The following is a 71,755-nucleotide window of genomic DNA, read 5'->3' as shown; positions in this document are numbered from 1 at the left end:
CCTATAAAGTATTGGTTGTAGGTGGTGTCCACAGTCTGTTTCCTGTCCTCCTCCTTTCTGGGCTGTGCCCTCACTACTAGAGGCAGTACTATGGTGTCTGCCACCCACAGAATTTTTCAGTTAGAGCAGTTCATCCAGGATAAAACATCGATTCACACAAAGGCATGGAGGTCTGCTGTATCTCCCAGCACCAGGAGACATAAACAGGAGACACAGCCTGTAGGAAGACAAACCCAGCAGCAGGACGCTATCTGCTCCTGTGGGGAGGACTATGGGGTGCCAGAGCCCCTATAACAACCACCAGAAGCCAGTGATGTGCATGTTTCTCCTTAGACTGTCAGAAACAAACAACATGACAGTGGTATGAGGGCTACATATCCATGTCACAGCGCCACACAGAAGAAAGAGGAGATTAACAAAACTGTTACCGCTGAAGCTGGACGTGCCCTCCACTATGAAATTAACCTTTTAATGCCATAGTTGACAGGTGCTGTAACTGTGTTTGAGCTGGAGACAAATGGATCAGATCAGAACTGGCCCTCCAGGAGGCCAGAGGACTGCAAAGTGAGCTTGTGATGAAAAAGATGTTTTCAGCAAAGCTCTTGACCCCTATGAGGCACCGGGGGGCAGGCCGCAACAGAGGAACTTAGACAGTTACAACATTTCAGTGTTGAGTTCACTTTGACCCCTCGAAGGCACAAAGGAGTGATCTGGGCATGGACCGTCATTGTTCAGTTCATTCAGTGGTGTCACATCTAGCAGCAGCAGAAGGAAAGAAACTAGTATGTAATGATTGAGTGATGTTTGTTGGTTAGTGAGTGAATACTTTGCTTGTCTTGGCTGTTTTTTGAGTTGATTGGCTAAAACATTGCTGTTGTGGGCACAGTTAAAGTTGACCAGGCTGATTCAGGCAGTAAAGCCAACAGACCAACGTTTTTTATATGTTTTGGCAAACAACCGCAAACAATGCTTGGTGTTGCCCAGGAGGAATCTTATGTTCATGAGCTTGCATGGATTTGGAAACAGCGTTGTTGCAACGTTTACAATATCAGAATAAAATGGGTTGGTTCAGGCTGGTGTTTTAAAATCTTGCTACTCACCTTGTGAAGAGTTAACTTTTCCTTTTGGATGTCAGGGTTTCTCTTCCTCTCATTTAGAGGAACAGTTTATGTTTGGATTAGAATGAATAGAATAGACAAAACCTTGTCCCGCAAATGGGAAATTGCCATGTTTCAAAAAAAACAGGTTCAGATCAAAATTATGTACACGTTACAATAAGCTAAAGTGACTGAGGTATTAAAGTGACTGGTGTAATTGCCCTGGTAAGGTAGTGTGTGTGTGGCAGTGTGGTGGAATTGTGCACCGTGTTAGAGATGTTCATTGTAAAGTCTGACAGCATCAGGAAGGAAAGACCTGCAGAATCTCTCCTTCCCACAGCGAGGGTGGATCAGTCTGTCACTGAATCTGCTCTCCAGGTTAGACAGTGTGTCCTGCAGTGGATGAGACTCATTGTCCAGCATAGCTGTAAATTTTGCCAGACCCCTTCTGTCTCCCACCTCTCTCGCTGAGTCCAGAGTGTAGCCAAGGACAGAGCTGGACTTCTTGATGACCTTGTCCCGATGCCACCACCTTTAGGAGATATAGCTGGCCGGCTCTGGTCCTTCCTGTATAGTGTGTCTGTGTTGTTAGTCCAGTCCAGGTTGTTGTTTAGGTGAACACCCAGGTACTTATAACAGTCCACTCTCTGCATGTTCATTCCATGTTCACTGGAGGGGGGTGGGGGCTGTAGACTGACATCTGCAGAAGTCCACCACCATCTCCCTGATCTTCCCTACGTTGATTAGAAGGTGGTCCTGCTGACATCAGTCTACAAAGTTGTGTCAGTTCTCTGTACTCCGCGTTGTCATCGTCGGTGATCCGACAATTGCAGAGTTGTCAGAGAACATCTGCAAAACACAGCCAGTTGTATTGTGTCTAAAATCTGCAGTGTAGAGGGTAGGTAAGGCTTGTTTCCAAATTTCTTCCCATGATGCCAGTTTCGATTTTTATCGTTGTGCCCCTGTGACTCTGTTACTTACAGTAGTGTTCAAAATAATGTGATTAACCAGTATAATCCAGGTTTTGAGTATATCTTGTATTGGTACATACATGGCAAACAAGTTACCATTAAGTGTAGTAGATTCTCAGAAAACAATGTGCATGCTCTTAAGGCTGTCCAATTGGCCAATTAGTTGAAAGGAGTGTGTACAAAAACTGCAATTTCTGCCGTTGTTTGTACTAGCTCAACTATTTTGTACAAACATTTTTGTTTCTAGGATTTAGCAATCCTATGAATCACTAAACTAATATTAAGTTGTATGACCAAAGTTTTGTATTACTGCTTCACAACTGTGTGGCCTGGAGTCAGCCAACTTGTGGCACCTTTTTCCACTCTATGATTCTTTAATTCATTTACATTTCTTGATCTTTATAAAAGGCATTTTTGATATCACCTCACCGGGTTTTCAATTAGATTAAGATCCGGGGATTGGACTGGCCACTCCATAAAATTAATTTTGTTGATTTGAAAGCAAGATTTTGCTCGTTTTTTCTCAAGTGTGTTTGGGGGTCATTGACTTGTTAAAACATCCATTTCAAAGGTATGTGCTCTTTAGCATAAGGCAACATGACCCCTTCAAGTATTCTGACATATGCAAACTAATCTATGATCCCTGGCATGCGACACCATAGTAGGAGAAACATGCCTATAACATAACTCCACTGGTTTGCTCTCTATTTTAAGGCATTGAAGATCATTTTAGCTGAACAGCATATACATTTTTGAACCTTTTTTTATTATAGGTTTTCTCCTCTCCAGTCAACGTTTTAATCTTCTGAACAATGTCTTGAACGACCCATTTTCCTCAGGTTTTTAAATGCATGATGAACAAGCGCTGGCTTCATCCTTTAAATAGGGGCCACCTGATTCACACACGTTTTGTCACAAAACTGGTCAAAACCTCAGGCACCACAGTTTTTACCGTGTTTTCTAATTGATAAGTTTTGGGCTTCAAGTAATAAAATCTCAGCTTCCTGCTTGAGCGATGGTCAATTCCTGTTATTCCCTCCTGTGCTAAGCCTGTTGATTTTAATGTTCCCTCCAATTACAGTACAAGTTTGTGTGTGTGCCGTAAACACCAGCGATGCACATGGTCACAGCCATCCTAACTGTGATGTTGAATTCGCTATGGTGAACACAAGTCAGAACTACTTGAGATCATCTGGTCCTGATTATTAGAGTGTTGCTATATGAAGGGCAAGTCATTAAAAAGCAACTGTAAATTTTATGTTTGTTTTTGAGGGCTGTGACAGTGATCTGTGTGCAAAATAATTTCCCTTTGGGATTAAAAATGTTTTTTGAATCTTGAAATCTGATTTGTGTGTGCCCTTGACAGAGTTTGTGTGTGGGGGAGGGCATGCAGTTGAGCTGGGGATTGAACTACCAACCTCCTCTAACTCTCTACGCACAGTTTAGTCACATGTAGAGTGAGGAGGTGTATTATCCTGTGAAGCTATGATCATCACCATCAGCCTGGATGTTCATGCGTTGTGATTACCCACAGCTGTGTCGTATGCCGTGACTTATACACTAGTAACTTGTGTTTTATCTGCCTAGGTGGAGCCTAATCCAAAGCGCCTCAGTGCTGTGGAGAGACTAGAAGCTGACAAGGCCAAGTATGTAAAAAGTCAGGAAGTGATCAACGCCAAGCAGGAACCAATCAAGCCACCGGTGCTGAGCAAGCCCCCTGTCAGTCAAGCACTCCTGTCCAAGAGAGGCTCTGGCATAGTGGGAGCGGGGCATGGAGGTGTACCATTCAAAGCTTCCAATAACAACGCCAAATCAGACACATGTGCAACAAGTAGCACCTTCAGCAAACGAGAAAATTTGAATCTGGAGATCCTAAAAAATCTGCTAAACTCTTCGTCCTCTTCAGGAGCTGGAGCTGAAGCACTAGGAGGAGGACCTAAAAGTGCTGTGCTGAGAAGGCCGTCAAGGGAAATGTCTAGGAGTTGGACACCATCAGGGTAAAACCATATGCTGGGCCTCTGTGGTGTGTAAACGTCAGTCTGGTCTGTACGCAGTAAAACAAAGATATATATTTTGATTTGTCTCCTGTACACCACCGCAACCATGTTTAAAATACTCCAGATTTGCCATATTATGTGTATTCAATAGCAAGCTGTTCTGGCAATATGTGAGCATAAGTCACTCCACTCCCACTCTGCACCATATGATTCTAAGTAATCTAAACTTTTTGGTCCTTCTAATAAAGTGACACGTTTCTTGTTTGGGTTATTACACATATATGATCTGAGACAACACATATGTTGAATTTTTTTTTTTTAGGTTTGCAAATAAAAGAAATTCTGAACACGTTTTTACACACTTTATGTTTAAAACAATGCTTTCCTACAACTAATTTTAAAATTATTAACATGACCATGGAACATCACCGCTTCATCAGGAAGCAATACTGAATAATCACCACTGTCAACAATGTTCCATAAACACCACAGAGACAACAAATTCCAGTTAAATGTTTGTATATGCTATGAATTAGCTGAATGAACTTTAAAAGGCAGTAAGAAATAAGAAAAACGTCATGACTCCATTGACGTAACCCACAAATAACTGATCATTTTATGATAACAGTTTTTAATGTGTGTTTACCTGTGACTGAAAGGGACACTTGGAAGCCAGAAGTTGTAATCATCAATCCCTAACTTAGCCCTAAAAATATGTATGAAATAGATATTTTTTGTATTAATAAAGGCATATAATATTGTTAGTGGTGAAATCATTGTATGTATTGATTTTGGAACACTGTGCTGTGTTACCTTACAAGGTCGTGAAGCATCTGTATTTACTGTACATTGATAGAGCTGTTTCTTTACATTAGACTATGATGGCGACATTGCTACCTCCTCAGAATGTTCGAGATGTTGTTATATGTTCCTTCTTCATCTGTCCGTGGTTTTCCAAGTGGGCAGTTAATTCCCTTATTTTTGGTATCTCGTGATGGGTTTCAATGATCTCGTTCACGTCTATCAGCCTCCCACTGAGTTTTCAACAATTCCAAAGGCTAATAAATCGCACCGTCATAGCTTTCTGTGCTGGGTGGTACAGTAGTTAACGGGCCCTGTTTGCTGTTTGTTCCTCTATTTACAAACCTCCAAAATGGGATCATTTCTAAAAATGGCTCTAATCCCTTGAGCAGCTGAACGGCTGCTCATGCTTTGTTTAATCATTGTGGTGGTGTACAGATGATAAATGAGTATCTTTGTTTCATTGCTTACAGAGTTCATTATATTTTATGCATTGATGCTTCTGTTTTATCAGTTACTGCATGTGCTCCACTTGTTCCAGATTAGACAGGTTAAAGAAAGCCTATGTGTGAAAGTTGAGTTAATAATTACAGCAGCGTTTATGCGCATTGTATTTACTCTAAGTCAGCTTTAATCACATTGTTGATTTGTGTCTTCCTTCCCGTACAACTGTATAATATCTGCATTTTTCTGCTTTGTCCTAGGTTGCCTCTGACCTACCGATCTACAATGACACTTAATGAGCAACCACCAGACTCCACTCCCAGTCCCAGCACCTCTCACTCCCTTCGCTCCTTCTCCCATTCCTTAAAGGTGCCTCCAGTTGTCAGTGGAGGACGTTGCAGTCCGCTTAATGGACGAAACCTCAACCTTAGTAAACAACTGCTGAATGAGAGAGGGGGTGAAGGAGGGAGGACCCACCGCTCCTGCTCCCCTCTTCCTCCTCTGCTCACCTCCCACTCGTCGTCTGACCTCCTCCGACTGTGCAACGGCAAACAGCTACAGACCACGCGCTCAAGCAGTTCTTCAGCTCCGCCACTGGCACCAAAACCCAACCCTGCTACTCTCTCTCCTCCAACACTCTCCTTGTCATTGCCTCCTGCTCGTACTCCTTCCTCCCCTTTGCCGTCTGACACTTTTCAGTCACTACCCTGTGACTTTGGAGACTTAGCGAATGCTACAGTTGACCCAAACTTGGATCTTGAACTTGGTTCATCTGTGGCCCGTCGGTCGTCCCTGCATAGATCTAAGTCCGACCTGTCGGACCGGTACGCTCGGGCTGGAGCTGACGTTGAGCGTTTTTTTAACTACTGTGGCCTCGACCCTGAGGAGCTAGAGGCGGTTGGTCCAGAGAACTTTGCACGAGCCAACTCAGACATTGTTAGCCTGAACTTCCGATCGGCGTCAATGATCTCCTCTGACTGTGACCAGTCCCTGCGATCCTCCAACGATGGGCTGTCCGATGGAGACAACGAAGAGGACGAGGAGGCTGGGGAGCGTGTTCCATATGGCATCTCAGCTGTGGAGAGAAATGCAAGAGTCATTAAGTGGCTGTACAGCATAAAACAGGCGAAAGAGATGCAAAAGGTTTCACACGTGTAGGACAAGGCATTATGCAAAAACTGGCTTCTATTTTAGTCTGGACCAGACTCATAGATAAAAATAGTGTGTCTTAAGAGAACATTTGTGATACATTGATAAATCAGTTGTCTGACAGGACAAGACAGTGTCTGGCTGAGATAATCTCTGAAGATAATGAAGTGAAAGCTTTCTTCTCTGTGGATGGAGTATAACCATGTCTGTCGTTTGTTTAAGCAGTGGGAACAAGCAGCACAAACTCATCATCGTCCTGTCGCTCAGAGGATATTTGGTTTGTCGAGTCGTTCACTTAGACTAACTCTTACGTTTGGTTTAGCAACATTTTCCTACATAGCTCGCTAATGTAGACACCTACTGCAGCTACGCCTCCTAACTGTAAATTGATGATTGTGACCTGTGATTCCTGATTAAAAGTATGAACCCAAGTAGAATGCAGGTGCTCCACAGTGTCCTCTATGATCATCCAGACCTTTACTGAGCCACCCCTGTCATCAGAGCAGCTTCTGTTATGCATTCTGTCTTGGCTCCATATCAGCATAGTTTTTTGTTTTTATAATAACATTGTCCTCATATTCAGATTTGGACAAAGAGGTAATGCTGACCAAGGAACCAGACAGTCTCACAAAAACACTAGGACTAGGTGCATTACAGATTATTAAACAGTAACGTAAACAGTCAGAAGACTATAATTTAAAAAAGAAACTGGTCATGTGGCTTGAGTGAGATGTGTGTGTGTGTGTGTGTGTGTGTGTGTGTGTGTGTGTGTGTGTGTGTGTGTGTGTGTGTGTGTGTGTGTGTGTGTGTGTGAACTCATCCATGTAATATATAACATGTTCTGACATGACATGTACAGTAGTGTTTCCGTCAGCGACACTTCAATGACAGTGTTGGTGCAGGTTTTCTCGATATTATCTTAACTACATGGACAAGTTTGAACCAATAACTAAAATGTAATGTGTTTGCAAACTGTACAGCAGTGAAAGACCCAAACGTTTATGTTACAAGGAGTTGCTTAAGGTATTTGATCATTGGATCCACTTTGGTCAACAGGCACAGATGCTCTTTTAATGGGACAAGACAAGAACCACACTAAGTACCAGCCTTTTATAAGATTTAAATAAAGTCCTGTTGGAGATTTATGTCGACATTGCTGATGTTTTTTTCTTGCTGTCTGCTTATCTGTCTGTATATATATATATATATATATATATATATATATATATATATATATATATATATATATATATATATATATATACAGAAAAGTCTGGATGCATCTTCTCTTTCTTAATTTAATGACCATTTATGTTAACATGTGGATTATGGATTGAAAAATAACTTAACAAATGTATATTGTTTGACAGTTTGGAAGAATGAACTAAAGATGTTTTTTGCTCACCCAGCCATATACAAATTATGTTTGCTCAGATTCATAAGTTATGTTATTGTATATTATACAAAAGACTAAAACATTGCACTTTGCTTGAGTTAATGTGATATTCTAATGAGTAAGAGTCAATGTGATTGAGAAAAAGTGATGGAAGGTGATAAAAGGAAGATGTGCCTTCAATCAGCAAAGACATATTGATATTTCTTTGCAATATCTATTTGTGATTACTTTAGCTTATAGACCGTGTACTGTAGGATGAACACAAGTCACTGATAGTTCCTTGTAAACAGAGCACCTTGAAATTAGCTGTAGCAGTAATGTGGTTCCAAGTACAGCATGCACAAAACAAGCAGGTGAGAGTTCAGTGAAGTAAATGATCACAAAACCTCTTTCATTTCAGCTAAGCTTGTAAAAGCTTTAATCACTCATCATTGATGTTTTACATTGTGTTCTGTTCAACTGTACAGAACTGTAGTTTGTTTATCTATGTATTTAAGTCAGATTTTGTAGTCAACCGACACCAGTCACATTATGTTTTTGGTACCTGAATAAGTTTGTTATAAACATAATTGCTTAATGTTCATAATGAATGTGAGGGAAAACTACTTCACAGAGGAATCAATTGCAACTTTACATCCATGTTTGGACTTTTATTTTGAAATGTCGTGGCTTCCCTTGCATACGTTTAAGTATTTTTTGGGACAAACCTAACATGTTCCATTTCTCCCTCCTAGGTTGTCAGACATTAACTGTATGTCTGCTCTGCAGTGACTCTTTTCTTGGTCTGTTTTGGGTGTTGCAGTTGTTGCAGTTGTTCTTGTATTAATGTCTACCCTCAGATTAGGTTTGTGAGTTGATTTGTGTTTTATGCTGTATTGAGTCAAGCGCTGCTCATTTTTATTTTGCATTTCCACAATTTGGCCTCTAGCCTCTACAGTATGTGTATTTTCTACAGCCTCTCTGAATACCACAGCCATTTGTAAATATTACAGAACAGAATGACTGTTCACAGCTGACACTGATGAGCACATTTTGTATATTGTCTACTCTCTTCCCACAGTATGTGGATACTGACTGTTGTCACTGTGCAGCAGCTGTGTCACGTCCTCATTGTACCCACTACATTGCCCATCATTCTCCAATGCTCAACCTCACTCCAATTAATCTATGAAAGCGATTGTGTTACATGTAATATATGTAAACATGTGTTTCTAGGATAATCAGGAACAAAACACCTTTATTTGCAGCTGAAGAGAGAAAGCATTTCTCCTGTAGCTTGGGCCTGAAGAGTATGCTATATCCACTAGATGGAGCCAAACTGACTATGTGTGTTTGTTAAGAGACCAGTGTTGATCAGTGTGTGTCCAGGTCTTTCAGCAGCAGCACCATGATGATGTCTCTGACTCTACTGCTGGCCACCCTGGGGCTCCTTGTTCAGGGTGAGACTCTCTCTTCAGGATGGAGCCAGGTTCACCACAGTGATGGACAAACACTGAACCAAGCAGCACTGAGCTTCTTCATCTGTTTTCCATCTTCAACAAATAATATTCTTCTGTTTGGATGTTGATCGTCTTTCTCCAAACTTGATTTGTGTCACTCACTCTTCTTCTTTGTGTCGTCTTTTACAGGTTCATCAGGACAAATCAATGTAGCAGATTCAAATTAATAATTTAATATTAATTCAGAAACATTAATATTCCTCAAAGGTGGGGCACCAAGTCTTTCAGCTGAACCAAGCTATACTTAATCTAGTTGAAACCAGATAACAATTGAATTATTATTAATTATTATTAATAATAATTTTACTTTGATAAAACCAAATCAGTCTAATGTCATAAGTTCTTGTCTTGTGACCTCTGTCACCGACACCAGAACGATGAACACAAAACCAGTTCCTAACATTTCATGATACTAACACTACAGAATATATGAATGAAACGGTGTAAATATATGCAGAGGAAGCAATAAATAAATGAGCTTAATAGCCTGAATCATGTGAGAACATGAGCTGGGTTTGAGGACACAGCATTGCTTCTTAGCCCAAGATGCAAAAATGACTGAGGCCAAAGTTGTTGAGTTAGATTGAATCAATTAAAAATAGTTAATAAAAATTACTGTTTTGGATAAAAATTTAGTTGGCGTCGCTTGAGTTGTCTTTTTTTTTTATTGTGTTTGTGTGTGTGTGTGTGTGTGTGTGTGTGTGTGTGTGTGTGTGTGTGTGTGTGTGTGTGTGTGTGTGTGTGTGTGTGTGTATTGTGTGTGTATATTGTTTGACATTAAACCGGTGTGATGCAAAAAAGAGGTTGAGCTCCACTGAACGATGGTGACGATGGTTGCAACAGGAAGTGGGGGCGGTTGCATGGCTTTTTCAATTCAATTCAATTTGATTTATATAGCGCCAAATCACAACAAAGTTATCTCAAGGCACTTTACAAAATAAGGTTTAAGACGTTACACAACTAAACCCAACAGATCCCACATACAGCAAGCATTTAATTTGACAGCAACAGTGGAGAGGAAAAACTCCCTCTCTAACGAGGAAGAAATCTCCAGCAGAACCAGGCTGGATGTGGGCGGCCATCTCCCTCGACCGGTTGGGGTGAGAGATACTGTAGAGAGAGAGAAAAGCACAACAACAACAACAAGCAACAACAGAGCACAGGCAGGATGGTTGGACCAGGGACTGGATACAGGCAGGATGGTTGGATCCGCAGCTGCCCATCACACACCAAACTTTGAGTCCAATGAGAGAGAGAGAGAGCGGAGGAGAAGCACAACTACTGGAGAGGAAGAAACTAGGTTAGTTAAACATAGAACAATAATGGAAGGTTATTGGACAGAAGAGGTAGAAGGAAACAGAGGAGCTTAGTGTATACATTAAGTCCCCCAGCAGTCTATGTCTATTGCAGCTTAACTACAGTTAAAGACTCTAGGAACCACAAGTAGCCCAGCGCTCTGAGAACGAAGCGTTCTGCTGGGAGCATAAGGAACTATGAGGTCTTTAAGATAAGAAGGAGCTTTGTCATTGAGGACTTTGTAGGTGAGTAGGAGAATTTCAAATTCTAGCCTTCATTTTACAGGCAGCCAGTGCAGAGAAGCTAATGTAGGAGAAATGTGATCTCTCTTTCTAAGTCCTGTCAGAACTCTGGCTGCAGCATTTTGAATAAGCTGTAGGCTTTTTAAGGAGCTGTTAGGACATCCTATGAGTAAGCAGTTAAAGTAGTCCAGCCTAGAGGTAACAAATGCATGGATCAGTTTCGCTGCATCGCTCTGAGAGAGGATGCTTTTGATTTTAGCAATATTTCTGAGATGAATGTAGGCGGTTCTGGAGATTTGTTTAATGTATGATTTGAAAGAGAGATCCTGGTCCAAGATGACACCAAGGTTTCTCAGTAGAATCTGAAGCTAATGTTATGCCATCCAGGGTGGCTATCTGACTCAATAGTGTCTCTCTCACATTTTAGGCCCAACAATAAGAATCATCATCCACCATTTCCAGTAATAAACGGACATCTGAATACATATACAGTGCGTAGTGAAAGTATTCGGCCACCTTGAACTTTGCGACCTTTTGCCACATTTCAGGCTTCAAACATAAAGATATAAAACAGTAATTTTTTGTGAAGAATCAACAACAAGTGGGACACAATCATGATATGGAACGAAATTTATTGGATATTTCCAACTTTTTAAAAAAAATAAAAGACGGCAAATTGGGCGTGCAAAATTATTCGAATACTTTCACAAGGCACTGTATGTGTTATGAGTTATGCCAGCTGATTTTTTTTCAGTTCTGTGTCATTTCAGTCACCTTTTACTGCCAAATGTCACCAGTTTTATCTGAATTTAGTTGAAGGAAGTTTTGGAACATCCAGGATTTGATGTCTTTTAAACTCTTCATGGATCCATAACTTTAAAGGTTCCACTCAAATCAAGGCTTACTTAACATAATGCTGTATGAAGGAATTTCGTGTCTGTCCATACAGTAGGTCACTCTCAAAGAACCAACAGCCTAGTGGTTAAGGCACAGAAGCTCCCAGCTAGAGACTCCTGGTGTAAACTTGCCTCTGGTGTCTTTTGTTTACCACACAAAGTCAAGTGACACAAAATACAGAGATCTGCACACCCAACTTTCTGTTGTGAAGGCAAGAAGAATCAGACAAGGCAAAGTGCATCAGTGCCTCAAGATTGGACAGACATTGGGCCTGGTTGTACAGCAGGAAATTATCATTATCATCCACCGTATCAAACATTCAAACATAAAGATATAAAACTGTAATTTTTTGTGAAGAATCAACAACAAGTGGGACACAATCATGATGTGGAACGAAATTTATTGGATATTTCCAACTTTTTAAAAAAAATAAAAGACAGCAAATTGGGCATGCAAAATTATTCGAATACTTTCACAAGGCACTGTATGTGTTATGAGTTGTGCCAGCTGATTTTTTTTTCAGTTCTGTGTCATTTCAGTCACCCTTTACTGCCAAATGTCACCACAATCTGCTGATTGTGACGACTCAATAATTTTTTAGGTTAACTCACAGACTTTTCTTAAAGTAGAAACAGTACCAAAAGTGCAGGAACCTTCAGTCTGAGTAAAGTTACTTATTATCCTCCATTTACAATAGGCTTCACTTCACACCTGTAAAGAACTGGCTCATCAGTTGAACAAAGGACTGTGTTCCTCACGTCCCTCATGAAGGACATATCATGTAAAAGCTCCTTGAGAAACATTTCTGCTCTACAGGAATGCAGGTGCAATGACCCAACTTAGCTAAGTGTTAAGTTTATGGCTTTAGCATATAAAGGTTTCTAATATTAAACCACCAACTGGTTATTGAAAAAACTGTCGGTGGGAAGTTGTGTGCTTTAACCACCAGGCTCTTTGAAGTGATGGATCTCTGAAGAATCTTCTGTTTAAGTAGTTCACAAATGTATCTGGTTACATCACATCAGGTAACAGCACTGGAGGACTCTGATGCTTTGGGGAGAAGGGGGTGGTGTGAAACCAGTCTAACTAGTGCTGTGGATTGGTCTGAAATGAGGCTCTCTATTGTTATCTTCATCTACTCTAAGCTTGATTAGAAGATTCAAATGCTCTCTTTTATTTAAAACAGCTCCTGGAGCAGGTAGACTGACACACACTACTTCCAAGTTAATATGGCCGAATATATAGGATGAAAATTTAAGAATTTAATTAGGTATATTTGTAAAGTCCAATTGAACATAATACAGTCAGTAACTGATAAACCTCCAGAAGGTAGTTTGGCAGCTGTGGCAGTGTGAGCTCCTGATGCTTATCTATGATTTAAAAAAATGTAAGTACAACATTTAACTCTGACATGAAGTCAACTTTTCAAGTTTCTCAACTTTTTAGTTGACTGTTTAGACAGACAATTGTCTGTCTGTCTGTCTGTCTGTCTGTCTGTCTGTCTGTCTGTCTGTCTGTCTGTCTGTCTGTCTGTCTGTCTGTCTGTCTGTCTGTCTGTCTGTCTGCCCTAGCAAACAGTGTAGAACGTAGAATGTTTTCCAGGTGTCTGAACTAAAAATGCCCAAAAATTGTCCCCACATCAAAAGAGGTTAAATGTTGTTTTTAAATCTGCAACTTTCTGATCTGGCAAAAATGAGGGTTAACTGACATATTACTTTTTTACCTAAAAAGACAAATTACTTAGCCAACAATTCCATGGATGAGGACATTTCAAATGACTGGTCTCACTGGAAATTTAAAATGCACTACAGTATGTGGTGTAGAAAGATTCCCAGATCTCAAACGTTCATTGGACGCTCATGGATTTGAACAATGAGCCTTCTGCTTTTTTATTTGTTATTTATTTTATATTTTTGGCAGTAAAGTGGTCTCTTAGTAGTAAAATTGAGACTTATTCTTTACAAGTTGTGGTGTTGAGAAATGTATAGATCATAAACGTCCATGTGGCAGCTTGAGACACCAGCCTTCCAGTTGACCAATTGCGCCACAGAGACAGGCTTTTTGTGCGTTCAAGTGCTTTTCAGTTCTGAAACTCTGACTTATTCTTTACAAGTCAGCAAGTTGGAGATGCAGAATTATTGAAGACAATGTTGGAAAGGGAAATTTAGATAGATTCCTACATGCATTCCGGTCATGTTCACCTGTGCAGCAATTTTGGCAAAGACCTGTCAACCTGGTTAAGCTGTCTAATCCCAGCAGCCCCTGCACTTTGTCTTCTAGGAGATCTAAGTGGGCTCGACCTAAAGACAAACTAATCACACACACTTCTTTCTGCCCTTTGTGTCGCAAAGAAAATTATCTTCATGAACTGGAAACTAAAAGGAAACTTATCATTACTCTAATTGAACAGCTTGTTAGATTACACCACCTTAGACGCATTGTCTGCTTGTTCAAATCAATAACCAAAACTATACTCTGATTGATTCCATTGCCAGGTAGAGATGCGTGGAGCTCGGGTGCTGCACCATGTCTGGCGCGGTGGTGGGGGGGTGCCTGGTGGTTGGGAGTGCCTGCCTACCTAAGGAAAACTGCAGACCCTCACCATTTGCTGGACTTGTGCTGCGGCCCCAATGTGGTGCCAGGGGATTTGGTCGGGCCAATGGGGTAGGTCCCGCTCCGCTCGTGTGGGGGTGGTGGACTGGGGGTGGGTCCTCTCGGCGCAAGAGCATCTCCTCGTGGGCTCCCTACAGACTGTGGGTCCTTGGGCTCCATTCTCGCAGGCTGACCCTCCCACTGGGGGAGTGTTTGCCCCTTTACTCATTGGGGCAGACAGCGTTGACCCACGGTGGCCCACTCTGACCTCGGGTGCTGTCTCTGAGGCTGCTGCAGCTCTGCCTGGGGGGCTCTGTGTGGGCGGCTTGCATCACAACACCTGGCCTCCTGGAACTGAAGGTGTTTGGGCTCCCTGGCTGCTAGGATTCCTCCTTCTGGTCGTTGAATGGGCATAGTGGCAGAGCTCCATCCCCTCACCCTGGCTTCCAGAAGTGGCATTGTTCAAGCACCAATGTCTGCCTTACCCTTTGGGTGAACAATGCTAAGTTACAGCTTTGCTTACCTTGTATTGGGACACGCAACACCTAAGCTGATAAACAGGCTTCCCAAACCCAACTGTAAGTATTACTGGTACTACCACTAACAATATTAGTAATATTAGGAGTAATTGTGATGTTGTACGTCATGGCTATTATTGAGTAGTATGAGATTATGTATAACAAAACATGTGTATGTATATGATATATGTATATGTTTGTATGAGTATGTGCACATACCTAAACACTATTATTGGTATTATTATTAATCTCAAGGTAAACCACAGTACAGCAGTTGTTTAGTTATGAATGTGTTAGCTTAAGGTACATCCCCTACTTATTTATTTTACACATGCACTGCCCCTCTTCCGCGCACACACCCCAAAGCAAAAACTCAACCTGTCCACCAACACAGCAACATCACACATATTTATGATTGGCTAAATGAAACATTAAGAAAAACATTAATCAAGAAGAGTATATATATATATTTCTTATATACTCCTCTTGTAAAAGCAAAGCTGTCCATCACAATACGGCATTCAGGCTAATATATATAACATATACACATAATCTAAACTGCTCTGTATAGAGATTGGTACCATTAACAAAGACATTGTGCATGTACCTGAGGGGAAAATGACATCTACAGTAAAGTGAATGAGAGGAAAATTCACATTCATATCACAAACACAACAGCAAATGAGCAAATGAGTTAAAGTAGAATAGACCCACGCAAATGCCAAAGTATTGTGGCTTCTGGACAAATACATTAAGTTGTGAACTGCATCAGACGAAAAGATTTCTATTTAAAGGTTTGTATTTACCTTTATTCTGTACATACTGTTATATGACAACAGATGATGGCAAAATGGTTCTAATTGAACCTGATGATAAACAGAACATTCACAGACACAATAAAAGAAAAAAACAAGATTGACATGCTTCTGTCCCAATTCAGGTTTAGGTTTCACATACAGTATAACAATTTAAGTGTCTGATTTAAAACACTGTTCGTGACTATTTGACTGAAGGCTGAATTCTCACACCAACCTCCTAAACCCCACCAAGCATAGAGTCAGAATGGATGTACAATGTACCACACAATTGCAGAAACACCCAGCAACAGCAACTTACTTAACGTTAATTCTTGGCCATTCAGGAGGTATTCCAAAATCCATCGCAGGATAATGAATGTAAAGACACACCTGAACAGACTGTGTGTGTCTACGACCGAAGCAGAATGCTTAACCACCGTCCTATTGGTACGAGAGTAGAAGATTCTCCCAAACTATGAGGATCTAATTACAAAGTAACAAGCCACCAGAATAGGAGCTGCTGACAGGCCCAATCCACAGTAGAGGGCGACTCTTTCCCACAGCGTTGAGTTCTGACTTTCGGGTTCTGTCCTGAGTCTGGGCCATTCATTCACTGATGTTAAGAGACAAGACAGGTTCAATAAGTTGTTAATCAAGTAGGATGTTAATAAAGTTTTACTTAATCAACTCACCAGTGACGTTGAGTCGACATCGTCCAGATCCTAAACCATCAGATGTTCTGATTTTACACCCATACAGTCCTGAGTCATCAGTCCTGAGTCTGGACAGTTGAAGTCTGATCCGTCCTTCTCTGAGCTTGTCTCTGTCAAACTGGACTCAGCCTGAAAACTTATGATCCTGAGACTCTGAGACCTCAACACCTTCTTGGAGATGAAGCAGGACTGAGATTCTGAGATCAGTTACCAGCTCACAGAAGATTAAAATGATGGTGGGGGAGGTGTCAGGTTTGGTTGTGAAGGTCCACTCCAGTGTGGTGCTGTAATTCTGCTTTGCCTGATAGTGGGTTTGGGTCACATTCATTACTAATGATTCCGTAGAGCAAACACACAGACAGAACCATAGATTCATGTGTCTCATGATGTGTTTTCAAATCCTATGTCTCATGTTGCAGGTATGCAATGCATGCACTACTGAGGCACAAACACAAAAGTCAACAAACCAGAGACGCATGAGATAAAGCTGATGAGCAGCAGGACCCTGAAGATCATCTTCTCCCTGTAAGAAGAAACATCAGTCAAAACTCAACAGACTCTATGACTTAAGACGTCATCATGCCTTCAACTAACTGCAGTGTAAAAAATAGTCCTTTCAGACAAAGAACATTCAGCCAGTACTTTGACTGATTAGAATAATTCCATTTTTTATTGTTATTGATGATTCGATAGATGGAATTTAGGCCACACCCAGTTGCAAAACTACTGACCAGCATTACTGTGGTCGATGTATTTACAATTTTAAGTAAGAAGTAGGAGATCGCATTACATACACGTCTGTTTCCACCACAACGTCCACACAATGAGAAGCAATGCTGAAACTCAGGAAAAAGAACTGGACCCAAAATAGAACCAACAAAACCGAAGTAAAAAAAGAACCACCGCAAAAGACAAACACAAAAGACTGTTGAAACATAATTACCCGGTTTTCTCCAGAACCAGCATCACGGAAGATGGACGTGCAAAGATAATTCACTTTTCATTCGGAGTCTGACGCTGCTCATCATTACGTCATTAGGACGTGGAGGCCTGTGGTGTTAAGTAAAAGACGGTACCCGAACCACTGGAACAGGCTGGATACTGTTCTTCAGTAAAGGATCAAAACCTGTTGTCCACTAGTAAAGAGGTTACAGGCAATAAGAATAATGATGAAACCTGATATTTGAGGACTGTAAATACCTGCACACCAAGCTTCTATCAAACCTGTGCACTTCTATCAAACCAGTTAACAGACACGGGAGATACAGCGCTGGTGGAAAATTTCCATAAAAGAGGCAGATGAGAGAGTTGTCCTTTTGTGCGATTTATTGAAATAATAAAGAAAATAAAAATAATGGGGAAAGCAAATAAAAAGCATGGATGTTTATCGTGCACATCAACAAACCAAAAACCAGCTGGGGAGATCCGTGCACACACCACGAAGGTGTGATGCAAAGAGCCCACGATCCTTAAGTTGCTTCTGCCTTTTAACCTCTTTCTCTGGCTCTGGTAGAACTTCTCTCTGCAGCAATGGAATTGTTTGCGCCACTTTATCTCGCTGTGAGTGAGAATGTTTGCTTTCTCACTTCTGCATTGTCATGTCTTGTTATCCAAAGGAAGCAACACCGAGCATCCAAGACAAGATGCATTCGCTTTAACAGCCTTGGGTCTGGTGGGGAGTCAGATAGGATGGAGCCAGAGTCCGGGTGTAAAAGACAAACATATATCATAAATTATTAGTCAGTCAAATGGAACATCAGATGTTTAGACTTGATGTACGACAGGGCACAAGAGATTAGTTCTTTGTGTAAGAATGTTCAGTTCAGTATTGCACCTAACCAGCACATGACGAGTGTGTTGGATAACGAATAGCACTAAGGCAAAATTTTTCCATTACATTCCTCCTTTTGATTACACATTAATCAAACACTAAAATAATAAAAATTTTCAAACATTGCATTTTGTAGTAACAGCCCTTACAAATGAAACAGTGAGTGTATTAACTCATCAAGATTCAAAAATACATCTTCACATAAAATGCAAGTAACTTAGGGATAAAAGGTTGGGAGCTGTTTTTGGTGGGTGGTTATACAAGAATAACCTCTGTATGAGCATGTGAAGAAAATAAGTCAATAATCATATTTGTATCAGATTATATTTTGTGATCGGATAGCCAGACCGAAGACCATCGTCAAAGTCATTAAGTGAATTAGAGTTGGGGTTTCTGAACATAGTGCATTGTGTCATTTGTTGCTGAGGTCGCACGCATGATGAGACCTCTAAGTAGTGGGATAACTTTTGGATCCTTAATTGTAGATTTGGGTCTAGAATAAATAGGAGAATCAGGGATTTAACCAGAATGATGATGCGTTTTGTCTCATAACCTCTATGATCTGTAGATGAAGGATAAAAACTAATTGTAGCAGTATATAAAGTGATTGTGAGCAAACTAAACACCAAATCAACTTTAGGATATTCAAACTCAGTGTTGTTGTGAAATTTTCTCTTTCAAAAGTAGTGTGTAAATTTACATGGAAACATCATATGATCAAGGCAATAATCCACGTAACATGAAGTTTAACAAAACAAGGTTACAATTGATGTCTGTAACAATCTGCTTCTTCCTGTTGAACAGCAGCGTTAGATTGTTTCCAACCTGTGTGTTGACACATTGCCAGTTCGTTGGAGTTCTTCAGGTTGTGATCAGCTGATCACAGAGACACTTGGGATTTGTTATCACCGCCAGGTTTCCTCCCAATGTCGTCTGAGTCACTGTCACTTCCGTGATGTGAAGAGTCTACACGTCGTTGTTATGGGAAAAATTGTCTCTTCCTTATTTCTATGTCTCTTCCTTACTTCTATGCAGTTATTATATGATTTATGACTTATGTTCTGCAATTAATATCTTATGTTTTGTCTTACTGTATGCATTTGACATTTCACCTAGATTGTTCAATGGTTGTCTCTGCCTGATAGACTCTCAACTCTAGCTCCCAAACCCAAGGTCGGGGAGTTGTGTCTCTGTCTGTTGAGACTTGGTGCTCCTTTCTCACAGATAGTTGGACGTCAGCAATGCAGGTGTGAGAATGTAAATATCTTCACACACACTGCGACAGGGAGGAGATGGTGCATGTAATTTGATTGGGTTAGAAAGACATTCCACCCTAGTCGGACAGAGAAGCTAAAAGGCAGAAACAACTTTAGGATCGTGGGCTCTTTGCATCACACCTTCGTGGTGTGTGCACTGATCTCCCCAGCTGGTTTTTGGTTTGTTGATGTGCACGATCAACATCCATGCTTTTTATTTGCTTTCCCCATTATTTTTATTTTCTTTATTATTTCAATAAATCACACAAAAGGACAACTCTCTCTCATCTACGTCTTTATGGAAAATTTCCACCACAGAAATTGGCGTTGTCGGCAGGATCCCGCAGCAGGTCGTCTGGACGGTGTGACCAGGGACGATAGTCCTGAGGACTAGGGTCGCTCAGCCTCCGAACCTCTACAGACATTCAGAGCTGGGAGGACTGCTCACCCGTCTGGATCGCCTCTGACGAGATCCACGAACTCAGATTCAAACTCAAATCCTAATTTGGCTCAGCTCGGTGAGAGAGATTCCTTTTAATTTGGGAAAAAACAAAAAGAAAATATAACTAGGAAAAGAGATAATATTTCTAAAACGACTATGTGGCTGAAAACATCTAAAATATAATAATTAGGACCAAACAATTTTTTTTAATTAAAAAATTTAATATTCGGGTAAAATTAATTAGGTCAAAGTGTGCCCTGGTGGTCGAGACGGTGGTTGCTAAGGGTTGGCTCGTGGAACCGAGCTTCCGTCTGTACTGAGGATACAGACATGTTTTTCTGATCTGTGCGTGGTCCACACGTGGGGGACTGAGTATAAAAGACGGCTTCTGAAAGAGGGAGTGCGTTTGCAGAGTGAAGTATTTTCAAGAGACGAGGGCCCCGGGCCTAGAGGGGCCTAACGTTGAGGAAGTACTTCGTGAAAGACTCTGTCGCCAGATCGGGTTGGTTCCCTTTTTACGGAGACGTCCGATAAAAAGGCATTTTGGGAAGGTTCCGGCCGGAACACATAAAAATCTAAGGCAGAAAACCGCCGGGACTCTGAAAGATGGGTTCGGGGCGATCTAAGTCTCCACCACCAGACTGCAGCATTACAAAAGTAAAGGTAATTAAAAGTAAAAGGTAAATATGGTTATTAGTGTGTTTCATGTTTCCATTAGTGGGAAACTGGTTATGGGTTCTAAAGGAGAATCGCCTGTGTAAAAGACATATGCACCTTTAAAAGAAAAGTTAGATACAAGAGATGAGATTTGAAAAAGCAAAACTATGAAAACTAAAGCCCTAAAAGAAACAAAAGAGAGATGAGAGTAACAGGAAAAAAAAGGAGATAACAACTCTGGGGAAGAATTGTTTGCACTCGCCACACACACACACACCACACACACACATATCATGTCAAGAGCAAATGCTCCCATTCTTTCTGCTCTCTATTCTAATGCAGAACTGAGCGCGATGAGGGTAAATCCGGATCTGGACTCCTTTCCCACCATCAGCAGAAGAACCGAAGGAGAAGAAGCGCCAACCAACAACCAGAACAGGGTGGAAGCTCTGACACCACAGCAGCTGGAGGACACAGACCACAGCATGGACGCCTCATAGACTCCCACAACGTCTGCAGCCATCACGTTCTGGGCTCATCAGATGAACCAGCTACTACAAGCGTGTGTGTCTGACACAGACATCTGCTTATGACAATCAGCAAAGGAAAACAAGGACAGAGCAACAGCAGAGAAGACGTGCTCTGACACAGACACTGGTCGAAACAACAGGAGAGGCTTCAGACGTGATCGGCCCAAAAGAGCTGCAACCGAGAATCCAGGAAAGGTCTGTCATCGAGGAACAACTGTCCCATTGAAATGCTTCACCCGCTGGCGCTCACATCAGACTGATGGTTGGGGAAGGAGGAAGGTGACGGTTCCTTTTCACGTGACGTACAAGACGGTACCGCAAACACACACACACATTCATACACGCAATGAAGAAACACGCTTACAGCTGATACACGCTCAAATTCATGTTCATGCTTATCTGCTTGCAATGAAGAATCGCTTTTTGCTCAAAAAAAAAATCCCACAGAGTGATTTTAAAAATATGACAAACAGCTAAATGACAACTGCTGCATGACTTTACAGTCTGATGGGTTTAAACTATTTCAATTTGCAACAAATTCAGTAATAAAATCCTCCATGTTTCTAAAAATACTTGTGCACAATATAGGTTTGTCTGGCCAGACTGTAGAAAAAACAAAAAACAGACTATAGGAAGACTGAAACCGACTGAAACAGACTATTAATGACTATTAAAGGGAAGACGACTATTAGAGAGAAGTAATAATAATGACTGTACGTACCAGATTATTAAAGAAAAACTTATTCTTTCACTGTCATGTGCAACATCTGACAGCAAGACACCTTAACATTCATTTTTGCTTTTAAACTTATGCCCAGTTAAATTTTTAGGAAGAGATCTCATGTGTAGTTTAGGTATTTGATTGATTTCCACTCCAGACGGAGTGCAGGTTACATCTACAGACATTCTAAATAATCCCTCTTTTGTTGGTGTTAACTTCAGCTCAGCTGTGCTCTTATCATTGGCTGCTGAGGGGGGGCTGTAACTGAGGCCCTCACACAGGCTGCATCACAGCTTGTTTATGATTTCACACACACACACACTGACAAACTGACCTCAACTTCCCTCTTTTGGGATGAACACAGGTCTGCGCTTGCGATTTCTTTTACTAACGAACAAAAAAGATTTTTGATGTTTATTTTACAGTTCCACACGTCCCTCTGTGAAAACATGATGGAGACAGATGCAGGACGTGGGTCCTTTCGTGAACAGATGTCAACGGGGTAGAGACTGGTGAACGACTTCTGACCCCATGTGACGTATTCACCTACTTTGCATACTTTTAGAAAACTTCTTTTTATTCTGCCGTCATGTGCAGCAAACAGTAAACTGGGTACCTCCACATTCTAATGACACACATTACACGCTTTTGTTTTTATTTTCATTTTTCAGAGGACGCTCTGACCCAACACTCAGCCTTACAGGAAGCCCTGCTTCCCTGTGGCTCACACACAGACATGATGTAGGTTTGATCAGAGGATGTGAACCAGTGGTCATCACACCTAAATCTGACCACAGACCATGTAAACAACAACACCCTCTTAAAGGAAGCCATAGATGGCGTTACTGCAGACACCACTAATCTACTGAAACATTGGATGCAACAGGCCACAAAGAGAGCCTGTCTAAATTACACTTTGTTCAGACAAAGGTTATTTTCTGGGTCATTGTAATTACAGCTGATGGCAAATCCATCTCACCCAACAGAGTTGAAGCAATTTGAAACCTGCCTAAACCGTGCACGTATAAACAGCTGATGTTTTTTCTAGGTCTTCGTTCTTATTGTAGGAACTTCATTCCTAACTTTACTGTTTGAGGCCCCACTCAGGGTTCTGATGCAGACGTCTTCTGCGTCCACCACCCGCCTCACGTGGACGTCTGAGGCTGAACAGGCGTTCACAGACCTCAAACTTGCTCTTCAGTCGGCTCCTACTTTGGGTCTGCCTGACCCTACGCGACCTTTCACCCAAACAGTGGATGAGAAATCAGGTTGTATGACCTCTGTCCTTTTACAGGATCACGGAGGACGTCCGCGCCCTGTAGCCTATTTCTCTGCTAAGCTTGACCCACTCGCTGCGGGGCTCCCACGATGCCTCCGAGCAGTGGCTGCGGCAGAGAAAGCCGTGCTGGCATCACGTGACATTGTTGGCTATTCTGGTGTCACCCTGCTGGTTCCTCATGCCGTGTCTTTGATCCTTTTGGAACAAAAAACATCACATCTTTCTACAGCCCGATGGCTTAGATACAACACCATCTTACTGGAAATGCCAAACATTACTGTCAAAAGGTGCAATGTGCTTAACCCAGCCACTTTGTTTCCAGGCCCTGACGATGGCGAGCCTCACAACTGTGTTTCGGTCTTGAACCAGGTCTGCACTCCGCGCCCAGATCTGTCGGAGGTGCCAATTCCTAACTGTGACCTCGTTCTCTTTGTTGATGGCTCCGCCTCTAGAGACCCTGCTTCGGGCCGCTGTCAGGTTGGATATGCAGTCTGCACCTCTCATACTGTTTTACAGTCTGGCGCTTTACCAGGACATTACTCTGCTCAGGCTGCGGAGTTGATCGCACTGACCGAAGCCTGTAAATTGGCTGAAGGGAAGTCTGTTACTATCTACACAGACTCCAGATACGCTTTTGGCGTCACACATGACTTTGGTGCTCTGTGGAAACACAGAAAGTTTTTGAAATCTGATGGCAAACCTATCTTGCATCATGATAAGGTTGCTGATCTGCTCGACGCAATTCTGTTACCAGCTGCAATTGCTGTATGTAAGTGCCCCGCACACACTGGGGGCACTGATCCCATCTCTGCTGGAAACACACGCGCTGATGCTGCTGCGAAGGCAGCTGCTCGACATCCCCTTCCCTTTGTTCCCTGCCTCTTATCCTCCACCTCTACCCAACCTCCCTCTCCTCCCTCTGCTCTCCCTGATCTTCAGACATTCTCTACCCCACAGGAACGCAAGCTCTGGCTGACGAATGGCGCCACCAGTAGCCACGGCGTTTGGTATGGGCCCGACGGCAAACCTTGCCTACCTAAACACTTTTTCCCCCATTTCGCGAAGTTGACACATGGATTAGACCATGTATCAAAGGGGGGAATGTTAGATGCTCTTACAAAACATTGGTACACTAAGGGATTTTCAATCTATGCGCAAAAATACTGTGAAGCATGTATGACATGCGCCCAACACAACCCAGGTAAGACGACTGCCAAACCACTGGCAGCTCACCCACCACCGGAACAGGCGTTTGACCATTTAATGCTGGACTTCATCGAACTAACGCCGGCAGAAGCAGGTGAAAGCGGCTCTGCCCAAACAGGCGACAGAACCACTGCACATCATTCAACCAGGAGACTGGGTGATCATTAAGGAGCTTCGCAGGAAGCACTGGAACTCAAAGCGGTGGCAAGGTCCCTTCCAGGTCCTTCTGACGACCAACACGGCTGTGAAGATCGCAGAAAGAGCGACTTGGATCCACTCCAGCCACTGCAGGAAGGTCCCGGATCCGACAGACGACCCTCCATCTATATCTACACCACACGAGAAACCACCACTGACGAAAAGAACTGAGAAGGTCGACCCTCGCTGTGCTCACACACGCACTGAGGCGAGGCTGCGTTGACCGTTCAGCTAAAGGTGCGAGCCAAGCGCCGCCTGAAGCTGCGCCGGTGAATCACACTATCAGACCATACATCTACACACACGCTCCTGAGAAAACACACACACGAGCAGCCTTGAGTTGCCAACGCTGGACGACGTGTAGACTCTTCACATCACGGGAGTGACAGTGACTCAGACGGCATTGGGAGGAAACCTGGCGGTGATAACAAATCCCAAGTGTCTCTGTGATCAGCTGATCACAACCTGAAGAACTCCAACGAACTGGCAATACATCAACACACAGGTTGGAAACAATCTAACGCTACTGTTCAACAGGACGAAGCAGATTGTTACGAGACATCAATTGTAACCTCGTTGCGTTAGACATTTTATGTTACTCTGAATATTGCCTTTATCATATGATGTTTCCATGTAACTTCACACACTACTTTTGAAGAAGAAAATTTCACAACACTGAGTTTAAATATCCTGAAGTTGACTTGGTGTTTAATTTGCTCACAATCACTTTATTCACTGCTACAAAGACTTTTTATCCTTTCATCTACAGATGAAAGACAACACAAGCGGAAATATGCATCATCATTCTGGTTAAATCCCTGGATCTCGTATTCATTCTAGACGCAAATGTACAATTAAAGATTCGAAAGCATTAAATCTATCTTAAGATTATATGAAACAGAACCCCACCGGAAACCTATGGCTATCATACATTAATTGTATTTATTACATTACAATTGAATGGCCGTAGACACGTTGTTAGCAGAGAAAAGAGACGTTTGTGTTATGTTTGGAGACGCATGTTGTACTTCATCCTGAACAACACTGATTCTAATGGTATTGTGGCGAAGGCGCTCCACGGCCTTCAGAATCTCAGCTAACTCTGGTATAGGTTTTTTTCCCTTGGAATTGGCTAGACGAAATGTCTGGAAAATGGAAATCTGTTCTCATGTCCGCAGCTGTTTCCCTTATAATTGAGATGGCTGTGATTCTCTTGTTTGGTTTTTGCGTTATCACACTGGTTAGAGGTCTCATCATGCGTGCGACCCCAGCAACACTCTCGTATCAAATGACACAATGCACTATGTTCAAAAACCCCAACTCTAATTCACTTAATGACTTTGACGATGGTCTTAGGCTATCGGATCAAAAATATAACATGATACAAATATGATAATGAGCTTATTTTCTTCACATGCCAATACAGAAGTTATTCTTGTATAACTACCCACCAAAACAGTTCCCAACCTTTTGTCCCTAAGTTACTTGCATTTTATGTGAAGGTGTATTTTGAATCTTGATGAGTTAATACCCTTATTGTTTCATTTGCAAGGGTCTTTTATTATTACAGAATGTGACGTTGACAATTTTTATTCTTTTATGGGTTGATTAATGTGTAATCAAAAGGGGGGAGTGTTATGGGAAAAATTGTCTCTTCCTTATTTCTATGTCTCTTCCTTACTTCTATGCAGTTATTATATGATTTATGACTTATGTTCTGCAATTAATATCTTATGTTTTGTCTTACTGTATGCATTTGACATTTCACCTAGATTGTTCAATGGTTGTCTCTGCCTGATAGACTCTCAACTCTAGCTCCCAAACCCAAGGTCGGGGAGTTGTGTCTCTGTCTGTTGAGACTTGGTGCTCCTTTCTCACAGATAGTTGGACGTCAGCAATGCAGGTGTGAGAATGTAAATATCTTCACACACACTGCGACAGGGAGGAGATGGTGCATGTAATTTGATTGGGTTAGAAAGACATTCCACCCTAGTCGGACAGAGAAGCTAAAAGGCAGAAACAACTTTAGGATCGTGGGCTCTTTGCATCACACCTTCGTGGTGTGTGCACTGATCTCCCCAGCTGGTTTTTGGTTTGTTGATGTGCACGATCAACATCCATGCTTTTTATTTGCTTTCCCCATTATTTTTATTTTCTTTATTATTTCAATAAATCACACAAAAGGACAACTCTCTCTCATCTACGTCTTTATGGAAAATTTCCACCACAGTCGTCCAGCGTCGGCAACTCAAGGCTGCTCGTGTGTGTTTTCTCAGGAGCGTGTGTGTAGATGTATGGTCTGATAGAGATCGCCTCAGTGCGTGTGTGAGCACAGCGAGGGTCGTCCTTCTCAGTTCTTTATTTATTATTTATTTCTTTATTGGTGGTTTTCTCCGTTTGGTGTAGATGGAGGGTCGTCTGTTGGATGCAGGACCTTCCTGCAGTGGATGGAGTGGATCCAAGTCGCTCTCTCTGCAATCTTTAGTCGTGTGGGTCGTCAGAAGGACCTGGAAGGGGCCTCGCCACAGTTTGGAGTCCCAATGCTTCCTCCTGAACTCCTTAACGATCGCCCAGTCCCCTGGTTGGATGGTGTAGTGGTCCTGTCGCCTGTTTTCACCTGTTGGGAAATCTGAATTGTGGGGAAAAAGTGTTTGGGCGGCATGTCTTGTCATCAGGCCTAAACCAGACTCCATGGCTACAGGTGGAACCATTCGTCTGCCAGAGTCTGCGTTCCTGTGAGGTAGAAAATGTTTAAAGCACAGGGAGATGAGGAAGGAGAGGGTAGAGAGAGTTAGAGAGAGGAAATGAGGATGAGGAGAGGGAACAAGGAAGGGGTTGTCGGGCAGCGACCTTCGCAACAGCGTCTGCAGCTGCATGTCGGCCGAAACAAAGTTGTCATTGATGGTGTGAGTCGGACAGTTACAAATAACATTAGCTGTAGCCAGCAGGACAGCGTCTAGCAAAGCAGCAAACTTATCATGATGTAAGATAGGTTTGCAATCAGACTTCAAAAGCTTCCTATGCTTCCACAGAGCGTCTGTGGAGTCTGTGTAGATGGTAACATACTCTCCTTCTGCTAGTTTACTAGTTTCAGTCAACGCGATCAACTCTGCAGCCTGAGCAGAGTAGTGTCTTAGCAAAGAGCCAGACTTCAAGACGGCCTCTTGATAGTAACGTTCAGCATGTTAAGGAAGGTGTTGTTGTTTCTAAAGGTTGCGTAGGGTCAGATCAGGAAGACCCAAAGTAGGAGCCGACTGAAGAGCAAGTTTGAGGTCAGTGAACGTTGTTCACCCTCAGACGTCCACGTGAGACAAGAAGTGGACGATTAAGACGTCTGCATCAGAACCCTGAGTGGGGCCTCAAAGACAGTAAAGTTAGGACTGAAGGTCCTACAATAAGAACAAAGACCTAGAAAAGACATAAGCTGTTTATACGTGCACGGTTTAGGCAGGTTTCAAATTGCTTCAACTCTGTTGGGTGAGATGGATTTGCCATCAGCTGTAATTACAATGACCCAGAAAAATGTAATTTAGACAGGCTCTCTTTGTGGCCTGGAACATCCAGTGTTTCAGTAGCTTAGTTGTGTCTGCAGTAACACCATCTATGGCTTCCTTTCAGAGGGTGTTGTTGTTTACATGGTCTGTGGTCAGATTGAGGTGTGATGACCACTGGTTCACATCCTCTGATCAAACTATGTCATATCTGTGTGTGAGCCACAGGGAAGCAGGGCTTCCTCTAAGACTGAGTGTTGGGTCAGAGCGTCTTTGAAAAATAAAAATAAAAACAAAAGCATGTAATGTGGGTAAATACGTCACATGGGGTCAGAAGTCGTTCACCAGTCTCCACCCCGTTGACATCTGTTCACGAAAGGAGCCACGTCCTGCATCTGTCTCCATCATGTTTTCACAGAGGGACGTGTGGAACTGTAGAATAAAAATCAAAAATCTTTTTGTTCGTTAGTAAAAGAAATCGCAAGCGCAGACCTGTGTTCATCCCAAAAGAGGGAAGTTGAGGTCAGTTTGTCAGTGTGTGTGTGTAAAATCATAACTCTTCAAACTCCTCATCAGGACCAGAAGACACATGTGCTGTACAGGACAGGTCAGATGCATCTCTGGAGGTTGTATCACATGGAAACAAGCTGTGATGCAGCCTGTGTGAGGGCTTCAGTTACAGCCCCCCCTCAGCAGCCAATGATAAGAGCACAGCTAAGCTGAAGCTAACACCAACAAAAGAGGGATTATTTAGAATGTCTGTAGATGTAACCTGCACTCCGTCTGGAGTGGAAATTAATCAAATACCTAATTTACACATGAGATCTCTTCCTAAAAATTTAACTGGGCACAAGTTTGAAAGCAAAAATAAATCTCAAGGTGTCTTGCTGTCAGATGTTGCACAAGACAGTGAAACAGTAAGTTTTTCTTTAATAGTCTGGTACGTACAGTAATTATTATTACTTCTCTCTAATAGTCATTAATAGTCTGTTTCAGTCGGTTCAGTCTTCCTATAGTCTGGTTTTGTTTTTGTTTTCTTCTAGTCTGGCCAGACAAACCTATATTGTGCACAAATCTTTTTAGAAACATGGAGGATTTTATTACTGAAGTAGTTGTAAATTCAAATAGTTTAAACCCATCAGACTGTAAGGTCATGCAGCAGTTGTCATTTAGCTGTTTGTCATCATTTAAAATCACTCTGTGGGATTTTTTGAGCAAAAAGTGATTCTTCATTGCGAGCAGATAAGCATGAACATGAATTTGAGCGTGTATCAGCTGTAAGCGTGTTTCTTCATTGCGTGTATGAATGTGTGTGTATGTTTGCGGTACTGTCTTGTACGTCACGTGAAAAGGAACCGTCACCTTCCTCCTTCCCCAACCATCAGTCTCATGTGAGCGCCAGTGGGTGAAGCCTGACGTAGATGGGACAGTTGTTTCTCGATGACAGACTTTTCCTGGATCCTCAGATGCAGCTCTTTTGGGCCGATCACGTCTGAAGCCTCTCCTGTTGTTTCAACCAGTGTCTGTGTCAGAGCACGTCTTCTCTGCTGTTGCTCTGTCCTTGTTTTCCTTTGCTGATTGTCATAAGCAGGTGTCTGTCAGACACACACGCGCTTGTATCACGGCCTCTGAAGCTTCAGACACAGTCTTTTCATGCTGGTGCAGGGCTTGTAGTAGCTGGTTCATCTGATGAGCCCAGAACGTGATGGCTGCAGACGTTGTGAGAGTCGCTGAGGCGTCCATGCTGTGGTCTGTGTCCTCCAGCTGCTGTGGTATCAGAGCTTCCACCCTGTTCTGGTTGTTGGTCGGCGCTTCTTCTCCTTCGGTTCTTCTGCTGATGTTGGGAAAGGAGTCCAGATCCGGATTTACCCTCATCGCGCTCAGTTCTGCATTAGAATAGAGAGCAGAAACAATGGGAGCATTCGCTCTTGAGATGATATGTGTGTGTGTGGTGTATGTGTGTGTGTGGCAGAGTGCAAACAATTCTGCCCCAGAGTTGTTATCTCCTTTTTTTCTGTTACTCTCTCATCTCTCATCTCTCTTGTTTCTTTTAGGGGTTTAGTTTTCATAGTTTTGCTTTTTTCCGAATCTCATCTTTCGTATCAAATTTTTCTTTTAAGGTGCATATGTCTTTTACACTAAACGATTCTTCTTTTGAACCCATAACCAGTTTCCCACTCATGGAAACATGAAACACACTAAAAACCATATTTACTTTGTACTTTTTACTTTTGTAATGCAGTCTGGTGGTGGAGACTTAGATCGCCCCGAACCCATCTTTCAGAGTTCCTGCCTTAGACTTTTATGTGTTCCGGCCGGAACCTTTTTTCGAAATTTCTCTTCCACGGACGTCTTCGTAGAAAGGGAACCGCTCAGATCAGCGACACAGCGAGTTCTCGGAAGTGCTCCCTCACCGTCAGGCCCCTCCAAGACCCGGGTTCCTCGTATCTCAAAAACACTTCCCCCTGCAAACGCGCTCCGTATTTCAGAAGCCGTCTTTTATTTCTTGTCCACTCCCTTTGGACTGCGCACAGATCTGCACACTGGTCTGTATCCTCAGTACAGACAAAACAAGCTCGGTCCCACGAGCCAACCCTTAGCAACCACCGTCTCGGCCACCAGGGCAGACTTTGACCTAATTAATTTTACCCGAATATTAAATTTTAAAATAATATATTTTTTTGTTTGTTCCTAATTATTATATTTTGGTTGTTTTCAGCCAATTAGTCGTGTTAGAAATATTTTTATCTCTACTCCTAATTATGTTTTCTTTTGTCGTATGTTTTAGTCTAGTAGGGGATGTTTAAGAATTAATTGTTATTTGCCTTACTTTCCCTAAACCAAATGATCAGAGCCAAGTAACCCCGAATACCTGAAACCAATTTCATTCCCGGAAATTCGAGGCGATCCAGACGGGTGAGCAGTCCTCCCACTCAGCCTCCAAACCCCTACACAGCTGTAGGGGTTTGGAGGCTGAGCGACCCTAGTCCTCAGGACTATCGTCCCTGGTCACACCGTCCAGACGACCTGCAGCGGATCCTGTTCGTGACGCCAATTTCTGTGGTGGAAATTTTCCATAAAGAAGCAGATGAGAGAGAGTTGTCCTTTTGTGCGATTTATTGAAATAATAAAGAAAATAAAAATAATGGGGAAGGCAAATAAAAAACATGGATGTTGATCGTGCACATCAACAAACCAAAAACCAGCTGGGGAGTGCACACACCACGAAGGTGTGATGCAAAGAGCCCACCATCCTCAAGTTGCTTCTGCCTTTTAACCCCTTTCTCTGGCTCTGGTGGAATGTCTCTCTGCAGCAATGGAATTGTTTGTGCCACTTTATCTCGCTGTGAGTGAGAATGTTTGCTTTCTCACTTCTGCATCATCATGTCTTGTTATCCAAAGGAAGGAACACCAAGCTTCGAAGACCAGATGCATTCGCTTTAACAGCCTTGGGTCTGGTGGGGAGTCAGATAGGATGGAGCCAGAGCCCGGGTGTAAAAGTCAAACATATATCATAAATTATTAGTCAGTGAAATGGAACATCAGATGTTTAGACTTGATGTACAACAGGGTGCAAGAGATTAGTTGTTTGTGTGAGAATGTTCAGTTCAGTATTGCACCTAACCAGCACATGACGAGTGTGTTGGATAAGAAATAGCACTAAGGCAAAAGTTTTCCATTACACAGCAATAATAAATATAACCGTCACTTCTAATTGTAGGATGAAATTCTCATTTCTAAAGGATGTGGATATTCATAGACGCTTCAGTTTTTTTTTTTCAGAATTGAGGTTTGGTTTGGATTAGAGCAAAGGTTAGATGTGTGCCTTTATTTGTGATGGTTAGAGGTATTGAAATGGACACAGATGACTCTCCCCGCTTCCTTTCGTGGACTAGGCAGTTTGGTGTGGAGAGCCAGCGGCAATGCACGGGCCGACGCATCTCACTCATGTTCCCTGATACTTGAGTCACTTTGCAAGAGTAATAAAGGTACATACAGAAAGTGGAAGGCACGAATAAGAATTAAATGTACACATGCTCTTCGATTTTTCAGACTAGTTCCTGTATTGGTTAAGTTTAGAAGTAAATATTGGTTGGGTTGTAATTGTTACGATTGTGTTAAATAAACTGTTAGAGGATCTAATAGAGGATCTATTAGAATCTGGTAGAGGTGCCCGTTCTTGGATCGCGACACAGCAAGAAGCCACACCGCGAGCGCACAACCGGCTGTTGACCACACTAGGGTTCCATCCACAGGGGCATCCAGAGGGAGCTGCAGATCGGTCCGGTAGTGGACCCTGAGCCGAGCCATGCCAGCTCTGTGGGACGCAATCATCTGTATGTCAACAAGGCATCAAGTTTCCATACAACGATTGATCAGGGCAACATTAAAGCGCAGTTTGCATCGAGAATAGGTTTAACTGATGTAATCGGACCCATTGACTGGACACATTGCTATAAAAGCACTGTCACAGGATGAAACATGAATCAACGAGAAACATTTTTATTTCATCAATGTACAAATATTCTTTGACGCACAAATGCAGTTACAGTCAGCAACATTGTAGCGGGGTACCTGGATAAAAGGTCCATGCATATGCTTTTTTCCACACTAAATAATACTAAAGAATTGGACCTTGATGTCTCAATAAGGTGTCTGTAACTTTTTATGCCAAAATGTCAGGTTGTGGCGCGTCTCGTAACGCGCCATGTCAGTTTGTGAAGCATCATGTCAGGTTGTGACAAGTTACGAGACGCTCTTTTTTTTCCGAGACGCATCATGAAACGCGTCTTGTTGGGTCGAGACGCGCCTCGTGACCCTCACATCATAGCACAGAAACAGCTCTGGTTAAAGTCACTAATGATCTTCTATTAGCTTCAGACAATGGTCTACATTGTCTGAAGCTAATAGAAGATCATTAGTGATTAGTTTCTGTCCTTGTCCTGTTAGATCTTAGTGCTGCATTTGATACAATTGATCATAACATTTTATTACAGACACTAGAACATAGAATCGGTATTAAAGGAACAGCATTGGGATGGTTTAAATCCTATTTGTTGAACAGATTCCAGTTTGTTCATGTTAATGAGAAATTCTCCACATGCACAAGGATTAGATATGGAGTTCCACAGGGTTCTGTGCTTGGTCCAATTCTGTTTAGCTTATACATGTCTCCTCTAGGTGAGATTATTAGGAAGCATTCTATTACTTTTCATTGTTACGCAGATGATACGCAGCTATATATGTCCTTAGAACCTAATGAAACAGATCAACTAGTCAAAATTTATGGTTGTTTAAAAGACATCAAATCCTGGATTTCCTAAAACCTCCTTCAACTAAATTCAGATAAAACTGAAATTCTTATTGTTGAATCTGAGAGTGTCAGACTCTGTGCGAGGTGGAGGCTATATACTGGTGGGTGATTACTAATTACGGACAGGTGTGGATAATGAGAACCGGTAAGTGAACGACTGAGGACAGGAAGTCAACAAAATAAAACAGGACATGACGTGAAACATGACAGAGAGAGACTCTATTCAGTCAGATAGCCACCCTGGATGGCAAAACATGAGCTTCAGATTATACTGTGAGGAACCTTGGTGTCATCTTTGACCATCATTACATCATACATTAAACAAATCTCCAGAACCGCCTACTTTCATCTTAGAAATATAGCTAAAATCCGAAGCATCCTCTCTCAGAGTAATGCAGAGAAACTGATCCATGCATTTGTTACCTCTAGGCTGGACTACTTTAACTGCTTACTCATAGGATGTCCTAACAGCTCCTTAAAAAGCCTACAGCTTATTCAAAATGCTGCAGCCAGAGTTCTGACGGGACTTAGAAAGAGGGATCACATTTCTCCTACTGTACATTAGCTTCTCTGCACTGGCTGCCTGTAAAATGTAGGATAGAATTTAAAATTCTCCTACTCACCTACAAAGTACTCAATGATAAAGCTCGTTCTTATCTTAAAGACCTCGTAGTTCCTTATGCTCTCAACAGACTGCTTCGTTCTCAGAGCGCTGGGCTACTTGTGGTTCCTAGAGTCTTTAAATGTAGAAAGGGAGGCAGAGCTTTTAGTTACCAAGCTCCTCTCCTCTGGAACCAGCTCCCTCTTTAGATTCAAGAAGCTGACACACTCTCCACTTTTAAGATCCGCTAGTCCGCTTTGCAAGTTACATAAATCAAATAAATTGAAGTAAATGCGACATTACCAATGAGACACATCTTGCATCAGCCGAAATGTGATGACTTCAACAGCCTCCTCTTCAGCTTCAAGGTCAGATTCGGGATTGTAGATGTATGGTTGTCTTATGCTATCGGACCAGCAGTCCTGTAGTGGGTCTTCTTCTGTGGAGGATTGCGTTGGATTGCATTCTCAATGTCGCACAACTGCCACCTATATTATCCTAACCGTGCAGTGGCTCGTATCCATCTATCAATCCATCCATCCAAGCCGCTTATTCCCATATGCGGGGTCGCGGGGGTGCTGGAGCCTAACCAGAGGCATATGGGCGAGAGGCAGGGTACGCCCTGGACAGGTCGCCAGTCCATTGCAGGGCAACAGGGCAACACAGAGACATACAACCATTCACACTCACACCTACCAATGGAGAGAGGCCAATCAACCTAATGCACGTCTTTGGACTGTGGGAGGAAGCCGGAGAACCCGGAGAGACCCCACGCAAACACGGGGAGAACGTGCAAACTCCACACAGAAAGGGAATCGAACCTAGTATTCGAACCCAGAACCTTCTTGTTGTGAGGAAACTGTGCTACCCACCGCACCACCGTGCCGCAATGGCTCGTATCCATTGGACCAATAAAAACAATTTTACAGAGACCTTACTGAGACAATGAAGTCCAATATTCTTTAGAATGAAAAGTATGATCAGTCTCCCCTTAACTTCTGCCAGTTTTAGTGACGCTTTGGTAAACTTCACTTCACATCCACCTTTATTACAGTTGGGAAGTTCCGTTCTTTCAACTGTAGCCTATATGCGAAACAGAATTGGATCAAGCACAGAACCCTGTGGTACTCCAAAACTAATTCTTGTGCATGTGGAGAATTTCTCATTAACATGAACAAACTGGAATATGTTCAACAAATAGGATTTACTATCCCAATGCTGTTCCTTTAATTCCAGTTCTATGTTCTAGTCTGTATAATAGAATGTTATGATCAATTGTATCAAATGCAGCACTAAGATCTAAGATCACTAAGAAGAAGGACAGAAGCTAGACAATTGTCTGAAGCTAAGAGAAGATCATTAGTGACTTTAACCAGAGCTGTTTCTGTGCTATGATGTTGTCTAAATCCCAAATGAAAATCTTTGTACAGGTTATCAGGTGGTCAGATAATTGTTTAGCCACAATCTTTTCGAAAATATTAGAAATAAAGGGTAAATTTGAAATGGGCCTATACTGTAGTTGGCTAGTTCCCCAGGATCCCTAGTAGGTTTTTTCAATAAAGGTTTGACCACAGCCTGTGGTACATACTGTAGCCTAAATGTAAAGATTGGTGGATTTGATTTAATATGGATGAGCTGATTAAAGGTAGAACTTCTTTGAGTAATCTGGTTGAATTTGGATCTCAAAGACAAGTGGACGACTTGGAAGAGTTGATTATTGAGGTTAACGCCATATGAGTTATGGGGAAGAAGCTGTCTAGGTAAGACAGAGGATTTGGTAAATTTAAAGTTGATAGATCTAGACACTGCTTTCTGTCATTTGGAGGAAGTTGCTGCTGAATGTTTTCTCTAGTTGTGATGATTTTATTAGTAAAGTAGTTCATAAAGTCATTGCTGTGCAATGCAGTTTACATTTATTTTGTTGGAATGCCACTGCCTTTCTAGTTGTCAGGACCTACGCTTTAGGCTGCGGATCTCTGAGTTATACCATGGAGCTAACCTACTCTGATCCACTGCCTTTTTCTTCAGGAGCCATTGTGTCTAACATTGTACGTACAGAAGCTGCAGCATCATCTACAAGACAGTCCACCTGTTCATAAGGATTAAGGTGACTGTTCTCCTCTGTGTATCTATAAGACATTGAGGCAAAAGATGATTGAATCATCTGCTATAGTAAGATTTCTTTCCAGCAATCAATTATGGTCAATTGTGGTAAACTCAAAAGTTAATAAGAAATGGTCAGATAACAGAGGGTTTTGGGAAACAACTATTAAATTATCAATTTTAACCCCATATGTCAGGACAAGATCGAGGTTATGGTTAAAAAAATGAGTGGGTTCATTTACCTGCTGTGTAAAACCAATAATAATAAGGATAATAATAAGGAGTTAAAAGCAGTGCTGAGACAGTTACTGTCAACATCTACATGGATGTTAAAGTCTCCCACTACAGTGACTTTATTAGTGCTAGGAACTAAGTCAGATAAGAATCCAGAGAATTCAGTTAAGAACTCTGAATATGGAGCAGGAGGACGGTAAACAATACAAAACACAACTGTTTTCTGTTTTCAATTCTGTCCTCACCTACAGGTATCATTGGATTTAGAGCTATGTGTCTGTGATGGGCAGCTGCGGATCCAACCATCCTGCCTGTGCTCTGTTGTTACTTGTTTGTTGTGCTTTTCTCTCTCTCTATCCCCTCACCCCAACCGGTCGAAGCAGATGGCCGCCCACATCCAGTCTGGTTCTGCTGGAGGTTTCTTCCTCGTTAGAGAGGGAGTTTTTCCTCTCCACCGTTGCTGTCAAATTAAATGCTTGCTGTATGTGGGATTTGTTGGGTTTAGTTGTGTAAGGTCTTAAACCTTACTTTGTAAAGTGCCTTGAGATAACCCTGTTGTGATTTGATGCTATATAAATAAATAAAATTAAAAAAATAACCTGATTTTGTGTGACTTTATATAGTTTAGGTGGTCGAGAAGCAGACACAGTCTCTATGCGATAACTAAGACTAAGAGTGGGTGGCGGCTGTAGAGAACATGCAAAGGGGCGTGTAAGACTGCGACTCTGCGTCCTGGGCTCCACTCTGAGTTGTCACGGAGAAAACTGGATGTGACACAACATGTCAAGCGCTTGGATTATGCAGTGGAGCAATGAGAACAACACTGGTATCAGCTCTACAGGTGAAGGTGAATGAAATGCCACTAGAGTTGAGGAGACAACAGTTAATAGCTACCTACTGGGCAAATCTAATAGATCATAGTCCGTAAATGCAATGTCAAGAAAAGAATAAAGGACATGTCAGGGGTTTTGGGTGGATCATAGACAAATTAGTCTAGTTTAGAAATAGGAAGTGAGGAAATAGGACCAACAGTAAACTATCCCAGAATACCTCTGTGGTTATGAGAAGAGGCAGAGGTGAATTGGGTAAAATTATAGTGCTTATATTACAGTTTGTGACATACAAAAAAAGTAACGACAATTTATATTTCATAGACAAAGCTAGAGGGTGGCGCTAGTGCGCAAATTATAGAGCTCAAGCTGCCATTAAAAAAAGAAAGAAGAAGAAAAGGGAAAAGCACGAGAAGGAGGGGGTATCGTTGAAAAGGCGGAGCCTCGTCTACCAGTTGTTTTGGCCTCCTGATGTCGTCTGATTCATTAGATGTATCTCAAAATAACCTATTAGGAAACATTCGTGCACCTGGGACTGACCAAGAGAACAACAGTGGAATGTGACGGGAGACACGTGATCCACGACCCGGAAGACAAACACACGATCTGTTATACGCGGTAAGTGTCTGTCTGCTGCAAGAAAGAGAAACAGAATATACCAAATGTGAAACTAGAAAACACAAACATCTATGTGCGCTTCACAACCCACTAAAGTGATTGGAGCAACGCTACGTTAGTTAGTGACTTTTTTATTATTTACTAATTTTATGAATATTTTACACACATGGAATGACAAATAGGCACAGCAGGTGAAAGTCAAAATGGGAGTACAGGTAAAAGGAAATAAAATAAAACAAAATAAATAATGAGCGCAGACAAAGAACAACAAACCACGAATGAAACACTAAAATAGCAAAGACCTAGAAATCCATGACAATAATTTCTTGGCCCTTTTGTTGAGTTTACTCATGACTTTCAGGGATTTAAAGCAATTGGTAAAGTAAACGAGGAACAAGGAAAGGGTGGGAGTGCAACTATTCCATCTACATTTGTGAATGTGATATATGCACAAAAGTAAAATCAGTTTATTATGTCGGAGATTCCTGAATTAAAGTTGCCCATGTAATAAATAATGTTTAAATAAGAGAATGGGGGAATGCTTTCTAACTTTAGGGATATCTAATCATCCAACCATCAACCATCCACATTTTTACATATGAAGAGTTATGAAACATATGTTCAATAGTTTCGGGCTCTTTGTGACAGAAAGTGCAGTGGTCTACTTCAAACCTCAATTGTTGATGAATTAATAGGGTAGATTGATCACATGGTCTTAGAATTAGTTTCTTTAACTGTTGGAGCAATCGGCAAGGAGAGGTATCTGGACAGACATGTCCTTCTCAGTGAGATATCTAAACCTTTGCATGAGAAGAAAGAGTTGAAGCCATCTAAAGTGAATGAAAAAGTTTGAATGTAAATGTCTGTTATTGTGTCTAGATTTAAGATGAGAGTACTTATGATTAGTATTGTTTATTATTTTTATTTTAAAGTCAAATGAAGATAAGTCACAGTTTGTTAGTATGCACCACACAGCCAACCCTTCCCCATGTCATCCTGCAGAGATGAACCTGGGTGCCCTGGAGGAGGACACCTTCTCTACCTGCTGCCACCTACTCTTGCAGAAGTCAGAACAACTGAGAGACGGCTGGAGCTGGGAATCAGTCCAGGTGAGGAGGTTTGAGTTTAGTGCTGCAACGACAAATCCAAAAATCGATGATGGAAGTTAATTGATAGTGATTTGCCGTTATCAATTAGTCGGTGAAATGCCGGAGAAAACAAACCAAGCGGCAGCAGGAGAAAGGCTGCGCCCTAATTTGTTCATATGAGCATTAAATCAAACAAAGACAACATTAATCTGCAAGTCATATAAAGTTCAGCTCGTGGTTTGTAAATACTACAGTGACACGGGAGAACGTAAGAATGAAACACTGGTGTCCCGAATGTAGCAGAAGTAACAAACGCTGTTTATCCATCACTCGAAGACTCTTCATTAAGTGCCGTTGTGTTAAAAGTTACTTTGTTAATTAATCTGTTCTGCCTTTAGCGTCAGCTGGCTCCGCAATCATCTCGTACGCTACACAGTGATGAACAGCGCCGCCACAGAAGAGCACAACAGTGTTTATAATAAGCAAACCATTAAATAATATATTTTTTTTTCTCATTAATTTATTAATCTAAAAAATTAACAACAGATTAATCAATTATCAAAATAATTGTAAGTTGCCGGCCTATTTGGGTTTTGACTCTTTTGACTGTGGACAGACTGTGATGGTGGTTTGTTCTCTGCATTCAGGGTTCTCCGGAGGGATACCTGAAGAAGACGGCTCTCAGGTCAGCCGTCATTACTTCTAATGCCATCTGGAGCCAGGAAGGATCCAAATGTAACTCTGAGGCACACAGTTGCTGTCAATATTCATCTGATCAGCAGGTATCAGAGAAGGTGAAAGACTTAATCATATTCTTTTTCCTTTTCTACTTCTGTAATTTTCTTTCTGTGACATTTACAGTTGCATTGAAATAAATGTTTGACTAATATTTTAAAAGGTCGCTGTTTTGAAGTGACCACAGAGATTGAGCTGCTGATCACATTGAACTCCACTGCCACTGTCTTTTCATCCACAGTCTGTTGTTGTTGATGAAGATGATAGGGGCTGTACAGTCCCAGAAGGCAGCAGTCAGTTCCTTCAGTATGAGTATCACATCCTATACTCCTGCAGCTACAGGACTCCTGTCCTCTACTTCAGAGCCTGCACTCTGGGTTAGTTCAGCACATACACACATTTCACCTCCAGAGAGAAGCTGGTGGACACGTGTGTGAAACTAAGGTCCTTGAGGGCCTGGGGTGCATTTGGCCTGATTAGTCTATGGAGTTAAATCAGGTCTAAGTCCAAAAACATAATCAAAACATAAAGTGTATATATAAATATACAGTATATTTGAAAAGAACTTGGCTTAAAAATGTAAAAAACATGTGAAATTAGGAAGCCTGTCATTAGCTTAAACTTACTATCATTGCAAACAACTTTCATGGGAGGCAAGTTGCTCTCATATTTTGTATGTCTTTCTCTACATCAGGGAGGTGAACCTGCTCCTACTGATTACCTTGATTCAGGTGTGTTCAGTCAATCAGCAGCTGGATAGACTAACTGACACAGTGTAAATCATGGGTCTCAAACCGGTTCCATCGAGGACTGCTGTCTCTGCTGGTTTTCTAACTCTGGTCTGCTGATTAACTTGATCAGGTGTGTCAGTTGTCAGTTTTTCAGCTTGTCATTGACTGAACACACCTAGATATGATAATCAGTAGGAGCTGGACCAGGAAGAGGTGGAAAACAAGCAGAACAGCGGCCCTCGAGGGCTGCAGTTTGACACCTGCACTAAATACAAGCAATGTGTGGTCCAAACAATTACACAGACATAAAGAGAGTTCCAAAATTACGATTATTATTATGAAATATTTTTTTGGCCTAATATGCAACAAGCCGTCAAACATGACACTAGAAGCTTTGACCGGTTCAGGTTTTTGATGCAATTAAACAAGTTTCTTCTATTGTCACCCGTTTGTATTAGGTCCATATGATTTCTCATTACTTGATGTTCTGTTTGTTTGTTTGTTTGTGTTAGAAGGTAGAAGTCTGTCACTAGAAGAAGTCTGGAGCTCGGTCCATCCAGACTTCCAGGTTCGACTTCGTACAAGTCCCCTCAACACAATCAGTCAGCAGGTAAAGCCACATGAACACAATCTGAGTATTACCTTTGAAAGTCCGTTGAGTGGTTCTCTCCTGGCCTGTGGCAGGAGCATCCCTTGCTGGGCCAGCCTTTTTTTATGCTGCACCCCTGTAGAACGCAGGAGTTCATGAGACCTGTGCTGCAGGTGGCTCAGGACCAACACAGGTAGATTGAACTGTATTTTATCAAAATAAGTGTTTATTAGTTGTAGGTTGAAACTACTTTTGCATTTAATTCAATGCAACATATTAACAAATTTCACACTAATGTGAGGTATTTTTTGCTTCACACGGTTCTGTAAGTTCTAGTCATGTTCTTCTTCATCTCTGTGTCTGAGCAGGTCATTAAATTACGTCGTGGTGTGGCTGAGTGTGGTGGGACCACTAGTGGGTCTGGATTTTCCTCAGGAATACTCCACCCTGCTTCAATAGAGCAGTGGAGGCAGCTTATTCTCTACTTTGTATCATCAGCAGCACAGTGGAGCCTCCATGCGGCTAAATAATCAGGGTGTGGTGCCCTAGACCCCAGAGGCCACAAAGACTCAAGGTTTGACACTTTCTGGTAAAGTAGTTGTAACGTAGCTGGTATATGCCGTGCTGGACTATGAAAACTGTGTGCCCATACTCAGTGGTGGTGGTTCAGGAATGAAACTGAAAAACTGCTTCACTTTGAAGGTGTAGTGAAGCTTGTTTCTCCTAATGTTTAATTTATGTGACTTTTTACATTTTTACTTCCTTTGAATCAAGTAAATTACCTGACTACCTGAATAACTTTCAAGTTCTTCTTTAACTCACATACAAAAGCGCTGCAAACAAAACAGTGGAGGGATAAGCAGGAGACAGTTAAGGCAAAAGTGTAGCCAGCTGAACTTTGTTGTAGGTGAATGTTCTGGTTTTTAAGTTTTTCCATAAAAGCAATTTTTCTATTTAAAATGCAGTTTATGGAAATCCAGTAAATGTTTATTTATTGCTATAAATGACAAATAACATACTGTATAACCCAAATACTAAGTAAAATATTTTACTTTACTTTACTCAGGCCAACTTTGGACTGTGACCACCTTGATTTGCAAAATGTAGCAAACCGTCAGTAACAGACAGGAGGAGCAACACAGTGTCAATCTAGTTTCTCCTTGAAGCACGTACAGCATCATGTTAAAGAAGGAAGGTCTACATGCTGCATATGTCTTTGATAGTAGGTAAATGCCTTTGCATCAACAAAACTCTGCAGACTGCTATCTAGTAGCCAACAGGTTTATTGACATGAAGAAAGGTTGGAACTGAACTATAATTAAGTGAATAATCCAAAATCTGTAGAAATACATCCCACAAATACAGAAGAAAACATTAACATACTTCCTATGCCAACTCTTCAGTTTGATAAATGAATAACAAGGTAAAAACCTCATGCCTTCTCAAATAAATACATGTAACAGTAAAAACATCCTGAAGCTATATGATGTTCGTGATCATTTACATGGTCTGATCATGTTTGTGCCTCTACTGATCCTTGTTACATCAATGCTCTGCTGTACCGTTATTGTTTCTGTGCCTCCAGTTCCTGTGCCTTACTGAATGAAGTCAAGTGCATCCAGCTGAACTTAAAGAGCCAGTAGGTGGCGATGTTGGACCAGTAACTGGTCCAACCATCCTGCTGCAGTATGACTGGGGCAAAGGTCATGTGAATCACACTTATAATGTGTCACATTGTGATAGATACAAACAAATAGACAGATGAGATACAATGTCCTCACATTGTGCTCTCAAGTTATCAATTCTAATCTCTGGAAACATGATGATTTTTTTTGCTGCTACAGTACAGTAGGACAGCAGTCATTTCACCAGCTGAATGATGTTGTGTGGTTTGGTCCAGAATCTGACGCCACATCACCAGTCACATTCAGTGATTGTTTGTACACAGTTCAGATGTTTTAAGTGTTAGATGGCCATACTCTTTAAAAAGGAAGAAATCAGCTAAACAGGTCAGAGATAAGAATAAACTATTTACACTAAGGCCATGACAGAACTGTGTGTGAATGTACTGCTGCTTGAGAGTCATAGAAGATGGAACAGTCCTGTAACATCACTTTTATTTTAATTAAAGGTTTTGTTTGGTGTTTGGTATGGTTGAATTTCTGAATCCTGTAAATGTACCTTGATGACTGTTTTTGTGAATTACCCCTAAACAAATAAATTGAATTTCATTGAATTAATCAAAGCGTTGATTCAGATATTTGAGGTAGAGAAGTGTCATCCCAGACAGAACATATTGATATTTCTCATTCGCCCCTGGTACATTTACTAACTACCTTGACCTCAGCTTACAGTAGGTGATGGAAAGGTCAAGTGTTGGTCCAGAGTCAAACAAGCCAACCAGGCTGGAGAGGACTTCCTTTACACCATCCCTTGCCTTAGTGTTCATCACCAGGCCAGACACCAAAAAATCACTGCAAACAGCCACTGCAACATTTTCACCTTGTGCTCCAGACCTAAATGAGTTGTATATAGGCGCAGATTAAATTAAATCTAGCAAAAAAAAGAGCAAAAGGTAAACCTGTCCCTAAAACAAGACAGAGAAATATCAGAAAGACTAAACACAAAACAGACATCTATGCTGCTCTTAACGTCCACACGCACAATTAATTACACCAAACTCATCCATCCATCCATCCATTTTCTTAACCGCTTACTCCCTAGTGCGGGGTCACGGGGGTGCTGGAGCCTATCCCAGCTGGCTACGGGCGAGAGTCAGGGTACACCCTGGACAGGTCGCCAGACACCAAACTCAGAGTTACTTAAAAGTTGTTCAGTTTAAACTAAATCTCATCTGAACTTGAGAAAGTTGGATCTGATCCAAGCCTCAGCCTCAAGAATGAGGAAGTCCAGCGCGAGTGATAAACATACAGGAGACTTGCTGGTACATGATGACTTCTACATCACGACTTGTCTGGTGGCGAAGGTAGGACACAAACTAAAAACAGGCTTCTATCACTGCCTTTGTGGGATTCAACATTGACCAAAGCATCATGTGGCCGACATTGTTAACTGTCATGGTTTAATGGATGTAACTCAGAGGAAGCTGAAGCAGAGCGTAGGTGACACTTGATGGACTTTGTTGACATGTCAGGTGTTTCTCAGTTTGGTTTACCAAAAACTGGAAACTAAACTAATCAAATGGATTTCTGTTTCAGTCTGTACACACAAACCCCATTACAACAAAACAGAACAAGAATCCCCGACAATCAGATTAGCATAATATGGGCTGTTTTAACAAAAGACCCCTAGAGGGATGAAGTGGTGTGGAGGTAACGTAAACATCCTGTAGTTTCTGGAACAAGACAAGGTCATGTTTTATAAAATTCACTTTGTTCCTGTTTTGAGGGACTGAGTTGGTTGGATCCATATTTCCACCCTGTTGAGGCTCAGTCAGGCCTGAGTACATAGATAAACATTTATTGCACAACAGCTTGTAGCTTCAAGTGAGTTGTACCAAAAAAAACAGCCCACGTCCAGCATTCAGTGGATGTTCTGCTCAGTGTCTCTTAAAACACGTCAGGGAAGCTGTTACAAACAAGAGAAATATAATTAAAGTAGTACTTAATGAGGCCTTTCCTCAAATGACCCACATAAAAGATTTGAAACAAAGCAACCAGAACACAGGACAAAGAGCCTTAAGCTAAACTAAGCTTAGTTGGTTGTTTTGGTTTCGTGCTTTTCATTTCAGTACATTGGTTTATTGCTTTGAGGTAAATAAAATCCATTCTTTCTCTGTGTAGATGGTCCCTGACAAGCTCATTTACTGTACAATGTTTGTAAGGATACAATGTACCTGTATAATATTAATATTCATTAATAATTATTTTAATACCTGCTGTACAGTTTACTGTACATTTATTAGAACATAAACTGGCTATGAACCATATGAACAAGTGGTTTAACAGTGGGAGAGTTTGTTTGTTCACATACCTGATTATTTTGTAAGTGATGAATATGATTTTACAAACGGTACAAAAAAGAGGTTTTCTCAAGAAAGCATTTTATTGCAACCACGTTTTGTGGGGAGTGGATCCTACAGCAGCTGTTATGGCTAAGGATTACAGCATTCAGATTCCAGAAAAGATCATTTCTCAGACACACTGTGCATGTTCATGAGAACATGCACAGTGTGTCTGAGAAATGAGTATTATGAGAAATGAGAAATGAGTAATATGTATCAGAAAGTCTGAGTCACTGTCACTGAAATGTCACAAAGACTCGTTTCACGGATGGACTTACGCAACAGAGCTGTGCTTCAGTTTTTATACATTCATTTAATCCAGTTTGATGGGCAACCATTTGCCATGAAAGGAACAAAGAATGGACAAAAGGTGCCAGAGGAACATTGAGCTAAGAAAACACAGTAAATGCACATCAAGGGAGGAAGGAAGGAAGGAAGGAAGGAAGGAAGGAAGGAAGGAAGGAAGGAAGGAAGGAAGGAAGGAAGGAAGGAAGGAAGGAAGGAAGGAAGGAAGGAAGGAAGGAAGAAGGAGACAGATTATTTGTAAGAGGAAGCAAAAAAAACTAACCACCGTCCTTAGTCTGGATCTGCCCGCAGCGTTTCATCGTATTCGTTCAGACGATGATGGGAAAGTGAGTGAACAGTTAAGAATCCTCTTAGTTGTGAGCCTGTCTTTTACAGTCAACTGGAACCTGGTGTGTATTGAGTGCATGACGCAGCCTGTTACCGTACACTCTGACAGGCCCCAGCCTCTCATCTCCAGTAACTATCCCTCCACGGTGTCTAGCTGTCGCCAGGGAAGATCACCCTGGGCACTTTGCCAGCCCGTCACAGGACAAACACACCCGGACACCGTTGTTTTTATACATATGAGATTTCACTCATTGTTATTGCTACAATGAACCTGATTAAACAAACTCCTCCAGATGTTCACCCTGAGGTCAAGCAGCAACAGAGGAATCTGTCCCTGATCTCAAGCAGGTCTCAAGCAGTTTCCACAGGCTAATAAGTGAGGGAAAGTGACCTGTTGCTGTGGTTCTGTCTGTGTGTGTGGGCCTGGTCCCATTGCTCTCTAACACCGGTTCAGGACCTGTGGCCAGATTTCATGGTTTTAATCAGCCAAGCTCCTTTTCCTTCAGCATTGTTGCTTGTTTCTCAGCAGCATGAGCAGGTTTGTGATAACAATAGCGTTTCTTTTCACTCTTTAAAAATTACGTAGATTAATATTGCTGTAATTATCCTATTGCACAGCTGTGTGCAGCTGTATGAGCTTTGTTCCTTGTATATAAGTATATGAAACCACATGATTTGTATTAAGTGCAGCCACACGTCGTTGGATGCGTTCATGGGGTGTTTAAACAAAAACCTCAGTTTGATATTTGTGTGGAGGCAAACCCCAACCAGAGGTCACATGGTTCCTAATTGCTACCAGGAGACTTCCCTGAAATGACAAACATGCTGCAATGTTCCCACAGCGTCTTATGTTGTAAAAGCGCTGACCTAAAGCATTTTAGTTTAAACAGATCAAACTACAGGCACCGACTTCTAGAACCCATATAATTCACTGTCTGCGCTGAGGTTTTCCCACATTCCTTTACTCATGTTTTATGGCACCAACAGATGTAGAGTAGAGGGCAGATTCATTTCTGGTATTGTATTACAAGAAGGCAGTATCAGTAAACCTAGGAGTTAATAAAATGTGGAATTGATTTTCACCTCAGTGCAGCCTGTTGGATTTGGTTCTGGTATTGTTCTATGCACAACAGTACCTTCAGTCTTAGTGTGAATCTGCATATGGAACCTGGATCCACTACATTCACATAATGAGCACACTGGGCATGTTAAAGGTTCTCAAAGATTCTTAGACTCAGCAGGAGTCCCTGGCAATAAGCAGGCATGTGGGAGGGGCCGGCCCAAAGAACAGGGTGGAACTGTGAGCAGAGCAGATTCAAACCAGAGGAACATAATCCACGGTTCCCTGGTTCTCTAAAGCAGCTAGAGGAGAGAAATGGTCCAGATGGCGTCACTGAAGCCTGTGTTCTGTCTGGGACTGTATTTGTCGGTTTGGATCAGCACCAAAGCAGGTAAGAGCACGATTAACTTACAAAACATGAGAATTCTTCTGTGGTGACATGTGTTACATTCCTTCAGCATTAGTAGAATTTATGCTTTGTCTCACTTTTCACAAGTACTGAACAAAAAGTGCTTTATTAGTGGAGAAAATGGTTGTGTTGATCAGATTATAAAAAAGACAAGGGATAACTAATAGAAAAAGGAGGTGACAGCTGTTTAATATTCAGTGCAGGGAGAGAACAACTCACTGTGTGTTAAAGGAAGATGTCTGATTGTTGCCAGATACTTGTTTTTTTTTTCAGCTTGTACAGATTGTGGATCTTTATAGTTTGGTTTTAATGTCCCACCTTCACGCTAGAAACCTTGTTTACTTTTTTTTAAACTGTTTCAAATACTTTCCTCCCGGTACGGACTCTAAAACAACGTTTGTGTGTGGTGTTGTTTTTATTCCCTGACTCTAAATCTGACCTTTCTCATACTGTCTCCTCCAAAACTGTTGGGCTAGTGAAAGGAATTCCTTTATTCAATTGGACAGAGACCCACATTCCAGCTTTCATTTCCAATTGTTACACAACGCTGCACCTTTTGATTAAATCCACACAACTCATGTCAGATTTGACTTATTTAGTTTTCAAATGTAGTTGTAATAATGGCATCAAGCTGTGACCCACTGGCGTCTTCCTTGGTGATGCTTTTCCAGGCGTTCACTTTAGCCTCCTCGGGTTTTGTGTGTTACTTCCCTCAGTCTCCGCTTTTGTAGTTGAATGTATGATCTGTTCTTCAAGTCTGGAGCTTGACTGGTCCAGTCTGAAACAAGCTCCTGACATTTTCTGTTTGGGATGAATAAATAGAACCTTTCTAGCTTGGTGTCTCATCAGATAGTGAACTTTCTGTACCTTCCAGTCTGATCTTTGTTCTCATCTCTAATGAGAGGAAGAGCCTAAGTACCTTTATTCATGAAGACTATAACACAATATAATATATACTATAATAATAATATAATATAATATAAGTAGAATGTGATATCTTTACTCTATTTCCGGAGGTACTAATTTGATCATCCGTTTTTTCCTGGTTTCTGTTGTCAACTGCTGTTACTTACTTTGTATGTACACCAGCAGTTTCTTCCTTCTTCAGGACATTCTGAATGGTTGTATTAAATTTGGTCAATGTTTGTGTGATGCTCTGTGTGATGAGTTGTGTTCCATCTGCTCTCAGCGTCACATGTCACTCATAACTCAAACCACACAAATAAATAACAAGGCAAGAATAATTAGAGTGATCGTTCATTCATTTCAGTTTAAAATACACAAATCAAATAGTAGAGAGTCTACGAACATGATGTAAATTCAACACATCAACACCTTCTTGAAAATATACATGACGCAAACAGAAACATGTAGATTTGGTCAAATCTTAGCTAAAGGGTAGGCTCATTTATATGTTCTGTGTCAACATGTTCAGGCAGCAGTCTAAACCTTTGACAGTTGTATCAAGTTAAGTGACAGCATCTCCTTAAACCTGAGCAGGAACTACCTGATGTGCTAATGCCAGAGGTGCAAACAAGAAATCAATACGGTCTGAGCTCTCTCCAGCAAACAGGCTGAGTGGGAGAGGAGCCTGTTTTTCTTCTGGCCCAGCTAGTTTCCAATGAGTCTGGACCCCATAGAGGGCATCCTATGATCCCCTGTGCTGTTCTCACGTTTGTGCGTTTGTGTTTCTTGTTTTATACCCTTTTCTGATCAAGGACCATGTCCACGAACATAGAGGTGCTGATTCTGACATCAGCTGCTTCACACTCAGCTGCAGTGCAAACCACTGCAGTGCACATTTAAGGTCCAGCTCCATAGTAGCTGATGGGACATCAGTCATAATTAGGCTTATTTCAGAACAAGCGATCTTCTAGAGCTGCTCCAGAACACAAAGTCTTGCAGAAGCATCTGGATGCACAGAGCTTTTCTCAGATTGTGTCCTGCCTGTGCCTCCTGCCTTAGAGTTTTTGGTAGACCTGCCGCTTGCCTTCTCTCACAATGAATTGTAGACAGTGATAACTGTCCTCCTGGTTTCCAGTTTTTGACCATTCTCCTCTATCTAGAAGTTCTTCAGACAGAAAATTAATCTACACGCGAACAGTTCCCAGCATTCCTGTCACGCTACATGATTTATTTCTTTACATTCATTCCTTTTTATGAATAATTACCTTCTTTAGATTTAGATGCTGTTAAATAGATAGAATAAGAATAGTTTTGTTGTATAAGCATGCACAACGACATTAAAGAATTATCTAATCATATTCCTATACTGACATCAAACCTAAATGTTTCTAGTCTACAGCGAAGGAAAGGAATTTGTCTCAGTGTTCCAATACTTTTGGAGGAGACTCTCGGGAACAGTGAGGAACAAGTGGAGGAGGAGGTGAATTTTAGAGTGTTTCTCTTACAGATTGAGGGTGAAGGTTATCTTGACTATAAAAAGAAGAAAAGAAAGGAAAATATTTAGACATTACACAAGTTAATAAATATAAAACATGTCATTATATTCCCCATAGATTCAACATCGCCCAAAGCTGAGAATGTTCGTTGGGTGTCTCTGGACTTTAAAACCATCCTCGTGTGGACCACTCCGCCATCCAGCCACACCTACACTGTGCTTTATAGTTGGTGAGTACCTTTATACAACGTGACAGACAGTGCATTTGACAGTAGGAGTTGTATTATACAAGTGGAGTCAGAATCCCTGGAGAGACAGAAGAAACAAATGATGCAGAAAAGGCAGGAGGCCGGTGCAGAAAGCTGTGAGTGTGTGTGTGTGTGTGTGTGTGTGTGTGTGTGTGTGTGTGTGTGTGTGTGTGTGTGTGTGTGTGTGTGTGTGTGTGTGTGTGTGTTTGTGTGTCTGTGTGTGCGTGTGTGTGTGTGTGTGTGTGTGTGTGTGTGTCTGGTGGACGGGCTAGAGGCTCTGACTCTATTACCAGCTCCAGGTTCTCTGATGCGGGAGCTGTAGACACATTGAACAACAGGGGGCATCAGTAGAGGCTGTGGTGCTTAGAGGTAACAAGCAGCAGATGTTGAAGGTTCTGACTGAAGCTTCTCAGGTTATTCTGTAGGACCCTGTTTGTACAGTGGCTCTGGACTGTGGTAAAGTGTACATACTGTAGCTTAGGGCCACGATGGAATGGCCATAGGATTTAAGGCTCTCTGGAGCTTACATCTGCACATACACTTGGCTTCCACTGAATAGAAGAGGAAATGTCTGAACACTGGGAGCCAGGTCTTTGGGTATAACATCAGTGTCTGACCTCACAGATGCTCCCCTGGAGGATTGGTCAAAAGTTCCCTTCCCACAGACACACTCACACACACAGCCAACAGTTGTAGATGTCTTTACTTACGACATGGACTAATTCAGTGTAAATGTCCACATCAGTCCTTTAAATGTCAGCTCTGTGTTTTCACGGTTTTGTTTGTGTGCTTATGTAATATCAGGAATGATAATGACTGGCTTGAGAGTCCTGACTGCATCCGGCTGTCAGAATCAGAATGTGACCTGACCAACAAGCTTGAATCATACGACAGGTAAGAAACAACAAAGGTTTTCAGTGTATTTTTTCCAGTCATTAGTCCTTCAGACTTTTTCAGACTAAGCAGTGGTAATTTAAAAAAAAAACAATAGGAATAAGAATGCCTTTATTAGTCCCACAGCGGGGAAATTGTACCTCGCAACAGCAACTGGACAGAAAAACAGAGATAAAGCAATAATACTATACAAACACATCCATAACAGAGCACACACCCATGAACAGAGCACATGCAATTCAGATTGAAGAGTCTGATAGCAGCAGGTGGGAAAGATCTGTGATATCTCTCTTTCCCACAGTGAGGGTGGATCAGGATATTTACTTTATTTAGAAAAGACTGTGTGTCAGGCCTTCAGAAGAAAGAGGAGAGGACATTTGATGATGAATGCTGTTGCTGCTTAGTCTTTCAGTCAGGTTAGGGTTATCCCATTTAATTACTTAAGAATAAAATCAATTTTGATTTTCACTACATCAAACCTTACTGGACATACTATACCACTGTGAAGTGTCACTCAAAGACCTAGTGGGATCAAGGAGGCTTGAACTAGCAACCTCCTGTTTCCCAGCCAGACGCTAACAAATTTAATAAACAAATAAATAATAATAATAAACAATAAACAAATTTGTATTGCAATGCAATTTAATTAAATAAAGTTTATATTTTAGGCGTGTTAAATTTATAGTGTACACTGACTAACCTGTTTCATTGATTTGAGCACTGCGCACTCTTAAGTAAAGGTTATCTGATGTTTTTGTATACAGTATATGTTTGAGCATATTTGCATTATTTTTATTACGTAACACATAATCATTTGAAATCCTATTTTTTGTGTATATATTACTTAAAAGGCGTATGTTTTATGAGGGGCAAGAATCATTATTTGGAGGTTTTCCAGACCTGTGGTGCCATATGGGGTGCCAAATGTAAAAAGAGTATGTATAACTAGTTTTCTCACATTTAACTAAATGACACAAAATATTTTCTCACATTTAGTTAAAAATGTTAAAAATAAATATTAGTATTAAATGTTAAAATAAATGTAAATGTAAATTTAAATAGTATACCTAAATGTAAATGTAAAAGTAAAACTAATTTTCCACCACTTTTTTAGATGTTTAAAATATACTCTTCAGTTTTTAAACTATGTTTTAAACATTTAAAGTAAACTTCTAATTTCGTTTTTTTTAATTTTGACTCAGATTTTTGCTAATCAAATCCCTGTGTTTTTTAACTTGATTGTTAAAAACGATCCTTTTTTTCTTTCTATCTCAGATTGTTGCTGTACATTGAATTTAAAACAGGTGAAACGATAGCAACCTTGCGTTTTTTCCACGACACATTTTCAGAGAGAACGGGGACTAAGTCACAGGCCTTTCACATCCTTTGGTGTATGATTACCCTGTTTGTCCACCAGGTGGCAGCATCGGCATTGCAAAGCATCACTTTTAGCTAGCTTTACTAGAGGAGCAAGCGCTCATCAGAGCTCCATTTTATTTCCACAACCACTGCACCAAAAAGAGCAGTAGCTACAGTACCTCAACACCGATCTAACATGCAAACCATCTATAGAGCACCTGATAAACAGTAGCCAATACTAACTGGTAGAATGCTGTAGTTTTTGGTGTCATCCTTATTGTCCACTGCATCCGTGATACTATACACATCTGTACATTAGGTCCATACACACTACACTGAAAAAAATCAAGATTCAAGATTCAAAAAACGTCATTCTTCTTAGAGGTAAATTAGTTTGCACACTTTGATCACTTTCACAGTTAGAGGTACATTGAAGAATGTAGTGGCAATTTAAAATAAGAATGCTACTGTAACACATCTACACACACTCACATCAAAATACTAGCTAAAGTTTTATCATACATGTTATTGAAGATCAACCCTTACAGAAGAAGGAGAAGTTGTACAGTACAGATTGATGGCACCGGTAGAAAGGATCTCCGGTGGCATTCTGTGGAGCACCTAATACTGATCAGCCTCTGGCTGAAGGTGCTCCTCTGTCCAGCCACACACTGTGTAGGGGGTGGGAGGTGTTGTCTAGGATAGAGAGGAGTTGGACCAGCATCCCCCTCTCAGCTACAGCATGTAGGGGTCCAGCTCCACCCACAGAACAGAACCAGCCCTCCTGATCAGTTTGTCCAGTCTGTTACTATCAGCTACAGTCATGCGGACCACAGCGTAAAACACTACACTGGACCCACAGACTCATAGAACATCCTCAGCATGGAGCTGCAGACGTTAAAGGACCTGAGCCTCTTCAGGAAGTACATCCTGCTCTGAGCCTACACAGCTGAGGAGTTCTTTTTCCAGTCCAGTTTATTGTCTAAGTACACTCCCAGGTATCTGTACTTCGTCACGACCTCCACCTCTTCCTTTTTAATAGTGAGAGGTGTGACAGGACTATCAGATTTCCCAAAGTTTAATATCAGCTCCTTAACTCATCAGCTCCTTATCAGCTCCATTAACATTCAGCGCACGGCACTGAACGTTAACGCTGGAGTCTGGGATGACGTCATGCAGCCAGGTCTCCGTGAAACACTTTAAACTACATTCAGCAAAGATTTTCTCCTCTCTCACTAGAGCTGTCAGTTTGTCCATTCTATTATACAGTGACCTCACGTTGCCCATAATCAGCGAAAGGAGATGCGAATTTAATCTCACCTTCTCTTTGCGCAGCACCTTTCTTTGGTTTTTATTACCTCCACAATCCCCTCACTTTCCTCTTTATTTCTTCAGGAAAGCTTCATGTTTTGGACAGAATTGAGCATTTTGCCAATTTTTGAGCATTTTTATTTTTCATTTAGATTATCTATTCTTTGTAAACAAAGAATAGATCTTAGATAATTTATTTCAAATAATTAAGTTTGCACATCTACTTAAAAATATTAAAATTACTACTTAATGCGAGTTTGTTCAGAACACAAGACATTGTGTATTTTTCCCTTAACATATTTTATTTTTGTAATCCTTGACAAAGTCTTGAATGAGGTCGTTTGGAGTGAAGGGACCACTCCTGAAGACGTTCTACGACTCTGTGGTGGCTTCAGGCATCCTTTACAGTGTGGTCTGCTGGAACAGCAGCATCACAGGAAGGGAGAGGAAGAAGCTGGACAAGGACATTAAGAAGTCCAGCTCTGACCTGGGCTGCACTCTGGAGTCAGTTAGGGAGGTGGGATACAGAAAGGTCCTAGGAAAATATGCATCAATGCTGGACAATGAGTCTGACCCACTGCACACACTGTCTGACCTGGAGAGCAGATTCATTGACAGACTGATCCACCCTCGCTGTGGGAAGGAGAGATTCTGCAGGTATTTTCTTCCTGCAGCTGTCAGACTTTACAATGAACATCTCTAACACGGTGCACAATTCCACCACACTGCCACACACACTATGCAGTTACACCAGTCACCAGTTACCAGTTACACCAGTTATAACAAACTATTTTTCTTTTTTTAACAAATTTGTAGTTATTATCTTCTGTGTTACTTAACATGGTGATTTCCCCATTGCAATGGTTTAACTTCAGGAGCCTTGTCAGGTTCATTACTGGAATTTCTGCACTAATGATGTCATGAAAATAAAGAAAATCGACTATTAGCATGTGTGTTCAAACCTTTGACTTGAACTGTAGAGTAGTTGTATTTTTACATCCTGTAGGGAAACAACTTGTGACCTTGTGTCATGTCATGACCCTACAGGTCCAATTGGTTCTATGTGAATCCATTTTGACCTGAATAGATGTGTGGGGGTAGTTTCTTGGAGACCGTGTTGACAGCCACAGCCAGCATGGTTCCCAGTCATAACCATTACTCATTTCCTAGCCTGGAAATAGGATAGGATGTGACACGACTCTTTTAATCCCACATTGGGGAATTTTTTGTGTTTTTAGCAGCAATTGACAGGACAAAAAAAGTAAACAACAACAGAAATAAGCAAAAACAACAGTAATACTTGTACATACTTGTACCAAGTAATATTTATATATACAGTAATATTTAAACAGTGAACAGTAATAAATTGTAAACAATGAGGTATCAAGCAAAAAAACAAAATATTCACATATTCACGGTGTCAAAAACAATGACTGATGAGAGGGTGGAGACCTATTTTGACCTATGACCCTAAGCCAGGTGTGTCAAACGCAAACCAGTCCCTTGCTGGTTTTCCAGCTCTCGCCTGCTAATCACATTGATTAATCAGCAGCTGCATGAGCCAACTGACAGACTAGCGGGGACACTGGCCCTCGAGGACCGCAGTTTGACACCCCTGCCCTAAGATATCTGTGCATGTCACATACCTGGGCCCCAGAGTCATAAGAACAAAACCCATTTAAGACGGTTTACAATGATCTGGATTGGAGAGTAAGAGAGAAGCTGCCGACAGCTACTCAACACCATCAGGAATGTGGAGGTGAACTACTTCTTATGAGGGCTGACTGAGTGAATGAAAGTGTGTGAAATTGTCAGTAAAACAAAATGCACACGTGGGTTACAACATTACATTATTTAATTTTATTTAAAAATAAGTTCTGTTATAGTAGTGATTTTAAAATCTGAAATGATAAAAAAAAACACTGAAGCAGATGTTTACAAGCCTTAGTCTGGCAGATTGGCCCCTTAAAGGGTCTGGCCCAGTGTATTTTACATATACAGTAATGGAAGCATGTAAATGTATTTGTGTACACAGGAGCGTCTCTGCTGACATTAAAACAGAACCTGCAAGCATGGACTATGACTATGACCAAGATGAGTTGCCTCATACGTATTCTCCAACCTTCAACCCCTACAAATACAGTAGGTACCACACACACACACACACACACACACACACACACACACACACACACACACACAAATATTTGGCACTTAATGGAGCCTCCTCTAGGTGTTCATCCATAAGTGCATTGACAGTTTCTGTTGCTGCTCTAGTTTCCACATCAGCTGTTTCTGGTAATGGCAGGCGTGAAAGCCCATCTGCATTACCATGAGCCTCTGACTTCTTGTACTCTATCTTGTAGTTGTGTGCAGACAATATCTTTCAATGCGTGCAGCAGCCATTGTTGCGCTCCTCCCCCCACTGCCAAACCACCCCATCTCTTAGCAACAAATACAGTGGTGCCATGACTGTACCGTACTTTGATTTGCCACAAAGCATCCACAGTAAAATACCAAGACCAAAAATGCTTGTAGCTCTTGTACGTTTGATGGTGGTGCGGCCTCCTGTATTGCTCTGAACTCTTCAGCCGCTGGATGTACTCCCTTTCCATCCAACACATGTATTTGAGGTTTGTTAAACTCACATTTCTCCTTCCTCACTCGCAGTCCATTTTCCTTCAAACGCTGCAGTACTCTGTCCAGATTGTGCAGGTGTTCTTGTTTTAAATTCCCTGTCGCCAGCAGATCATTCAAATGAACAAGCACATCAAGGTCTTTCATGATTGTTACCATAATTCTTTAGAAGATGGAAGGGGTTGAACTGATTTCAAAAGGCCAGGGCGTGTTTGTTGTTGTGTACTTTTTTGACTTCTCATCCAGTAACACTTACTGATATATCTTTTGATAAAACTTTTCCTCCACTTGGCTAATAACTAAGAGTGTTTCTCTCGGCAGTTTCCAAGTTTAGCGCTACTTTAAACGCTCTGGCAAATGTCAGTTTCTCGTCTGACAACAGCTTTCATTGGTAAGAAAGTTCCAAGAGCACTAATACAAGTTCAAAAGTTGAGTTATTTATGGAAGAATTTCATTTTAACAAGCAAAATATAGACAAATGTGAGTGTAAAGGAAAGTTTTTTGGGCTTTTTCCAGTGCAAAAAAATGTCAGAGGTTTGTATAGGTCTACCATACCCAAGCTGTGTGGAAATGTTACTGCTTCTGGACTTACAAACAATTTTTAGATGATGACATCAAAAAATGGTTCCTTGGGTTTAATCAAGAATTTTCTTGGCTTTAAGCTGAAATGTGCAGATCAAATATGTAGCATGCTATGCATTTTCCATGACAGTATTCCTGCCTTATTATACATTCAGTTAACTCATAACTCATTCATCTAACATATTTAAACTTTTCTGTATACTTTTCAGTTTAAGTCAAGTACACTTGAGTATAATTACGTTAATTAAGTCTAGATGAAAAACACTTAACCTTGTAACTAGAAACCAAGGATACTTGATCACTTAAATATACTTTAGTTTGGTGTATCTTTGATTCTATGTGCATACTGTACAAGTGAACTTAAAGGATACTTTTTCCTTATAAAAATAGTGTAGTTGTATGCACTACAAGGGAAGGTACAAAAGAGCAGAGCTCAGACCAGGTATCATTTATTTAATATCATCCCTTAGATTTAAATGTAAGTCAGCCCCAACCCCCAAGCCCCAACGTGCACACTTCAAAATTAAAATAAGAGAATATAATATAATAGCTAAAATATGTGATGTGTGCTACTTTCAACTCTCAGGAGCAATCTGTGGTGGAAATTCCCCATAAACAAGCATATGAGAGAGATGTCTTTTGTGTAGTTTATTATAAATATAATGGGGAAAGCAAATCAAAAACATGTTGATCATACACATTAACCAACCAAAAACTAGCTGGGGAGATCAATGGTATACACCACGGAGGCGCAATGCAAAGATCCCAAAATCCTCAAGTCGTCTCTGTCCTTTTGTCCTTTTCCTTGGCAGTGTGGAATGTCTCTTTGGTCCAATCAACTTGTTTGTACTGCCTCATCTCTGTTGCTGTGTGTGTAAATGTTTACAAAAGCACAAAGGCACAATTTTTCCCGTTACACAATCCCATAAACCTGGGTTGAAATCTGATCATACCTGCTCCTCTCTCCTCTGTCCAGGTAACATCAGTGCTGTTGAATTTACTGTGGCAGCTGTGGATAAGAGCAGAGTGAGGGTCAACATCACAGACCCTCTGACCAGTATTCATAAAAGTGGGAAGCAACTCAGCATTAGAGACGTCTTCAGAAATGACCTGAAGTACAAAATCAGCTACTGGAAGTCTGGAAGTACAGGAAAGGTACAGTACAGTACTGGTGGATGGATGGATGGATGGATGGATGGATGGATGGATGGATGGATGGATGGATGGATGGATGGATGGATGGATGGATGGATGGATGGATGAACAGACGGGTGGATGGACAGACGGGTGGATGGACAGACGGGTGGATGGATGGAAGCATCAGGAAGTGTTGAAATGCTCATGGAATCCTCAGGTTTGCAGGCACAGTGAGTGAGAGTTTGTACCATTTTCTGTTCTCTCCTGGTAGAGAGACACCATATCTGACTCCAGTATAGCAGAGGTGCCAGAACTAGATCCAGGAACCGGATACTGCTTCATGGTGGCAGCTTACATCCCCTCCAGACCCAGAAGCAGCCAGTACGGAGCCTGGAGCAGACAGCAATGCACAGACGGAGACTTAACAGGTGTGTACATCTCATATACATGCAGTACTGTACATGCAGTACATGGAGTAGGTGATGGCTCTAGCAACATCTATGCTTTTGCTCGGAAAATTGTTTATTAATGCAGAATTATTAAAAGTAACAAATGAGGACTTTCAATTATCCACTACTGAAACACAAGGTTAATAAATTATTGATTTGTAAAAAAGGTTAAAAGGACATTTTGAAGAGCATCATTCGTTTGTAAAAGTAACTGGAAGCATCAGAGACCTGTCCAGTTACAGTAACTGAGCCGTGTCTTCTAACTGACTCTAATTCCCTCAGCAGAGTTAAGCGTTGGAGCCTGGGTTGGTGTAGTCTTCAGCCTGCTCGCAGGCACAGTCATCATCATTACAGTGATCGTCGTCTGCTGCAAACAAAGAACCAAACACAGCCACACATCATCATCACAACACATTTAACAGGACACTGTCTACTATCACTTATCTGTTTGACTTTTTGTTATTTTGTTGTTTGTTCCCATTATTTTTGCATCAACTGTCCATTTTCAAATCAATACATACGCTAGTGTAATTTGTTATGTGTTTAAATGTTGGCCCATCATCATTTCGCTAAAGTCTCGCTTAAGATTAAACAATTATATTTATCTAAAGCTTCAAGGAATGACCTGTAGTACTAAACCTAAGGTGAAGAATGTATTACAGTATGTTCATGTTGTGTGGGGTTGTGTGGAGCAGGGGCCTCATGTACGAAGGATACCATGAATCTACATGTCTGTCTACACGTCAGAAGTATCACTAAATACTGTAAGGGTAGAAATGTGCTTAGATCTACGGTAGCTTCCTGGCTGGAATAAGTACTTTACTACAGCTATTGGTCCGTTGATGACACTAAGAGGTGAAACTGGGAGACAGTTATTAATGATTATGATTAAAAACTAATATAATTAATATACAGCCACGCGTCTGCAATTAGATGGATGATGAAGCTGAAATGTGCAGATCATATATGTAGCATGCTATGCATTTTCCATGACAGTATTCCTGCCTTATTATACATTCAGTTAACTAATAACTCATTCATGTAACATATTTAAACTTTTCTGTATACTTTTCAGTTTAAGTCAAGTATACTTGAGAATAATTACGTTAATTAAGTCTAGATGAAAAACACTTAACCTTGTAACTAGAAACCAAGGATACTTGATCACTTAAATATACTTTAGTTTGGTGTATCTTTGATTCTATGTGCATACTGTACAAGTGAACTTAAAGGATACTTTTTCCTTATAAAAATAGTATAGTTGTATGCACTACAAGGGAAGGTACAAAAGAGCAGAGCTCAGACCAGGTATCATTTATTTAATATCATCCCTAAGGTGAAGAATGTATTACAGTATGTTCATGTTGTGGGGGGTTGTGTGGAGCAGGGGCCTCATGTACGAAGGATACCATGAATCTACATGTCTGTCTACACGTCAGAAGTATCACTACATAAGGGTAGAAATGTTCTTAGATCTACGGTAGCTTCCTGGCTGGAATAAGTACTTTGCTACAGCTATTGGTCCGTTGATGACACTAAGAGGTGAAACTGGGAAACAGTTATTAATGATTATGATTAAGAAGTAATATAATTAATATACAGCCACGCGTCTGCAATTAGATGGATGATATAAAAATATGCGCAAAACGGTTCAAACATATACTGTATGCTACAGCTCTGTTGGATAAAGTGTTTGAGGATCTAACAAAGGATCTAATAGAATCTGGTGGATGTGCCCGTTCTTGGATTGTGATGCAGTGAGAAGCCGCACAGCCAGCCACATCCAGCTGCTGATCATAGGGTTCCAGCCACGGGGGTATAAAGAAGGAGCTGCAGACTGGTCGGGTATTGGAGTCATCTGTATGTCAGCAAGGCATCAAGTTTCCATACAACGATTGATCAGGGCACTGGACATTAAAGTGCAGTTTGCAGAGAGAGACAGTTCACCTGATGTAATTGGAGCCATCGACTGGACACATCACTATAAAAGCATCAGGAAACATTTTTATTTTCAACGTACAAATGTGTGAAGCACAAATTGTAGCAAGGTGCCTGGTTTAACGATGATTCATTCATTGGTACAGATTTGAAGCTGGTACCAGATCAGCGGCTTCATGGTCACTAAATAACTTAACGGCCTAATGTGCGGAATCTGCAGCATTAACACATGCACACATTTGATGATAAGAAAGCGTGACACAGGAGGAGTCTGCTACTCAATCACCTGCGTTCAATTCTACATTGATTGGGATGTACGAAGGAAACATGCGTAGATTCGTACTTACTAGTAGAGGGTGATACAGCTCAACTTATGCAGTTTTCTGGATTTGAACTAGGACAAGTCTAGTTGGAAATCGTTTTACATGAGGTCCCTGCCGATTAGGATGTTACCTAATTTCATTATCGCTGTTTGGAAACATTCTTGATTGTAATCTTTGATACACACAAGTTTTGCATCTTGTCTCCTGCGCATATTAAAAAAATACTGTTTTTATCTTTGCAATTTAAGCGTCTAGCTCTAGTATCATGAAACAATTCAACGTTCTTTAGATCAGGGTTTTTTAATTCCCTTTTCACCAGAGAAATGTTCTAAGGAGCGTGAACAAGAGTAATTGTTACTCATTGAGCGTAAAATGTTGTTCAGTGTTGGTCGCTATGGAGTTAATCTTCTCATACATTCAATGGCGCTCAACCCACCCAGTGTTTCAGACAGTAAAATGAAAAGTAATAGTATATCTCACTTCTCTAAAATGTCTTGAAATGAATCTAGTACTGTATGTTCATTCTTTTCATAACTCTGCAATAAACAATAAACCACTTCAGTTTTTTCCTCTGTGGAACTCATATTTGAACATAAGCTTCCTTAGATAGGATAGGATAGGATAGAACTCTATTAATCCCACAATAGGGAATTCTTTTGTTTTACAGCAGCAAAACAAAACAAACAAAAACCCAAGACAGATAGAACGAAAACAACAGTATTAAAGGAAAACTTTACAGATTTTCAAAGGGGGTTCACCAAAATGATGTTGGGTAGTATTTAAGAATGAAGGGACCCTCCATATTAACTATGCAGAGAATTTTTCATTTTTTCCTGTGCAAAAGGTTCTGAAACAAAACAGAGGCTTTCTTTTGCCTCTGGATCACAAACTACAACTGGTGTTTCCTGGTTTCCTCTGTACCTGCCTCAGCGATCATTGCTGGGGCAGGTACCCCACTGTTTTTCCTCGCATACAAAAGTGTACAGCACTAATATTCAATGGCCGAAGGTCCTGCTGTAGATTATTTAAAAGACAGGGAGTTCTACAGCACAGTCTGATATTCGTGGTTTGTTAAACTGTACAGTAGGAGCCAGAGTACAGCGCCGACGAGTTACATCGTATGGAGGAGGACGAAGCTGCCCCTGCATCCTGCAACAGCTGAGAGCCGGATACATCATGTCGCTGAAAGAAGCACAGCTGAATCTAACATACAAACGTTTAGAGAAAGCGTTTTAACAAACGGTTATATTTTAACATTGTGTCTTCATCTGCTGTTAGTGGCTGGAAAAACAATACACTTGTCCCTTCCATGAGTCCCTGTGACGATACGCGCCCGGCCGAGATTACCTACAAAAGGATGAAATTAATTATTTTAATAGTATTAGAGTTGCTGCCACTCAAGCTAATGCACAGGCTAACGTTAGCAACATAAGCTAGAGCTAGTCCAGAACAGTCCAGTCCAAAACACGAGAAGCAGCGGCTCGTAACTGTACTCAAACTTCACAGCACAAAATAAAACAATAAACGGTATTACTCACTCTATGCTCATTCCACCATTCTTTCCCGGCTGTTTTTTCTGGTTTGTTCATTGCACCCTGAAGCTACTTTGGAGTGCTGCTTTGTTTAGTCTGAGCATTGCTGGGGCAAGTAAAGAGGAAAACCACCTGCCGAGGCGTCTTACCAGAGGAATAACCAATAACTTCTCTGTATAGAAATTATAGAGCATTTTAAGTGTCCCTTCATTCTTAAATATTACCAGACATTGTTTTGGTCAATCCCCACTGATAATCAGTGAAGTTTTTGAAGGTATAAGGTCAATTTGAGTAAAATATTAAGTATTAAGTAATTTTGAGTTTGGAAAGAACATATGTATAAGATATTGTACTCATAAAGTTGGTCAAACAATACAATAAGGAGCACACTTAGTAGTTACATATGGTGTATCACTGCAGTGCTATATTGTGAAGACTGATGGCTGTGGGGAGGAATGACCTGCGGTAGTTCCTTCCTGCACTGTGGGTGTAACAGTCTGGTGCTGAAGGAGCTGCTCGCCTTTACAGCAGGGGTGGTCAAACTTGGTCCTCGAGGGCTGCTGTCCTGCTGGTTTTCCAACTCTCCCGGCCCCAGTTACTGCTGATTACCTCGACCTGGTGTGTTCAGTCAGTTGAAAAAGCTAACTGACACACCTGAAGAAAGTGAACAGCAGGGAAAGTTGGATAACCAGCAGGACAGTGGCTCTTGAGGACCTGGGCTGGCCACCCCTGCTTTAGGTGTACACCCAGGTTATTGAGCTCCAAGCCCTACTTTCTGGCATTATAGGGGGGGGGGGGGCACACACTTGCCATTTAGAGATGCAGACAGACAAGATAGTTAGGTCGCCTCCTTGAAAAAATGGCAGCAGAGCATACGGGGGTAAAAGACTCAACCAAAGTATCAATATTTTTGTGGGGGTAACGATCGATATCAATACTAGTGGTGGTATTGATATTAGGATGCTTCCAGCATTTACTGTTTAGTTATTCTCATCTGCCATCTGTTTTCTATGCTTATCTACTCCTGCATAATTTAGTAAGATACAGAAATTATTCAAATATCTAAATATTCAGCTTTTTGAGGAGACGACTGCTTTTACATTTCTTATTTATATCTTTTATCCATCCATCCATTTTCTACCGCTTATTCCCATGCGGGGTCACGGGTGGTGCTGGAGCCTATCCCAGCTGTCTTTGGTCAAGAGGCGGGTACACCCTGGACAGGTAAGACATTAGCATGTTAGTGGTTCAGAACTACTGAAGTTCCACACACACACACTCACGTCCAAGCTGGGTTGCAGGGTTCTGGGGTGCCTTTTCCGCTGCCCTCTGCTTCTCCCGGGTTGGGGGAGTTGGGTGGGGCTCGGGAGCTGCGGTCCCTGCCTGGGGCCAACTGGGCGGCAGGCCGGAGACCTACCCTCCCCACGAATGAGATCAAGCAAATGGTGTGGGTGCGAGAATGTATTTGAGAGTGCATTGGTTCATGTACAGTATGATTGAGTAGTTTGTTGTGAGAAAGTGTATGGTGTATGTGTGTTGATGTACGCGTGGGTGGGTGTATGTGTCTGTGTTTGTGTGAGTTTGTTTGCGTGTGGTGCTGTTGGAGTGTGGGGGGTCCGGTTTTCCGCCCAGGGTACCTTGATCGTCTGCCTGGGTGGTCTCTTTTCTGCTGACCCCCACCAATTGCTGGCCTTGTGCTGCAGGCACAGGATGAGGTCGGGCCGATGGGGTAGGCCCCACTCCGCTCGTGTGGGGGTGGTGGACTGGGGGCAGATCCCACTCTGAGCGCGGGGGCATCTCCTGGCGGGCTGCCTACGGACCATGGGTCCTCGGGCTCCACTCTCTCAGGCCGACCCTCCCACTGGGGGGAGTGTTTGCCCCTGGTTCTCATGGGGCGGACCCACTGTTGCCCACTCTGACCTCGGGTGCTGTCTCTGTGGCTGTTGCAGCTCTGCCTGGGGGCTCTGTGTGGGAGGCTTGGGTCACAACACCTGCCCTCCTGGAACTGAAGGTGTGTGGGCTCCCTGACTGCTAGGATACCTTGCTCTGCTTGTTGGATGGATGTAGTGGCCGAGCCCCTCACATCACCCTGGCTTCCACAAGTGGCATTGTTCATGCACCAACGTCTGCCTCACCCTTTGGGTGAACCATGTTAAGCTACAGCTTTACTAACCGTTTAGTGGGACACTCAACACCTGAGCTGATAAAAAGGGGTTTCCAAACCCAAATGTAAGTATTACTGATACTTATCACTACCAATATCAATAATGTGTGAATATGGAAATTGTGGTGTTGTATGTCATGACTTTTATTAAGTAGTATGGGATATATATAACAATGCATATGTGTATGATGATGATATGTATATGTTTGTATGAGTATGTGCACATACCTTATAATAACACTATTATTGGTATTAGTATTAATCTTCAAGGTAAACCAAAGTTCCAGTTAACAGAATGTGCTAATCCGTCACAGAGACTCTTCAGACCTCTCAATGGGGGCGTGGCTTTATTCATAGACCCACTTTTCAGATCAAGGACTAGGCTTATTCTTTAGACGTCAGCATCTTGGTGTTTCAGAACTACTGAAGACAATGTTGGATAGGGAAATTTCGAATGATTCGTCTTTGAGAAGTTTAAGAACTTTTTGCTGAGCCAAGCATTAATTAATCTAGTAAAACATCAGATGTCAATTTGAAATTAGTAATGATAATAACAATTTTCCTTTGATTAAACCAAATCAGCCTCTAAGATCATGAATACTTGTCGCAGTTCAGTGACCTCTGTCTGAGTCTGAAGAACAATGCACACAAAATCAGATTCTTTCTTAACGTTTTATTAATCTAATACTACAGAACATATGAAATGCATGAAATAATATGAAAATATTCGAATAAATAAAACAAGAAATGAGCAAAAAATATGCATTAAATGATCAGCTTGAACAGATGAATACAAGGATAAAGAATGGCCAATACCTAAGTGTGTGATTGCTTTATTCCAGAGATAAGAGTATTTGTTTCTAACTTTAAAAACTAAGGATAACTAATGAATTTGGAAAGTTAAATTTTAGCATTGTGAGAAACATCAGAATTCTCAGAGGATTTGAGATGTTTTACCTTAATTTGCAGCTGTAGGCCGCTTTGCAGCGTTTCCTGTTACCAGTTCAGGTGAGTGAGTAGTGCCACCCTGGCCCATAAACCAGAGCTCTCGGCCGGTTGTCGTCCCGCAGTGATGATGGCTCAGGGTCAGCGTGGGTTCAGCAGGCAAACTTTGGTTAAGTTGTTAGAGTCCAAGGTATTTCAGTGAGAAGTACTACTTACCCCAACCAGAGCACCCCTGAGTAAGACACTTCGCACTAGCTCCCCGGTCGCCTTGCATGGCAGTAGTAGCAGTAAATGCAGTAGTCAAATTTCATTGTTACATTGTATATGATGACTGAACCCCCATGTTTCATCATCAACGTTGCAAAACAGATACACAATTTAAGATCAAAGCAGAATAAAGAAAAGTAATGCAACCCCAAAAGAAGAGTAAAACAAGTCTAAAGATAGAGGGAATCCAAATTATAACTAAGGTTAAACTGATTAAATACCAGAAGGGCGGTTGTCCACTTCGGGGCAGAGGATGAGAGTTTTGCCTCTGTGCTTGTGGTATTAAACTATTGGACTTGGACTAATTCAAAATTTAAGCTAACTATACTTTTCTCTTTTCATCAAGCTCAGTTCCCATCACACCATACCACAGTACACATGTAACAATTACAGTACTTTGGCACTCAAATCAAGGGGGAAATCAAAAATGATTAAATTATTAAGTAAAGTGCTTTTCAGTTCTAGAACTTAATCTCATTCTTTACAAGTCAGTGTTTTGGTGGTTCAAAACTACTGAAGATGATGTTGGAGGATGAAATGTCTAATGACTGGTCTTTTAAACATTTTAAACATACTATGCAAGTAAACTTCCCTTTATACACAGTGTTGAAAGGTTCATAGATCTCAAACATCCCTGTGTGGATTCGAACCACCAGTCTTCTGTTTTTATATTTATTATTTTTGGCAGTCAGGTGGTCTTTTGTTGTAAAACTAAGACCTAATCTCTTAATCTACAAATCATGGTGTTGTACAATTGATAGATCTGAACTTCCATGGGTGGGCTCAAACCACCTTTTAGTTAATTAATTGTTGTAGTTAAACAGAATAGGCTGAAAAGAAGTGAAGCAGATGACAATTGTATTTGGGTTTTATTTAACACAGAGTCACAATTAGACAGTAATACACACATCACAAATAAAGGTACAGCATTGTTTTTCATGGTTTTCAGTATTGTTTCTATGACTTTTAAAATAAATCTGTATGACAGAAAACAAAATTGAGAAGCTGATACGGATGCAGCTGTAGCTCCTCAGTATTTCTTTGAACATAATATTGATCTAACTATTTAATGATCTGATCATGTTCATGGCTTGGTTGAACAAAATTAACTCAATAACTAAATAAAACAATAAACAATGTCTGTCATCAGTATAAATATTAATTTCCTATTTTTACAAGATTGCACAGAATGACAATGACAGTAATGAACACAGCATGAGATGACCTCAAGTACTGCTTTGTCCACAATTTGTCAAAAGAGCAGTTTTTTCAAACTAACTGATTGAAAACATGTTTCTTCAAAGTAACGTTGATTTAAGAAAAACATGAAAGTCGAAACTAGCGAATTCATCCCCCTCAGAACAGTATTAGTAAATATTAATTTCCCAGAGATTTATTGTCAACAACCCTTTTACAAACATGATATTCCTTCCGTATTTTATTCAGAGGTCTGGCAAATCTTCTTCCAAGCATGGACTGTCAGGGCTAAATATGTTTGTCCTCTAGGATTATACAATATTTTGCCAGATTCATTTTTCCCTCTGCCTGCCAAATCTTCCAGGGTTGCATCCTCAAAGCATGATGTGTGCCACTGTGCGTGGCATCAGTGGTGTGAGTCTACGGCCAACATGCCTTTCTGAGCCCAGATTGCTTGTTCCAGTGTTTTCTTTTATTTCTTTCTTCTTGCCACTATCCCATTAAGCTTCTGAAGAACCCAGGTTCTCCCATCTCTGTAACTCCCATCCGTGTTGGTGCCTCACTAGTTTACATCCTGCAGGCTCATGGACATGTGGCACAATTCTCCCATATCTTGATAATGGATTTCATTAAACTGTGGGATGCGATTTCTACTTTCCGTAACTTGTTGCTCGAATATTCTTCTAACCAGGAAATAAGGGGATAAATACTTATGAATACACTTATATTATCTTATTTAGTTAAGGATATTTATAGCAAATTTCATTTCATTTCCAGATTAATATGGTATTTTTCAGATCTTTTTTATGCAAAGCTGCAAACTCATATTGACCATGACTGATTTATAATGTCAATAGAGGAGTGAGACATCCAACATGGACTTGTGACTGGTGTGACCCCTTTTCAGCATAAACGCCTAGAGTTTAATGTCTGGTACTCACTGTTTGATGAATGTTAATTGCTTAGACTCTGTACGAAACACCTGCTTTACTTCAAAGTCAACGGTGTAAAGGTACGAAGTCGGCCATTTCAAAACAATACTAATTGTTGTGCTACAGTATTCAATCAGCTGTTCATCAACAAAACTTCTAGTAGGGTATAACATAAAGTACGTCAAAATTTCACTTTCAAATAACCCTTACATTTTATATAGATGTTAACATATTACAGACACAAATGCATACATTTGGATGATTCACAATGAATCATATTTTTGTGGTATTTAGTCTAATCATGGGGCGGTGGGTAGCACTGTCGCCTCACAGCGAGAAGGTCCTGGGTTCGATGCTCGGAGGCGAACAGGGTTCCTTTCTGTGTGGAGTTTGCATGTTCTTCCCGTGTTTGCGTGGGTTCTCCTCTCACAGTCCAAAAACATGCATTAGGTTGATTGGTCACTCTACATTGCCCATAGGTGTGAGTGTGTGTGAATGGTTGTTTCTCTATGTGTTGCCCTGTGATGGACTTACGTATGGGATTGAGCGGATTAGGAGATGGATGGGTAGTCTAATCATTGTTGTAAGTAAGAGTAGTAGCAAGAAAATGTGCAGTAAAAGTTAAGTTCAGCTCAGGGTATGTTTCAATTTAAAGAATGTATAAATTATAATACCAGACCACTGCATTGTTTTGGTCCAAACCCAGTTTTAGTGTAATTTTTAGACATGGCAGCAAGGAGATGTTATATGATGCACAGAAAAGCTCTTAAAGACTACTTTACCGCAGGAGACATCCAAAAGGAACTGCTCCACGACAGGAACATATTCAGAACATCAACCAAGATATTTTAGTACACAGTATTTGTGTGTCTGTGTTCTAGTAGAATTAGTCATTGCAGTCCTCACAAACAATGAGGGCAAAAGTTTTAAACCCTGTACAACTAAAATAACTCTTAATTCTCAGGGGAAATCATATCATGTGCTAAGAACAAAGAAACTAAGGCCTGCATACAACTCTGGATGAGAACAAGGGGCTATAAATACCGTAGGTATATTACACAGTACTTATAGGTTCAGGCTGAGCGACCCGCAAATATTATTTTCTGCAGACAGTGAATGTCTCAGTGGAATTTCTCTCATTTCGGAGGCAACCCTCCGACATTCACAGCTAATACCAGCACGCACAGTATGTGCTGGATATATTTAATGATCAAAACGATAATTTAAAAACTTACTTTTACTGGTGGCCCACATGAGTAGATGAAACAAACAGATGTGAAGCATCTGAGGTTTGGAGTTGTTTGTTTGGTCTTCAGCTATGATTGTCAAAGACATGGAGTCATTGAAGACTTTAAATCATCAGGAATGTGTATAAACATGAGCCATTGAATTATAGGCTGGAAACCTGTCTAGGGTTCACCTTCACCACATTGTACCAGCATGTCTCCTGGAACAGGCTGGTGAGTGAACTGGACCTCTATGGGTTACATCTTATATACACTGCCTGGCCAAAAATGATGCCATCAAAATAAGGTCACACGTTCTTAATATTTCGTTGGACTGCCTTTAGCTTTGATTATGGCACAGAATCGCTGTGGCATTGTTTCGATAAGCGTTTGCAATGTCACAAGATTTATTTACATCAAGTGTTGCATTAATTTTTCACCAAGATCTTAAATTGATAATGGTAGAGTCTGACTGTTAGGGTTAGGGTTAGGCAAAGCATTCTCCAGCACATCCCAAAGATTCTCAATGGGCTTAAGGTCTTTGTGGTGGTTGATCCATGTGTAAAAATGATGTCTCATGCTCCCTGAACCACTCATTCACAATTTGAGCCTAGAAGCGGGAAACTCGAGAAATGTGACTTCACTGAAGTTTTGTTGAGTCTCGTTTAATCGTAGACCAGTATTTCAGTATCCACTTTGTTTTCTCTCTGAAACCTTGGATCTCAGCCCTGATCTCTTGTCGGGCTTTGGGAGTTGCATGAAGGCTAGTGTAAGGCTCTTTGTTCTAGCACATGGCCTCTGGTCCTGACACGCACACACACTTAACAGAAACTAAGATTATGTTTTGACTTAAATAAAGTAAAGTGAGGGCCAATGAACTTTTGGCTGATCCTTACTGCGAATCCACTAGCTCAACACAAGGTTGCGCATATCATCACCACAAAGCAACTACAGGGCCATTATGGAGCAGTTTGTAAAGTGGTGTGAGAAACCTGCAGTTCAACATGATGATCAAAGCTCAGACTGTGGAGCAGGTCAACTAGAACCACTGACTCTGCTCTGAACTATAAAACTACTTGTAAGCAACGTTTTTACTGTTTTTGGACAGTATCCCTCCATCCTGCCTTTGTTCACTTACTGGTGATTTGTTACTCTTTTTTGTTCTGTTGCTATATGGGAGTTGTTGGGTTTTAGTTGTGACAGGTTTTAAACCTTGTAAAGTGCCTTGCGATAACTTTTGTTGAGAATTAGCGCCTATATAAATAAAACTGAATTGAATTGAATATTAAAAATATGAATGCATAGTAGTTTTTACAAATAAACTTACATTTGAAAGCTCATTTAATATGGAGGGTCAAAGGGTACAGGGTCCCTGAGGGTTAATGAAAGTAAGTATAGTAGGTGTGCTACACTCTGCTGCAAGTGATCCAGAAAGACCAAAATATACTAGGTTGGAAATAATAACATCAGTATGTGTAACCCAGGTGCTTCTATTTCCACATTTAGCAGGTAAAATGGAACAAACCTACTGAGTGGAAGTGTTGTTTATTCAGGCAATGATTTTTTTTTAAATCTGTTTCATAGTTCTCTATACTGTAGTTGTAGTTCATTCAAGTGATTAAACTACCTTAAACACTGCAAACTGCTCACAGAAGCTTTGCACTACTTCACTTTCTGTAACACCTGTCTGTGTGCACTGTGGTTTTAAATCCATGTAAATAGACATGAAAAGAATTAATGTCATGTATGTGTCATGAATGTAATGTTGTATTTCCAGCGTTCGGGAAACGTTATTTAGAGACAAGATGCTTAGATTGCTTTGAACAGTGAGTTAACTGTCAACACCCAAGACTGATGGAGCTGTGTGCTATCAGCTTGTCGTACTCTTATATGTTGATTAGCTGATCTGATGTTCCAGATAATGTAAAAATACTAATACAGTTTGTATTGTGTATGGTTGCATTCCCATTACACAAGCTCTGCTGTGAATTCTTTTTATACTTAACATTATTTCTATTTCTGTTTCCAATTTCATTAGTCTGCAGTTTCACTTTGCCAGTCTTTGGGTTGAAGCTGGTAAACTGGCCATCCAACAATATGCTCAGTTCTGTGCTGTAAATGCCCAGTCCCTCTGCATTTCTATGAAAGTATAAACATAAAATAAATGCCCTGTACACTAACTACCATATGCTGAGAGTATGAATTATGTAGAAGATATCAAAAACATTGAAAACTGGTCATTTAAAGATTTTAGTGATGGTTCGTTTTCTGCTGTTGGTTGTTAATGTTTACTTTAAGTATAATGTTTTCTGGACACATGTCAGACAGTCATTTAATAGCCCCTCAGGGTGTAGCATAGCGTGCTATCATGCCATTATGGGTTGAACTCATATGTACATCAATGACTGGCCTAAGCTTAAGACTGTTCAGCCAGTGCTGGCAGTGAACACTGCACCTTATAGTAACCAATGACGGTTGCTGTAGTGATCGCCCTCCAACCCAACTTACCCAAGACTATTGATTGACTAGACTACCTTAAAACCACAACAGCAGTGTATATTTTATGTACAAAGTACTTATCAGACACAGTCTAATTATCTTTGTTTTAGTGCCAAGTTCAAATCAAAATATGGTAAGCAGTTAAAACCAGTGCCACATAATAATTAGCTTGGTCCAAAGACGTTTGTTGGCAGCTGATATTGTAAACAAACGTGGGTTTAACACAGTGTCATTGATTGACAATCTAAAACTAACAAAGGGATATGAAGACAATACTCACATCCAACCTCTGTAAATAATAAAACACAGAGTAAAGCCACAGCACAGTGACGTTTCCTGATGAGTATTAATAGATCTGCTGAAGTCAACCGGTGCATAACCTTGGCATCTTTTATCTCTGACATAGCATTTGGAATCCTCCAAAAATAAAAGTACATAAAATTTCCCTACTTCAGGTCAATGTCTTGAGCCTGGGACTGATTCTTCTCCTGAGCCTGAAACACATCAAAAACAATTATTGTAACATTGTAATAATTATGAACATGGATTCATCAAAAATAAATTACTTAATGGTTAACAATATATATTTACGCTATTTCAGGAGTCAGGAATTAATGTATACACACGATTTAAAGAGGACCCCTTAAAGCTAAGATAAAGCTCACACAATCTTTTCTCTGCAGTACAGTATAACGACTTCCTAGCTTATAAAAATTACATTAATG

The 71,755-nt window shown here is 41.1% G+C and overlaps 4 protein-coding genes and 1 long non-coding RNA gene across 11 annotated transcripts in view; 4 read left to right on the top strand and 1 right to left on the bottom strand.

The window, feature by feature from the left end:
* Window positions 1–7,610, top strand: part of fam110b (family with sequence similarity 110 member B) — a 15,679-nt gene extending 8,069 nt beyond the window's left edge. Inside the window, exons 3-5 of one of the 2 annotated variants that reach the window (XM_029132521.3) lie at window positions 3,656–3,845; window positions 3,975–4,065; window positions 5,571–7,610. In XM_029132521.3, the coding sequence (XP_028988354.1) occupies window positions 3,656–3,845; window positions 3,975–4,065; window positions 5,571–6,468 (1,179 nt within the window). In that variant the 3' untranslated portion in view covers window positions 6,469–7,610. Of the gene's footprint in view, window positions 1–3,655; window positions 4,066–5,570 lie in introns of both variants that reach the window. The other variant, XM_029132520.3, reaches the window with a different exon arrangement.
* An 11,609-nt stretch (window positions 7,611–19,219) lies between these two features.
* On the top strand, window positions 19,220–22,419 carry LOC129603300 (uncharacterized). The gene is made up of 2 exons (XR_008693065.1): window positions 19,220–20,601; window positions 20,938–22,419. It is a non-coding gene; the product is annotated as an uncharacterized LOC129603300 (long non-coding RNA).
* Window positions 22,420–37,477: 15,058 nt separating this feature from the next.
* Window positions 37,478–43,121, top strand: atg10 (ATG10 autophagy related 10 homolog (S. cerevisiae)). 4 transcript variants are annotated; one of them, XR_003783793.3, is made up of 8 exons: window positions 37,480–37,720; window positions 38,723–38,829; window positions 39,456–39,602; window positions 39,785–39,920; window positions 40,787–40,884; window positions 40,959–41,056; window positions 41,232–41,437; window positions 42,449–43,121. XR_003783793.3 is itself a non-coding variant. In XM_029132689.3 (7 exons), exons 2-7 carry the CDS (start codon window positions 38,725–38,727, stop codon window positions 41,320–41,322), a joined length of 663 nt encoding a protein of 220 aa, XP_028988522.1. In that variant the 5' UTR covers window positions 37,478–37,720; window positions 38,723–38,724; the 3' UTR covers window positions 41,323–43,121. The 4 variants fall into 4 exon arrangements, 2 of the variants coding, with proteins under 2 accessions (XP_028988522.1, XP_028988520.1); XR_003783792.3 differs by having other exon boundaries at window positions 41,930–43,121; XM_029132689.3 differs by having other exon boundaries at window positions 37,478–37,720; window positions 39,456–39,590; window positions 41,232–43,121.
* A 3,689-nt stretch (window positions 43,122–46,810) lies between these two features.
* LOC114844887 (tissue factor-like) lies at window positions 46,811–58,608 on the top strand. Of its 2 annotated transcripts, none has more exons than XM_029132561.3 (7): window positions 46,811–46,971; window positions 49,509–49,620; window positions 50,443–50,532; window positions 55,238–55,344; window positions 57,398–57,576; window positions 57,830–57,986; window positions 58,293–58,608. In XM_029132561.3, the coding sequence occupies exons 1-7, from the start codon at window positions 46,896–46,898 to the stop codon at window positions 58,424–58,426; spliced, it is 855 nt and encodes a 284-aa protein (XP_028988394.1). In that variant the 5' UTR covers window positions 46,811–46,895; the 3' UTR covers window positions 58,427–58,608. The 2 variants fall into 2 exon arrangements, with proteins under 2 accessions (XP_028988394.1, XP_028988393.1); XM_029132560.3 differs by having other exon boundaries at window positions 58,290–58,608.
* Window positions 58,609–71,120: 12,512 nt separating this feature from the next.
* Window positions 71,121–71,755, bottom strand: part of LOC114844306 (uncharacterized) — a 12,383-nt gene continuing 11,748 nt past the window's right edge. For both annotated transcript variants that reach the window (XM_029131569.3, XM_029131570.3), the window contains exon 10: window positions 71,121–71,524. In XM_029131569.3, coding sequence (XP_028987402.1) covers window positions 71,477–71,524 — 48 coding nt within the window. In that variant the 3' untranslated portion in view covers window positions 71,121–71,476. The remainder of the gene's footprint in view (window positions 71,525–71,755) is intronic.

The sequence above is a fragment of the Betta splendens genome, chromosome 17 (genome assembly GCF_900634795.4).
Source record: "Betta splendens chromosome 17, fBetSpl5.4, whole genome shotgun sequence".
In the NCBI taxonomy this organism is placed as follows: Eukaryota; Metazoa; Chordata; class Actinopteri; order Anabantiformes; family Osphronemidae; genus Betta; species Betta splendens.
Note: the sequence above shows the minus strand (reverse complement) of the source record. Positions and strands in the feature narration are given on the sequence as shown.

Bases quoted from the DNA above. Each gene is read 5' to 3' on its own strand.
- LOC114844887 (XM_029132560.3), top strand. From the start codon at position 46,896: ATGGTCCAGATGGCGTCACTGAAGCCTGTGTTCTGTCTGGGACTGTAT. The intron at 46,972-49,508 runs GTAAGAGCACGA...TATTCCCCATAG, and splicing joins TTGGATCAGCACCAAAGCAG to ATTCAACATCGCCCAAAGCT. The intron at 50,533-55,237 runs GTAAGAAACAAC...TTGTGTACACAG, and splicing joins AAGCTTGAATCATACGACAG to GAGCGTCTCTGCTGACATTA.
- atg10 (XM_029132687.3), top strand. From the start codon at position 38,725: ATGAACCTGGGTGCCCTGGAGGAGGACACCTTCTCTACCTGCTGCCAC. The intron at 39,603-39,784 runs GTGAAAGACTTA...TTTCATCCACAG, and splicing joins ATCAGCAGGTATCAGAGAAG to TCTGTTGTTGTTGATGAAGA. The intron at 40,885-40,958 runs GTAAAGCCACAT...GGCCTGTGGCAG, and splicing joins TCAACACAATCAGTCAGCAG to GAGCATCCCTTGCTGGGCCA.